The sequence below is a fragment of the Cololabis saira genome, chromosome 11 (genome assembly GCF_033807715.1).
Source record: "Cololabis saira isolate AMF1-May2022 chromosome 11, fColSai1.1, whole genome shotgun sequence".
NCBI lineage: Eukaryota > Metazoa > Chordata > Actinopteri > Beloniformes > Belonidae > Cololabis > Cololabis saira.
Window position 1 is genome coordinate 1379759 of NC_084597.1, and position 72089 is coordinate 1451847.

The window sequence follows — 72089 nt, forward strand, 5'->3', positions numbered from 1 at the left end:
GACTAGTCTGATCCTGGAGGGAGACTAGTCCATGATCCTGGAGGGAGACTAGTCTGATCCTGGAGGGAGACTAGTCCATGATCCTGGAGGGAGACTAGTCCATGATCCTGGAGGGAGACTAGTCTGATCCTGGAGGGAGACTAGTCTGATCCTGGAGGGAGACTAGTCTGATCCTGGAGGGAGACTAGTCCATGATCCTGGAGGGAGACTAGTCTGATCCTGGAGGGAGACTAGTCCATGATCCTGGAGGGAGACTAGTCTGATCCTGGAGGGAGACTAGTCCATGATCCTGGAGGGAGACTAGTCTGATCCTGGAGGGAGACTAGTCCATGATCCTGGAGGGAGACTAGTCTGATCCTGGAGGGAGACTAGTCCATGATCCTGGAGGGAGACTAGTCTGATCCTGGAGGGAGACTAGTCCATGATCCTGGAGGGAGACTAGTCCATGATCCTGGAGGGAGACTAGTCCATGATCCTGGAGGGAGACTAGTCCATGATCCTGGAGGGAGACTAGTCTGATCCTGGAGGGAGACTAGTCTGATCCTGGAGGGAGACTAGTCTGATCCTGGAGGGAGACTAGTCTGATCCTGGAGGGAGACTAGTCTGATCCTGGAGGGAGACTAGTCTGATCCTGGAGGGAGACTAGTCTGATCCTGGAGGGAGACTAGTCTGATCCTGGAGGGAGACTAGTCTGATCCTGGAGGGAGACTAGTCTGATCCTGGAGGGAGACTAGTCCATGATCCTGGAGGGAGACTAGTCCATGATCCTGGAGGGAGACTAGTCTGATCCTGGAGGGAGACTAGTCTGATCCTGGAGGGAGACTAGTCCATGATCCTGGAAAAAACCTACGAAAAAACGTACGAAAAAACGCACGAAAAAACGTACGCAAAAACGTACGAAAAAACGTGCGAAAAAACATACGAAAAAACGTACGAAAAAACATACGAAAAAACCTACGAAAAAACGTACGAAATAACGTACGAAAAAACGCACGAAAAAACACACGAAAAAACGTACGAAAAAACGTACGAAGAACTTACGAAAAAACGCACGAAAAAACGTACGAAAAAACGCACGAAAAAACGTACGCAAAAACGTACGAAAAAACGTACGAAAAAACGTACGAAAAAACGTACGAAAAAACGTACGAAAAAACATACGAAAAAACGTACGAAAAAACGCACGAAAAAACGTACGAAAAAACGCACGAAAAAACGTACGCAAAAACGTACGAAAAAACGTACGAAAAAACATACGAAAAAACGTACGAAAAAACATACGAAAAAACGTACGAAAAAACGTACGAAAAAACGTACGAAAAAACGCACGAAAAAACACACGAAAAAACGTACGAAAAAACGTACAAAGTACTTACGAAAATACGCATGAAAAAACGTACGAAAAAACGCACGAAAAAACGTACGCAAAAACGTACGAAAAAACGTACGAAAAAACATACGAAAAAACGTACGAAAAAACATACGAAAAAACGTACGAAAAAATGTACGAAAAAACGTATGAAAAAACATATGAAAAAATGTACGAAAAAACGTACGAAAAAACGTACGAAAAACTAGTCTGATCCTGGAGGGAGACTAGTCTGATCCTGGAGGGAGACTAGTCTGATCCTGGAGGGAGACTAGTCTGATCCTGGAGGGAGACTAGTCTGATCCTGGAGGGAGACTAGTCCATGATCCTGGAGGGAGACTAGTCCATGATCCTGGAGGGAGACTAGTCCATGATCCTGGAGGGAGACTAGTCCATGATCCTGGAGGGAGACTAGTCCATGATCCTGGAGGGAGACTAGTCTGATCCTGGAGGGAGACTAGTCCATGATCCTGGAGGGAGACTAGTCTGATCCTGGAGGGAGACTAGTCTGATCCTGGAGGGAGACTAGTCTGATCCTGGAGGGAGACTAGTCTGATCCTGGAGGGAGACTAGTCTGATCCTGGAGGGAGACTAGTCTGATCCTGGAGGGAGACTAGTCCATGATCCTGGAGGGAGACTAGTCCATGATCCTGGAGGGAGACTAGTCCATGATCCTGGAGGGAGACTAGTCTGATCCTGGAGGGAGACTAGTCCATGATCCTGGAGGGAGACTAGTCCATGATCCTGGAGGGAGACTAGTCCATGATCCTGGAGGGAGACTAGTCCATGATCCTGGAGGGAGACTAGTCCATGATCCTGGAGGGAGACTAGTCCATGATCCTGGAGGGAGACTAGTCTGATCCTGGAGGGAGACTAGTCTGATCCTGGAGGGAGACTAGTCCATGATCCTGGAGGGAGACTAGTCTGATCCTGGAGGGAGACTAGTCTGATCCTGGAGGGAGACTAGTCCATGATCCTGGAGGGAGACTAGTCTGATCCTGGAGGGAGACTAGTCCATGATCCTGGAGGGAGACTAGTCTGATCCTGGAAAAAACGCACGAAAAAACGTACGAAAAAACGTACGAAAAAACGTACGAAAAAACGTACGAAAAAACATACGAAAAAACGCACGAAAAAACGTATGAAAAAACCTACGCAAATACGTACGAAAAAACATACGAAAAAACGTACGAAAAAACATACGAAAAAACATACGAAAAAACGTACGAAAAAACGTACGAAAAAACGTACGAAGAACTTACGAAAAAACGCACGAAAAAACGTACGAAAAAACGCACGGAAAAACGTACGCAAAAACGTACGAAAAAACGTACGAAAAAAAATACGAGAAAACGTACGAAAAAACATACGAGAAAACGTACGAAAAAACGTACGAAAAAACGTACGAAAAAAACATACGAAAAAACGTACGAAAAAACGTATGAAAAAATGTACGAAAAAACGTACGAAAAAACATATGAAAGAACGTACCAAAAAACGTACCAAAAAACGTATGAAAAATCGTACGAAAAAACGTACGAAAATTCGTACGAAAAATCGTACGAAAAAACGTACGAAAAAACATACGAAAAAACGTACGAAAAAACGTACGAAAAAACGTACGAAAAAAACATACGAAAAAACGTACGAAAAAACGTATGAAAAAATGTACGAAAAAACGTACGAAAAAACATACGAAAAAACGTACAAAAAACGTACGAAAAAACGTATGAAAAAATGTACGAAAAAACGTACAAAAAACCATACGAAAAAACGTACGAAAAAATGTACGAAAAACCGCACGAAAAAACGCACGAAAAAACGTACAAAAAAACCTACGAAAAAACGCACGAAAAAACGTACGAAAAAACGTACGAAAATACGCACAAAAAAACGCACGAAAAGACGCACGCAAAACGCACGCAAAACGCACGAAAAAACGCACGAAAAAACGTACTTTCGTACGTTTTTTCGTGCGTTTTTTTGCAAAAAAACGTACGAAAAGACGCACGAAAAAACACAGGAACGCACACAAAAACGCACGCAAAAACGCACGCAAAAACGCACGCAAAATGCACGAACGCACGCAAAAACGCACGCAAAAGGCAAGAAAAAACGTACGAAAAAACGTACGAAAAAGCGACGAAAAAACACACGAAAAAACGTACGAAAAAACGTACGAAAAAACGTACGAAAAAACGTACGAAAAACTAGTCAGATCCTGGAGGGAGACTAGTCCATGATCCTGGAGGGAGACTAGTCCATGATCCTGGAGGGAGACTAGTCTGATCCTGGAGGGAGACTAGTCCATGATCCTGGAGGGAGACTAGTCTGATCCTGGAGGGAGACTAGTCCATGATCCTGGAGGGAGACTAGTCTGATCCTGGAGGGAGACTAGTCCATGATCCTGGAGGGAGACTAGTCCATGATCCTGGAGGGAGACTAGTCTGATCCTGGAGGGAGACTAGTCCATGATCCTGGAGGGAGACTAGTCTGATCCTGGAGGGAGACTAGTCCATGATCCTGGAGGGAGACTAGTCTGATCCTGGAGGGAGACTAGTCTGATCCTGGAGGGAGACTAGTCTGATCCTGGAGGGAGACTAGTCTGATCCTGGAGGGAGACTAGTCTGATCCTGGAGGGAGACTAGTCCATGATCCTGGAGGGAGACTAGTCTGATCCTGGAGGGAGACTAGTCCATGATCCTGGAGGGAGACTAGTCCATGATCCTGGAGGGAGACTAGTCCATGATCCTGGAGGGAGACTAGTCCATGATCCTGGAGGGAGACTAGTCCATGATCCTGGAGGGAGACTAGTCCATGATCCTGGAGGGAGACTAGTCCATGATCCTGGAGGGAGACTAGTCTGATCCTGGAGGGAGACTAGTCTGATCCTGGAGGGAGACTAGTCCATGATCCTGGAGGGAGACTAGTCTGATCCTGGAGGGAGACTAGTCTGATCCTGGAGGGAGACTAGTCTGATCCTGGAGGGAGACTAGTCCATGATCCTGGAGGGAGACTAGTCTGATCCTGGAGGGAGACTAGTCTGATCCTGGAGGGAGACTAGTCTGATCCTGGAGGGAGACTAGTCTGATCCTGGAGGGAGACTAGTCTGATCCTGGAGGGAGACTAGTCTGATCCTGGAGGGAGACTAGTCCATGATCCTGGAGGGAGACTAGTCTGATCCTGGAGGGAGACTAGTCTGATCCTGGAGGGAGACTAGTCTGATCCTGGAGGGAGACTAGTCTGATCCTGGAGGGAGACTAGTCTGATCCTGGAGGGAGACTAGTCCATGATCCTGGAGGGAGACTAGTCCATGATCCTGGAGGGAGACTAGTCTGATCCTGGAGGGAGACTAGTCCATGATCCTGGAGGGAGACTAGTCCATGATCCTGGAGGGAGACTAGTCCATGATCCTGGAGGGAGACTAGTCTGATCCTGGAGGGAGACTAGTCCATGATCCTGGAGGGAGACTAGTCCATGATCCTGGAGGGAGACTAGTCCATGATCCTGGAGGGAGACTAGTCTGATCCTGGAGGGAGACTAGTCCATGATCCTGGAGGGAGACTAGTCCATGATCCTGGAGGGAGACTAGTCCATGATCCTGGAGGGAGACTAGTCTGATCCTGGAGGGAGACGAAAAAACGCACGAAAAAACGTACGCAAAAACGTACGAAAAAACGTACGAAAAAACATACGAAAAAACGTACGAAAAAACATACGAAAAAACGTACGAAAAAACGTACGAAAAAACGTACGAAAAAAACATACGAAAAAACGTACGAAAAAACGTATGAAAAAATGTACGAAAAAACGTACGAAAAAACATATGAAAAAACGTACGAAAAAACGTACGAAAAAACATACGAAAAAACGTACAAAAAACGTACGAAAAAACGTATGAAAAAATGTACGAAAAAACGTACAAAAAAACATACGAAAAAACGTACGAAAAAATGTACGAAAAACCGCACGAAAAACCGCACGAAAAAACGTACAAAAAAACCTACGAAAAAACGCACGAAAAAACGTACGAAAAAACGTACGAAAATACGCACAAAAAAACGCATGAAAAAACGCACGCAAAACGCACGCAAAACGCACGCAAAACGCACGCAAAACGCACGCAAAACGCACGAAAAAACGCACGGAAAAACGTACGAAAAAACGTACGAAAAAACATACGAAAAAAACGTACAAAAAACGTACGAAAAAACATACGAAAAAACGTACGAAAACCGCACGAAAAAACGCACGAAAAAACGTACAAAAAACCTACGAAAAAACGCACGAAAAAACATACGAAAAAACGCAAGAAAAAAACGCATGAAAAAACGCACGCAAAACGCACGCAAAACGCACGAAAAAACGCACGAACGCACGAAAAAACGCACGCAAAACGCACGCAAAACGCACGCAAAAACGCACGCAAAAACGCACGAAAAAACGCACACAAAACGCACGAAAAAACGCACTAAAAAACGTCCGAAAAAACGTACGAAAAAACGCAGGAACGCACGCAAAAACGCACGCAAAAACGCACGCAAAAACGCACGCAAAACGCACGTAAAACGCACGAAAAAACGCACGCAAAAACGCACGCAAAAACGCACGCAAAAACGCACGAAAAAACGCACACAAAACGCACGAAAAAACGCACTAAAAAACGTACGAAAAAACGTACGAAAAAACGCAGGAACGCACGCAAAAACGCACGCAAAAACGCACGCAAAAACGCACGCAAAAACGCACGCAAAAACGCACGCAAAAACGCACGCAAAACGCACGCAAAACGCACGAAAAAACGCACGCAAAAACGCACGCAAAAACGCACGCAAAAACGCACGCAAAAACGCACGCAAAAACTCACGCAAAAGGCAAGAAAAAACGCACGAACGCACGCAAAAACGCAGGAAAAGACTTTTTTTTAGTCTGATCCTGGAGGGAGACTAGTCCATGATCCTGGAGGGAGACTAGTCTGATCCTGGAGGGAGACTAGTCCATGATCCTGGAGGGAGACTAGTCCATGATCCTGGAGGGAGACTAGTCCATGATCCTGGAGGGAGACTAGTCCATGATCCTGGAGGGAGACTAGTCTGATCCTGGAGGGAGACTAGTCCATGATCCTGGAGGGAGACTAGTCCATGATCCTGGAGGGAGACTAGTCTGATCCTGGAGGGAGACTAGTCTGATCCTGGAGGGAGACTAGTCCATGATCCTGGAGGGAGACTAGTCCATGATCCTGGAGGGAGACTAGTCTGATCCTGGAGGGAGACTAGTCTGATCCTGGAGGGAGACTAGTCCATGATCCTGGAGGGAGACTAGTCCATGATCCTGGAGGGAGACTAGTCCATGATCCTGGAGGGAGACTAGTCCATGATCCTGGAGGGAGACTAGTCCATGATCCTGGAGGGAGACTAGTCCATGATCCTGGAGGGAGACTAGTCCATGATCCTGGAGGGAGACTAGTCCATGATCCTGGAGGGAGACTAGTCCATGATCCTGGAGGGAGACTAGTCCATGATCCTGGAGGGAGACTAGTCCATGATCCTGGAGGGAGACTAGTCCATGATCCTGGAGGGAGACTAGTCCATGATCCTGGAGGGAGACTAGTCCATGATCCTGGAGGGAGACTAGTCCATGATGAAGAAAAAATAGGAAAAAAGAAGGAAAAAAAGAGGAAAAAAAGAAGGAAAAATGAGGAAAAAAAGAGGAAAAAGGAAGAAAAAAAGAGGAAAAAAAAGGAAAAAAAGAGGAGAAAATGAAGGAAAAAAAGAAAAAAAGAGGAAAAAAAAGGAAAAAAAGAGAAAAAAAGAGGAAAAAAGAAGGAAAAAAAGAGGGAAAAAAGAGAAAAAAGAGGAAAAAAAGAAAAGAAAACGAAAGAGGAAAAAAGAGGAAAAAAAGAAAAAAAGAGGAAAAAAAGAAGGAAAAAATAGGAAAAAAAGAGGAAAAAATGAAGGAAAAAAAGAAAAAAAGAGGAAAAAAAGAGGAAAAAAAGAGGAAAAAAAAAGAAAAAAAGAAGGAAAAAGGAGGAAAAAAAGAGAAAAAAAGAGGAAAAAATAAAAAAGGGAAAAAGAGAGAAAAAGAGAGGAAAAAAGAAGGAAAAAATAGGAAATAAAGAGGAAAAAAGAGGAAAAAATGAAGGAAAAAAAGAGAGAAAAAGTGGAAAAAAAGAGGGAAAAAAGAAAAAAAGAAGGAAAAAAGAGGGAAAAAAAGGAGGAAAAAGAGAAGGAAAAAAGAGGAAAAAAAAGAAGGAAAAAAAGAGGAAAAAATAAGAAAAAAAAGATAAAATATAAGAAAAAAGAGGAAAAAAATAGAAAAAAAAGAAGGAAAAAAAGAGGTGGACCTGAAGAGACCTGAAGAGGACCTGAAGAGGACCTGGACCTGAAGAGACCTGAAGAGGACCTGAAGAGGACCTGAACCTGAAGAGACCTGAAGAGACCTGAAGAGGACCTGAAGAGGACCTGGACCTGAAGAGGACCTGAAGAGGACCTGAAGAGGACCTGAAGAGGACCTGAAGAGGACCTGAAGAGGACCTGGACCTGAAGAGGACCTGGACCTGAAGAGGACCTGGACCTGAAGAGGACCTGAAGAGGACCTGGACCTGAAGAGACCTGGACCTGAAGAGGACCTGAAGAGGACCTGGACCTGAAGAGACCTGGACCTGAAGAGGACCTGGACCTGAAGAGACCTGAAGAGGACCTGAAGAGGACCTGAACCTGAAGAGACCTGAAGAGACCTGAAGAGGACCTGAAGAGGACCTGGACCTGAAGAGGACCTGAAGAGGACCTGAAGAGGACCTGAAGAGGACCTGAAGAGGACCTGAAGAGGACCTGGACCTGAAGAGGACCTGAAGAGGACCTGAAGAGGACCTGGACCTGAAGAGACCTGGACCTGAAGAGGACCTGAAGAGGACCTGGACCTGAAGAGACCTGGACCTGAAGAGACCTGAAGAGGACCTGAAGAGACCTGAAGAGACCTGAAGAGGACCTGAAGAGGACCTGGACCTGAAGAGACCTGAAGAGGACCTGAAGAGGACCTGAAGAGGACCTGGACCTGAAGAGGACCTGAAGAGGACCTGAAGAGGACCTGAACCTGAAGAGGACCTGAAGAGGACCTGAAGAGGACCTGAAGAGGACCTGAAGAGGACCTGAAGAGGACCTGAACCTGAAGAGGACCTGAAGAGGACCTGAAGAGGACCTGAACCTGAAGAGGACCTGAAGAGGACCTGAAGAGGACCTGAAGAGGACCTGAAGAGGACCTGGACCTGGACCTGAAGAGACCTGAAGAGGACCTGAAGAGGACCTGGACCTGAAGAGGACCTGAAGAGGACCTGAAGAGGACCTGAACCTGAAGAGGACCTGAAGAGGACCTGAAGAGGACCTGAACCTGAAGAGGACCTGAAGAGGACCTGAAGAGGACCTGAAGAGACCTGAAGAGGACCTGGACCTGAAGAGAAGAGGACCTGAAGAGACCTGAAGAGGACCTGGACCTGAAGAGGACCTGGACCTGAAGAGGACCTGAAGAGGACCTGAAGAGGACCTGAAGAGGACCTGAAGAGGACCTGGACCTGGACCTGAAGAGACCTGAAGAGGACCTGAAGAGGACCTGAACCTGAAGAGGACCTGAAGAGGACCTGAAGAGGACCTGAAGAGGACCTGAAGAGGACCTGAAGAGGACCTGGACCTGAAGAGGACCTGGACCTGAAGAGGACCTGAAGAGGACCTGAAGAGGACCTGGACCTGAAGAGGACCTGGACCTGAAGAGGACCTGGACCTGAAGAGGACCTGAAGAGACCTGGACCTGAAGAGACCTGAAGAGGACCTGAAGAGGACCTGAAGAGGACCTGGACCTGAAGAGGACCTGGACCTGAAGAGGACCTGGACCTGAAGAGGACCTGAAGAGGACCTGAAGAGGACCTGAAGAGGACCTGGACCTGAAGAGACCTGGACCTGAAGAGGACCTGAAGAGGACCTGGACCTGAAGAGGACCTGGACCTGAAGAGACCTGAAGAGAACCTGAAGAGGACCTGAAGAGGACCTGAAGAGGACCTGGACCTGAAGAGACCTGAAGAGACCTGAAGAGGACCTGGACCTGAAGAGACCTGAAGAGGACCTGGACCTGAAGAGGACCTGGACCTGAAGAGGACCTGAAGAGGACCTGGACCTGAAGAGGACCTGGACCTGAAGAGGACCTGAAGAGACCTGAAGAGGACCTGAAGAGGACCTGGACCTGAAGAGGACCTGGACCTGAAGAGAAGAGGACCTGAAGAGACCTGAAGAGGACCTGGACCTGAAGAGGACCTGGACCTGAAGAGGACCTGAAGAGGACCTGGACCTGAAGAGACCTGGACCTGAAGAGGACCTGAAGAGGACCTGGACCTGAAGAGGACCTGGACCTGAAGAGACCTGAAGAGGACCTGGACCTGAAGAGGACCTGGACCTGAAGAGACCTGGACCTGAAGAGGACCTGAAGAGGACCTGAAGAGGACCTGAAGAGGACCTGGACCTGAAGAGACCTGGACCTGAAGAGGACCTGAAGAGGACCTGGACCTGAAGAGGACCTGGACCTGAAGAGGACCTGAAGAGGACCTGAAGAGACCTGGACCTGAAGAGGACCTGAAGAGGACCTGGACCTGAAGAGAACCTGAAGAGGACCTGAAGAGGACCTGAAGAGGACCTGGACCTGAAGAGACCTGAAGAGACCTGAAGAGGACCTGGACCTGAAGAGACCTGAAGAGGACCTGGACCTGAAGAGGACCTGGACCTGAAGAGGACCTGAAGAGGACCTGAAGAGACCTGAAGAGGACCTGGACCTGAAGAGACCTGAAGAGGACCTGGACCTGAAGAGAAGAGGACCTGAAGAGACCTGAAGAGGACCTGGACCTGAAGAGGACCTGGACCTGAAGAGGACCTGAAGAGGACCTGGACCTGAAGAGGACCTGGACCTGAAGAGGACCTGAAGAGACCTGAAGAGGACCTGAAGAGGACCTGGACCTGAAGAGGACCTGGACCTGAAGAGAAGAGGACCTGAAGAGACCTGAAGAGGACCTGGACCTGAAGAGACCTGGACCTGAAGAGGACCTGAAGAGGACCTGGACCTGAAGAGACCTGGACCTGAAGAGGACCTGAAGAGGACCTGGACCTGAAGAGACCTGGACCTGAAGAGACCTGAAGAGGACCTGGACCTGAAGAGACCTGGACCTGAAGAGACCTGGACCTGAAGAGGACCTGAAGAGGACCTGAAGAGGACCTGAAGAGGACCTGGACCTGAAGAGACCTGGACCTGAAGAGGACCTGAAGAGGACCTGGACCTGAAGAGGACCTGGACCTGAAGAGGACCTGGACCTGAAGAGGACCTGAAGAGGACCTGGACCTGAAGAGGACCTGGACCTGAAGAGGACCTGGACCTGAAGAGGACCTGGACCTGAAGAGGACCTGGACCTGAAGAGGACCTGGACCTGAAGAGGACCTGGACCTGAAGAGGACCTGAAGATCAATTAAGAACTAATATTAAACAGACATTTACATTAATTAAAGCTAGAGAAATATGGAATATTTGTAATAACAACCTAAAAATGTGTCGTTCTATCCTCAAGTTTAAGAAATTGTTTAAAGAAAATACTGTAAATAAATATAATATAATAATAATAATATAAAACACTATAATTATAAAGTATACTATCTAAAACATTCTAGAATGTGAAACGTACATTTTATATTTTGTCTTAGTTATTTTTGTCTTCTTTATGTTTTGTTTGTTTCAACGGAGTAAAAGTTAATGTTTCATATTTAAGATGATTATAAGATAAAAGGATATAACTATAAATGATATTTATTGTATTATAACTATAAATGATATTTATTATATCATCTACGGCTTGAGCTGCAGATTTACCTTTAGCTAAACAAATGTTGTTCTTTCCTTTTCATCTTGTTCTGTTAAAAGTTTGTACAAGCCGGAATAAAGATTTATAACTATCATAACAAAAAATTAGGAAAAAAAGAGGAAAAAAGTGGAAAAAAGAGGAAAAAGAGGGGGAAAAATGAATAAAAGAGAAATAAAAGAGTAAAAAGGGAGGAAAAAAATATGAAAAAAGAGAAAAAATATGAAAAAGAGGAAAAAGGAGGAAAAAAGATGAAAAAAGAGAAAGAGAAGAGGGAAAAAAGAGGAAAAAGAGGAAAAAATAGAGAAAAAAGAGAAAGAGAAGAGGGAAAAAAGAGGAAAAAGGGAGGAAAACAAGATGAAAAAAAGAAGAAAAAAGGAGAAAATAGCAAAAAAGAGAAAAAAATATGAAAAAATAGAAAAAATATGAAAAAGATGAAGAAAAGAGAAAGAAAATAGTAAAAAAGGAGGAAAATAAAATATGAAAAAAGAGAAGGATTAAAGGAAAAAATAGGAACAAGAGGGGAAAAAAGAGAAATAAAAGAGGAAAAAAGAGAAATAAAAGAGGAAAAAAGAGGAAAAAAGAGAAAAAAAAGAGGAAAAAATTAGGAAAAAAGATGAAAAGAAGAGGAAAAAAGAAAAAAAAGAAAGAAAAGAGGAAAAAAGAGAAATAAAAGAGGAAAAAAGAAAGAAAAGAGGAAAAAAAGAGAAAGAAAAGAGGGAAAAGGGAAGAAAACAAGATGTAAAAAAAGAAGAAAAAAGGAGGAGAAAATAGCAAAAAGGAGAAAAAAATAGGAAAAAGGGGAAAAAAGATGAAAAAAAGAGAAAGAGAAGAGGAAAAAAGGAGGAAAACAAGATGAAAAAAGAGGAAAAAATAGGAAAAAAAGAGAAAGAAAAGTTTTTCATCTTACTTTCCTCCTTTTTTCCTCTTCTTTCTCTTCTTTCATCTTTCCCCCCTCTTTCCTATTTTTTTTCCTCCTTTTTCCTATTTTTTCATCTTGTTTTCCTAAATTTTTCCTCTTTTTTTCCTCTTTTTTTTCCTCTTTTTCCCTCTTTTTCCCTCTTTTTTCCTCTTTTTTTCCTCTTTAAAACGAGACATTTTAACCAGAAATCAGACTAATATTCCAGTCACATTTAGAGTTTTATCAACACCAACTTTAAAGCAGATGATTTTGTGTGGTTGGAATGAACTTATGGAAATCATTACATGATGATTTAAAGATGAAAACTGTGACGTCGTCCAGGGAATTTTGTGGTTTTAACTCGTTTTTCTTCCTCTGCGTCTGAAACCACTTGAAGGAAAATCTATATTTAAACTTCATAAAAGAGAAATGAGGACAAGAAACAAAGCAGGAAACAGAGAAACATTAATGGATTTATGGATCTGGTTAAATATAAAACTGTTCTACTGTACTAGCAAAAAATACAAGAGGAGAAAGACTTGAATCTAGAATCTAAGAGAAGTAAAGTTTATAAAACGTAAAGTAGGAACAACAATGTGCAGCATGAGCATGTGGAATAATAATAATAATAACAATAACAATAATAATAATAATAATAATAATAATAATAATAATAATAATAATAATAATAATAATAATAATAATATAAAAATAATAATAATAATAATACTAATAATGATAATAATAATAATAATAATAATAATAATAATAATAATACTAATAACAATAATAATAATAATAATAATAATAATAATAATAATAATAATAATAACAACAATAACAATAATAATAACAACAACAACAACAACAACAATAATAATAATAATAATAATAATAATAATAATAATAATAATAATAATAATAATAAATAATAATAATAATAATAACAACAATAACAATAATAATAACAACAATAATAATAATATTAATAATAATAATAATAATAATAATAATAATAACAATAATAATAACAATAATAATAATAATAATAATAATAATAATAATAATAATAATAATAATAATAATAACAATAATAATAATAACAATAATAATAATAATAATAATACTAATAATAATAATAATACTAATAACAATAATAATAATAATAATAATAATAATAATAATAATAAATAATAATAATAATAACAACAATAACAATAATAATAACAACAATAATAATAATATTAATAATAATAATAATAATAATAATAATAATAACAATAATAATAACAATAATAATAATAATAATAATAATAATAATAATAATAATAATAATAACAATAATAATAATAATAATAATAATAATAATAATACTAATAATAATAATAATACTAATAACAATAATAATAATAATAATAATAATAATAATAATAATAATAATAATAATAACAACAATAACAATAATAATAACAACAACAACAACAACAACAACAACAATAATAATAATAATAATACTAATACTAATAATAATAATAATAATAATAATAATAATAATAAATAATAATAATAATAATAATAATAACAACAATAACAATAATAATAACAACAATAATAATAATATTAATAATAATAATAATAATAATAATAATAATAATAATAATAATAATAATAATAATAATAATAACAATAATAATAACAATAATAATAATAATAATAATAATAATAATAATAATAATAATAACAATAATAATAATAACAATAATAATAATAATAATTATTATTATAATAATAATAATAATAATAATAATAATAATAATAATAATAATAATAATAATAATAATAAATAATAATAATAATAATTATAACAACAATAATAATAATAATAATAATAATAATACTAATAACAACAACAATAATAATAACAATAACAATAACAATAACAATAATAATAATAATAATAATAATAATAATAATAATAATAATAATAATAATAATAATTATAACAATGATAATAATAATAACAATAATAACAATAATAATAATAATAATAATAATAATGATAATAATAATAATAATAATAATAATAATAATAATAATAATAATAATAATAATAATAATAATATAATAATAATAACATAATTTTTCCTCTTTTTTTCCTCTTTTCTTTCTCATTTTTCATCTTTTTCCTATTTTTTTATCTTGTTTTCCTCCTTGTTTCCTCTTTCCCCCCCTCTTTTTCCTATTTTTTCCGCGTTTTTTCATCTTGTTTTCCTCCTTTAATAATAATAATGATAGTAATAATAATAATTATAATAATAATAATAACAACAATAACAATAATAATAATAATAATTATTATCATTATTATAACAATAATAACAACAACAACAACAATAATAATAATAATAATAATAATAATAATAATAATAATAATAATAATAATAATAATAATAATAATAATAATAATAATAATAATAATAATAATAATAACAATAACAATAACAATAATAATAATAATAATAATAATTCCTCCTTTTTGTATTTTTTCATCTTGTTTTCCTAAATTTTTCCTCTTTTTTTCCTCTTTTCTTTCTCATTTTTTCATCTTTTTCCTAAGGAAAAAAAGAGAAAAAAAGAAAAAAGGAAAATAAAAAATTGGATGAAAAAAAAGAAATAAAAAGAGAAAAAAAGAAGAAGAAAAAATAAATAAAAAAGGAAAAAAGAGAAAAGAAGAAAAGACGTAAAAAAAGAAAAAAAGAAAGAAAAAAGGAAAGAAAAGAAAAAAAGAAGAAAAAAATAAAGGGAGAAAAAAGAAAAAAAGAAGAAAAAAAATATATAAAAAGATAAAAAAGGAAAAAAACTAAGAAGAAAAAAGAAAAAAGAGAAAAAATAAGAACAAAAGGAAAAATAAGAAAAAAAGAAGAAAGAAAGAAATAATAAGAGAAGAAAAAAGAAAAGAAAAAAAGATTAAAAAGTAAATAAAAAGATAAAAAAGGAAAAAAAAGAGAAAAAATAAGAAAAAAATAATAAAAAAGGAAAAAAGAAGAAAAAAAGAAATAAAAAGATAAAAAAGGAAAAAAAGAAAATAAAATAAGAAAAAATATAAGAAAAAAAGAAATAAAAAGAGAAAAAACGGAAAAAAGAAGAAGAAAAATAATAAAAAGGGAAAGAAAGAAGAAAAGAAGGTCCAACATTAGTAAAAATCCCCATTGTCCACCAGGGCGGCGCTAAAGAGCCTCCTGCGGCTCCACATCTGAACTAGAACTAAAGTTCCTCCCAAAGTTCCTTAAAGTTCCTCCCAAAGTTCCTTAAAGTTCCTCCCCTCCCTGCGGCCGCTGCTTCTCTGCTCTGCGTCTCCCTGGATTTCCCTGCTGCTTTTTCCTGGATTTCCCTGGATTTCCTGCTTTTTCCTGGATTTCCCTGCTTTTTCCTGGATTTCCCTGGATTTCCCTGCTTTTCCGTGTCTGGACCACGATGTGGGCCGTAGTTCTCTTGGGCAGCGTCCTGCACTTCCACGTCTTCCTCAGCGTCCAGTGCGCTCCGGCGTCCGAGCGGAGAACCGGCAAAGCGCCGCAGGTGAGTCCCGGTGTAAGCGCTGATTCACGCTCCAGCGTCACGTCGACGCAGACCGTACGGCGTAACGGGGGCGCGTCGACGCGTACCCTACGCACGTCGGTTTAACGCGGAACCATGAACCAGCTTTTACGCACATGCTGGAGACTTCGGGCTATTATAATTATTATAATTATTATAATTATTATCTCACTGTTAGGATTTCAGGATATTGTTTAAGAGTTTGAAGGGTTTTTTCTGCACTGGTTTGGTTTTTTTCTGTTTTATCTGCAGGTTTAGTGACTGTTTTTCATTATTTGCAGATATTTAGATATTTATTCTTCGTCTAAGAAAGAGAGTGAAGACAACGTTGTTTTACTCTGTAAAAACTCCAAATATTACCTTATTTCTAATCAAAATGTCTCATTTATTGGTCAAAAAGTCCCATTTACACTTAAAACAAAAGTCATTAGCAGAAAAATAACTTGTTATTTCACAATTTTCACCTGTTTCAAGTAAATTTTCGCTTGAAATAAGTAGAAAAATGATTTATCTTCTCATTACAAGCAAATAAATCTTGTTTGGCAGATTTTTCTACTTTTAAGTGAAAATCTACTTGAAACAGGTGAAAATTGTTATTTTTCCAGTAACGATTGTTGATTGATAACTTGTTTTAAGTGTAATGAGATTTTTTTTTACTAAAAATGAGACATTTTAACTAGAAATAAGACAAATATTCCTGGTTTATTTAGAGTTTTTGCAGCTTCTTTAGGCTCGTGTTAAGACGCGTTTAGACGGAAAACACATAACGTCTAGTAAGGAAAGTAAGGAAGGAAGAAGGAAGGAAATAGAGGGAGGAAGGAAAGGAAGGAAGGAAGGATGGAGGGAAGGAAGGAAGGAAGGAAGGAAGGAAGGAAGGAAGGAAGGAAGGAAGGAAGGAAGGAAGAAAGAAAGAAAGAAAGAAAGAAAGAAAGAAAGAAAGAAAGAAAGAAAGAAAGAAAGAAAGAAAGAAAGAAAGAAAGAAAGAAAGAAAGAAAGAAAGAAAGAAAAACTGTTTTACGTGTAATGAGATTTATTTTGACTAAAAATGAAACATTTGAACCAGAAATACCTGGATTATTTAGAGTTTTAGCAGGAAACTGTTCAAACTAAAAAGAAACAACAGTTAAATCTTTGCAGTTTTTGCAGAAATGATTTTGTAACTTGTTCTTCTTCAGCGTTTTGAGAGTTTTAAACGTGTTTTTGCTCTAAATTCCTGTGCTGATGTTTGCCAGACGCTGCGTTTGCAGCGTCTGCAGCTTTTGCAGCTTTTGCAGCGTCTGCAGCGTCTGCAGCGTCTGCAGCTTGTGAGAGGGTGAGAGTTGTGACAGGGTGAGAGTTGTGACAGGGTGAGAGTTGTGACAGGGTGAGAGTTGTGAGAGGGTGAGAGGGTGAGAGAGTGAGAGGTGAGAGAGTTGTGACAGGGTGAGCAGATTCTGCAGGAACAAACACGTCGTTTCTGCAGCCGACGGGGTTAAAAAAGTGCTGACTCAGGGAAAACTGGAGAAAAACACAGTTCAGCAACAACATGAGATTATTATGGAGTTCAAGAAACACTCGTGTAGCAACTCATTACATTATGAGCTGTTATTACATTATAACAGCTCATAATGTAATAACTTAAATGTAATAAAAGTTCATAATGTAATAACGGCTCATAATGTAATAAAATCATCAGCGCATAACGTAATAACGGCTTTGCGCATAATGTAATAATGTAATAACTTACTACATTATGAGCCTTACTGGCGCCGCTCATAAAGTAATAACAACTCATAAAGTAATAACAACTCATAAAGTAATAACAACTCATAAAGTAATAACAACTCATAAAGTAATAACAGCTCATAAAGTAATAACAGCTCATAAAGTAATAACAGCTCATAAAGTAATAACAACTCATAAAGTAATAACGGCTCATATTGTGAGAAAACAGCTGCATTATCATCATTTTTACCTCTTAAAGGTGCAATTAAAGCAAACAACGTGGGTTTCAGCACATTAGTAAACTAAATTAGTGAAACCAAGTATTATTTAATAGTAATTGCATTCTCACATTTTATTACCGTATTGTCCTGATTATAAGACGACCCGATTATAAGACGATCCTCTTTTTCAAGACTCAAGTTTGAAAAAAGACTTTTTGAACCAAATTAAATTTTTATACAGAAAATAATGACAGTACAGCTGAAACAAATGATTATAACAATATATTGGAGAGAAAAGCCTGTTATCTTGTCTCATTAAATCATCATGTTGAAGTTTGCATCATAACTTCTCCTCAGCTGCCGGTTCACCTGCCGAACTTCACCCTCTTTTCTCCAGATTGTTGCTACGTTTCTCCACTTTCTGTTATCTCTTCTCTTATTTTCTTCTCTTTTCTTTCTTATACTATTTATTATTTTTCTTCTTCGTGACAGGGGTTCCTTTGTCCTGGGGAGTTAAGTTCAGCATTAGCTTTAAAGATATCTGGCGCCATCTAGCGGTGTAAATGGGTATAACGTCTATACCCCGAATGTAAGACGACCCACTTTTTCAGTCTGATTTCAATGTAAAAAACACCGTCTTATATTCAGGACAATACGGTAATATCTTTGTTAAACCAACCCATCCACCCAGTGCTTTAAGTGGGAAAAATAAGTGCCGGTACTCTCCCCCTCCAGTCATACAAATATGGGACTATGTAAATTTATATATATATATATATATATATATATATATATATATATATATATATATATATATATATATATATATATATATATATATATATATATATATATATATATATATATATATATATATATATAAAATGCCGGATCTTGTCCATTAAAAACAATACTTTTTGGAACATAGTGTAACGACCACAGATAAGAAAAGGCCTTGCCCGCCTGGGCAACACATCAGCATTTGGCCGACTGGTTAGTGCAGTTGACTGGTCTGGGAGACTGGTTAGTACAGTTGACTGTGGTCTGGGAGACTGGTTAGTGCAGTTGACTGTGGTCTGGGAGACTGGTTAGTGCAGTTGACTGTGGTCTGGGAGACTGTGGTTCGAGACACGCTCTGGGCACGACTTGTTCGCCACATTATTTTCCTCATTGTGTTATGGTTTTCTTTTAATATCTTTAACATTTCTAAACACAAAAACACGAAAGTGTCCTTGATAATTCAATAATACAATAGGTTCATGTTAAGGACATCTGTTTTAATTAGTTCTCCTTCGATTATGACATGTTATTAATGCTCAGTAGGCACAGGAGGTTTGTTATGTATTGTTATAGGTTTGCCTATGAGGCCTATTTCGTGTCTATTTTTGCACAGTTCACTAACGCTTTGAGCTAGGAGGCTGAAATTCTAGACTCTGTATCAGGAGGTGACTCTCATCCACTGTGCCGAGGTCCAGACCCGTTGCGACCTTCGGAAGTGCCAAAGGTCACCGTGTGTGGTGACTTTTTTGGGCCTTTTTTGTGTGTTTTTTGAATAATTCACTAACGCTTTGAGCTGGGAGACTGATTTTTGACTATGTTGCAATGCAGAAGGCCCTTTGCTAGGATCTTTTGGTCTCGTGGCTGTACGACTTCCACAGAGCTAGTTGGCGTTGCAGAGGGTTCACAGAGTTGAGACTTGGCAAGCCCAATCTAGGCCCCATATGGAGGCCACAGGTCGAGTTTTACTTGGTTTGGTCAAATGTTGTGGCAACGGTGTCCGTTCAAATGTTGGAAAAGGTGAAGTTTCAAAGCCCCGCCCATCGAAAGTACAGGTCTGATCTGCACCAAACTAACGTTTGTCTGATCAGGGGATGCCCCCAAACAACATATAAAAAATTCAGACTTCTATGACTTCTGCAACAGTGTTTCCTCTAAAACGTCCTGGCTGGTTTAGACGGTGTAGAAACGTATAGTCTCAGAGCCTCCTGACTAATGGAACAGGGCCTATTTTGTGTCTTTTTTTTAGTTCGCTAACGCTTTTAGCTAGGAGTCTGAATTTTTTATTTTATTTTTTATTGTTCAGGTTTTGAAATTCTAGCTAAATACATAAAAAAGGGAGGTGAGGTGTGAGCTTCATAACAAAACTTCTGTGCCTACTGAGCATTAATAACATGGGGTTAGCCATAGAAAGGGCGATAACAGCCTCCTGCGCCTACTAGTAAGTAGAGTAGGGCCCTACTGGCCCTACTCTACCTACTAGTAGGTAGAGTAGGGCCCTACTGGGCCATATCTACCTACTAGTAGGTAGAGTAGGGCCCTACCGGCCCAACTCTACCTACTAGTAGGTAGAGATGGGCCCTACTGGCCCATATCTATGGGATGATCAGGCCTGGACTGGGACAAAAATTTGGCCCTGGACTTTTTGGTCCAGACTGTCTGTAGTTTTTGGGGTTAGCTAGCGGTAGCTTAGCCTAGCCTAGCTTAGCTCAGACTGTGATCAGATCTGGAGATCTGTGTCGATTGCTGCTCGGTTTTGTGTTTCGTTTGTGGTTTTTGTTGCAGATTTCCAGTGATTGACGTGAGGTCTCCGTGTGTTCCTGCTCCCTGGATTGGAAGTGGATGGAAAACCCAAACTGATTTCTTTGGAACAATGTCCTCAATGCATGTCCTGATGAAACACATCACTGTATCTTGAACCCGTTGACATCGTTCTCTGGAGTTCCTAAACATTTACATGCGCCTCCATGTATTTTTTGCAGTGCAGAACAGATGAATCACGACTTGTTTTCCAGACGGTTAAAGCCGTAAATCCCTCCGGGATTCATGGTGGGGGGAATTAACTTTGATAAATTACTTGTTAGGGGGAATTAACTTTGATAAATTACTTTAGAAGAATGTGTTGCCGCCATTAGACGAGTCAGAGAAACAAACACAGACAAACGCAGAACAGAAGGCTGGAACGTCTAACATGAAACACAATCTCATTATTGTAAATGTATTTAACCCTCTATTCAATTTACGCAGTTTAAATCTGACCAGGAATATTTGTCTTATTTCTGGTTAAAATGTCTCATTTTTAGTCAAAAAATCTCATTACACAAAACAAGAGTCATCACCAGAAAAATAACTTGTTATTTGACAATTTCCACCTGTTTCAAATACATTTTCTACTACAGATTTTTCTACTTTTCTACTAGAAAGAAAGAAAGAAAGAAAGAAAGAAAGAAAGAAAGAAAGAAAGAAAGAAAGAAAGAAAGAAAGAAAGAAAGAAAGAAAAAAGAAGGGAGGAAGAAAGACTAAAAATGAGACATTTTAACTATAAATAAGACCAATATTCTTGTTAATATTTTGAGTTTTTGCAGTTTTCCACCAGCGTTTAATGACTCTTGTTTTCTTCTGCTTTTCTTTGCTCGACTTTATTGCATGTTTTTTTCATTTTAGATCTTAAACTTCCAGATGTTTCTCCGTCGCCCGCGGGTGAAAAAGCTCTTCTATTGTTGTGGTTTTGTGACATGACTTTACCATCTCTGTGGCGAAAATCCCTTAAAGTCGTCCCATTAAAACCAAACCCCCGCAGTGACTGAAGTTTGTAGAGTTATTATGTACAAAGACAATAAAAAAGAAAAGAAAAAAACCCCCACAGTGACCGAAGTTTGTAGACTAATTACGTACAGTACAAAGGCAATAAAAAGAAAAGAAAAGAAAAGAAACGCCCGGGACTGCATGGATGTTAAATTAAAAGTGCTGAATAAAATAAGGAAAAGTGGACGGTTTAACACTGATGTTCACAAGGACAAAGTTCTTTCTTTCTTTCTTTCTTTCTTTCTTTCTTTCTTTCTTTCTTTCTTTCTTTCTTTCTTTCTTTCTTTCTTTCTTTCTTTCTTTCTTTCTTTCTTTCTTTCTTTCTTTCTTTCTTTCTTTCTTTCTTTCTTTCTTTCTTTCTTTCTTTCTTCCTTCCTTCCTTCCTTCCTTCCTTCCTTCCTTCCTTCCTTCCTTCCTTCCTTCCTTCCTTCCTTCCTTCCTTCCTTCCTTTCTAACCCTAATGCAGACTTTAAGATATAAGTATCAAACTGGAGATAAAGATCTAATCACATCCAGTGATGTCTATGGAAGCTCATTTCCACCAGTAAAAGAACAAAATAAGATGAAATCTTAGCCTTAAAAATAAAAATATCCCCACGGTAAGTCATAATTATGACATAAAAAATCATAATTTCAACTTTCTATCTCATATTTAGTGCCACTGCGCCAAGAGGCACGCCTCCTCCATAGCTATGCAATGGAGGAGGCGTGCAGGATAACAGTAGTGCCTCTTGGCGCAGCCAGAGGCACTGTTGTTTTTACTAAATATTTAGGAGGAATTATATATATATATATATATATATATATATATATATATATAAATATATACATATATATATATATATATATATATATATATATATATATATATATACATATATATATATATATATATATATATATATATATATATATATATATATATATATATATATATATATATATATATATATATATATATATAGTCTGGTTTGGTAGTCTGGATTATAGTCTGGATTAGAGTCTGGTTTGGTAGTCTGGATTATATTCTGGTTTGATAGTCTGGCCTCATGCATGCAGCCCGGAGAGAGTTTTTAATCATTTCAGCTGCTGAAACTCAGCATGACTTTCCTGCTTTAAGGCTCTGATGCGACAACTGGCTCGACGCATTCCTACGGCGTAGCCTACGGCGTAGGGTACCCGGCGACGCGCACCCTACGCCGTAGGTTCTGCGTTGGTGTAACGCGGAACCATAAATCAGCCTTAAACAGACAACATGCGCGCACGTGCCCGTGCATGACCGACAGACACGCACGGGGAGAAGGGACTATTTCCATACAACTTTATCCTTATGAACGCAAGTGTTATACAGTCTACAGTCTAACTTTCCTTATTTTGTTCAGAACACTTTTTTTTTTCCTCTTCGGCGTGAGCCCCCCCGGAGCAGTGGGCCCCCCCGGAGCAGTGGGCCCCCCCGGAGCGTGGGCCCCCCCGGAGCAGTGGGCCCCCCCGGAGCCGTGGGCCCCCCCGGAGCAGTGGGCCCCCCCGGAGCAGTGGGCCCCCCCGGAGCAGTGGGCCCCCCCGGAGCACTGGGGCCGGGGCGGCCGCCCCTGCCCCCCCACCGGCTCCGCTAGGGCCCACAGTGACTGAGTTTGTAGACTAATTACGTACAAAAACAATAAAAAAGAAAAGAAAAACCCCCACAGGGACTGAAGTTTGTAGACTAATTACGTACAGTACAAAGGCAATAAAAAGAAAAGAAAAGAAACGCCCGTGACTGGATGGATGTTAAATTAAAGGGTTTCCCGGGCCGCTCGGTGGTGCAGTGGGTTAAGCAGCGGCTCATATACTGAGGCTACAGTCCTCCTGCAGCGGTCGCAGGTTTGAATCCCGGCCTGCGCACCTTTGCTGCATGTCATCCCCGATCTCTCTCTCTACCCCTTTCATATCTGCAGCTTGAATAAAGGGCCACTAGAGCCCAAAAAAATCTTTAAAGGGTTTCCCACCACTAGCGGAACAAAAGTGTGCTGAATAAAATAAGGAAAGTGGACGGTTTAACACTGGCGTTCACAAGGATAAAGTTGTTTATATTATTATTATATTATATTATATTATTAGTTGACCCCTGGAGTTGTGTAATGCGATTTTCTTTGACTAAAAATGAGACATTTTAACTAGAAATAAGACCAATATTCCTGTTTTGTCTTGAGTTTTTGCAGCGTAATGTCTCCTACATCCTACTCTGTATCGTTTAGTGTTTTAGGAAGTTCAATCTGACTTCTTTAGTTAGGAAACGTGAAGATAAAGGTAGTGATTCTTCTTTTGTTGTTACGAGACATAAAGGAAGATAAAGGTAGTAATTCTGTGTAATCATTGTCCTTGAGAAGAACGCGCTCCTTGTTTTACGGTCGACGATGAGCTAATGGGGAATTTCCAGACATCTGTTTTTTCTGCACAAACTCTGCACAGTTTACACACACACATTTGTAAGTGTAAATGTGTGTGTTTGCTGCACATTTTTCACCGGTGCGTGTTCGTACCTGCTGTCGTTCAGCCGCCGTGGTCAGATAAACACAGACTCCTCAGTTTAACAGACACATAAGAATAACAATAACTAGACAATTTCATGACATTTTGATATGGGCATGCCCTACGGCCCATCCGTCCCCTCTCGCTGCTTTGGTTTGGGGCTGTAGTGTTTGTGTTCGGGGTGGTTCTATGTCTGTTTGAGGTGTTTACGGCTGCATTTCATTCATTCCTGTGCTCGCTGCAGGGGATGTGGTTTAGGGTTGTTAATAAACCTTTGGGAATGGGGCCGTTTGGCCTGGATTTTGACATAAAATTTCCTTAAATCACAGCTTCATGAAATTTGAATATGTTGAAGACCACAGCGTGCCGAGTCGGAAAACATTTGTACGATGTCTCTACGATAACCTGTTGCCTAGCAACAAGCGTCCAAAGTCAAACGGGAAAAAAAAAGAAATGAAAGGTCAATTTCGCAAAAACTGTAATAAGTAGCATGATGAGGTTGTACGGTCCGTTAGTGCCAATCGGGCCAAGTGTTTGAAAGTTTGAACGATGTCCTTACGATAAAGTCCGGCCGAGCAATAAGCGTCCGCATTTTTGCCTTTTTCTTTGCTTTTTGGCATCTAGCGTTGCCATGGTAACACTTTTGACTGAGAAAAGTAATGCCCATCGAGGCACGATGGAGTCGCATCTAAGGATGTATGCCATGCATGGGTGCATGTTCCGGTTCAGGCTATGTTAACGGATAGGTTTTTTTTTCACCATAGTAAAAAACTCCATCCGAATGAATGGGGCCATTTGGCCTGGATTTTGACATAAAATGTCCTTAAATCAGAGTTTCATGAAATTTGAATATGTTGAAGTCCACAGGGTGCCGAGTCGGAAAACATTTGTACGATGTCTCTACGATAATCTGTTGCCTAGCAACAAGCGTCCAAAGTCAAACGAAAAAAAAAAAAGAAATGAAAGGTCAATATCACAAAAACTGTAATAATTGGCATAATGAGGTTGTAGGTTCCGTTAGTGCCAATCAGGCCGAGTGTTTGAAAGTTTGAACGATGTCTCTACAATAAAGTTCGGCAGAGCAATAAGTGTCTGAAATTTGGCATTTTCTTTTGCTTTTTGGCATCTAGCGTTGCCACGGCAACCCCTATTACTGAGAAAAGTAATGCCGTTCCGGTTCGGGCCGTATTAATGGACGAAAAAAGAGTGCGGAATAATAATAAGGAAGAAAAGGGAAACCTTTTCTGGATACTAATATATCACCTTCATGTTTCAGGTTTTTCGGGCCGTGTTTTATTTTTGGGGGATTTTTCTTTTCCACATCAGAGCGGGGTCATGCTGTACACCCGCTGGTGTGACGTGGGACTTTTGCGACTTTAGCTTGTTAGCAAAATGCTAGCAACATTGCCCTTTGGGCCATTCTGGACGATTGTAATATGGTCATGCCACTACTTGGCATGCCCATAATTAAAGCTGCAAGCAGCGATGAACGGATGAATGGCACCTCGCGCGTGCAATTTTTTTTCACAAATTGAGGTCAAGGACTCAAAACCGAGTCCGATGACACCACCCACGACTCTTTATGTCAAACCATTCAAAAGTTATGGCAGAAAAAGTAGGAACTATGAAATATGGACCAGTCAGACGAAGGGGCGGGGCTAATTTTCACTGAAGGAAATACTACATATGAGTTTTAAGTTCAGTTTACTGAATGAAAGAGTACTATCAAATGTATTTAACCAAGTTACCTTAACAATAAATATTTGAGTTACTTGAACCTCAATGGAATATCTTTTTACACTTGAATTGTTTGAGTTAATAAATTTAAATGGTTTTAGGAAATCGGTTTCCTCAAACCGTTTGAGTTCAACTAACTTATCAGGTTTTACAGTGTAGGGATTTCAATGTAGAACCTTCTAAACCCCCATGGAATAGCAAAAGTCAATTCCCATTAATCACAAGCCGAGTAGAATCACAATAGATAAAGCCACGTTGATGGATCATATTTATATAAATGAAAGAGAATGCCAAGCCACGACTACTTATAAATGATATTAGTGATCATCAGAACCTCTTTTTTCCATATTTCTTTCCTCTTTTTTCCATATTTTTTTCCTCGTTTTCTCCTCTTTTTTTTTCTTTTTTCCATATTTTTTTCCTCTTTTTTCCATATTTTCTCCATATTTTTTTCCTCTCTTTTCCTCTTTTCCCCCTTTTTTTCCATATATTTTTCCTCGTTTTCTCCTCTTTTTTTCTCCTTTTTCCATATTTTTTTCCTCTTTTTTCCATATTTTTTCCATATTTTCTCCATATTTCTTTCCTCTCTTTTCCTCTTTTTTCCCTTTTTTTCCATATATTTTTCCTCGTTTTCTCCTCTTATTTTCCATATTTTTTCCATATTTTTTTCCTCTCTTTTCCTCTTTTTTTCCCTTTTTTTCCATATATTGTTCCTCGTTTTCTCCTCTTATTTTCCCTCTTTTTCCATATTTCTTTCCTTTTTTCCATATTTTTTCCTCTTTTTTCCATATTTTTGTCCTTTTTTCCTCTTTTTTTCCTCTTTTTTTCTCTTTTATCTATATTTCTTTCCTTTTTTTCCATATTTTTTCCTCTTTTTTTCATATTTTTGTCCTTTTTTCTGATTTTTTTTCCCTCTTTTTCCTCTTTTTTTCCTCTTTTTTCCCCTCTTTTTTCCATATTTCTTTCCTCTTTTCTCCATATTTTTTCTTAGTTTTCTCCTCTTTTTTTTCTTTTTTTTCCATATTTTGAAGTAGACGAAAGCAAATCAAATATCAGAGTTTATTGTAAGAAATAAAGTGTATTTTATGTGTAAAGCGGCCTGAGACCAAGGTTAGTCGCTATCGTGCGATTACGTCAGTTCAAAGTGAGAAAAACGTCAAACATTGTGTCATTTATTTTTATAAGCAGCGTCTGTTTCCTAAAGATGTTTTGGACATTTTTATCTTCAACAATGTCACTGAAAACAGACATTCTGGAGACGTTAGAAAAACGTTAGAAAGATGTTAGAAAGACGTTAGAAAAACGTTAGAAAGACGTTAGAAAGACGTTAGAAAAACGTTAGAAAGACGGGAGATAAACGGGTGATAAACGGGTGATAAACGGGAGATTAACGGGAGATGAACGGGTGATAAACGGGAGATAAACGGGAGATAAACGGGAGATAAACGGGTGATAAACGGGAGATAAACGGGAGATAAACGGGTGATAAACGGGAGATAAACGGGTGATTAACGGGTGATAAACGGGTGATAAACGGGAGATAAACGGGAGATAAACGGGAGATAAACGGGTGATAAACGGGAGATAAACGGGAGATAAACGGGTGATAAACGGGAGATAAACGGGAGATAAACGGGTGATAAACGGGAGATAAACGGGAGATAAACGGGAGATAAACGGGAGATAAACGGGTGATAAACGGGAGATAAACGGGAGATAAACGGGAGATAAACGGGAGATAAACGGGTGATAAACGGGAGATAAACGGGAGATAAACGGGAGATAAACGGGAGATAAACGGGAGATAAACGGGTGATAAACGGGAGATAAACGGGTGATAAACGGGTGATAAACGGGTGATAAACGGGTGATAAACGGGTGATAAACGGGAGATAAACGGGTGATAAACGGGAGATAAACGGGTGATAAACGGGTGATAAACGGGAGAAAAACGGGAGATAAACGGGTGATAAACGGGAGATAAACGGGAGATAAACGGGTGATAAACGGGAGATAAACGGGTGATAAACGGGTGATAAACGGGTGATAAACGGGAGATAAACGGGTGATAAACGGGTGATAAACGGGACATAAACGGGAGATAAACGGGTGATAAACGGGAGATAAACGGGTGATAAACGGGTGATAAACGGGAGATAAACGGGAGATAAACGGGTGATAAACGGGTGATAAACGGGTGATAAACGGGTGATAAACGGGAGATAAACGGGTGATAAACGGGAGATAAACGGGTGATAAACGGGTGATAAACGGGTGATAAACGGGAGATAAACGGTGATAAACGGGTGATAAACGGGAGAAAAACGGGAGATAAACGGGTGATAAACGGGTGATAAACGGGAGATAAACGGGTGATAAACGGGTGATAAACGGGAGATAAACGGGAGATAAACGGGTGATAAACGGTGATAAACGGGAGAAAAACGGGTGATAAACGGGTGATAAACGGGAGAAAAACGGGAGATAAACGGTGATAAACGGGAGATAAACGGGTGATAAACGGGTGATAAACGGGTGATAAACGGTGATAAACGGGAGAAAAACGGGTGATAAACGGGTGATAAACGGGAGATAAACGGGAGATAAACGGGAGATAAACGGGTGATAAACGGGTGATAAACGGGTGATAAACGGGTGATAAACGGGTGATAAACGGGAGATAAACGGGAGATAAACGGGTGATAAACGGGTGATAAACGGGTGATAAACGGGTGATAAACGGGAGATAAACGAGTGATAAACGGGTGATAAACGGGTGATAAACGGGTGATAAACGGGTGATAAACGGGAGAAAAACGGGAGATAAACGGGTGATAAACGGGAGATAAACGGGAGATAAACGGGTGATAAACGGGAGATAAATGCGTGATAAACGGGTGATAAACGGGTGATAAATGGGTGATAAACGGGTGATAAACGGGTGATAAACGGGTGATAAACGGGTGATAAACGGGTGATAAACGGGAGATAAACGGGTGATAAACGGGTGATAAACGGGTGATAAACGGGAGAAAAACGGGAGATAAACGGGTGATAAATGGGAGATAAACGGGAGATAAACGGGTGATAAACGGTGATAAACGGGTGATAAACGGGAGATAAACGGGAGATAAACGGGTGATAAACGGGTGATAAACGGGTGATAAACGGGTGATAAACGGGTGATAAACGGGAGATAAACGGGTGATAAACGGGAGATAAACGGGTGATAAACGGGAGATAAACGGGTGATAAACGGGTGATAAACGGGTGATAAACGGGAGATAAACGGGTGATAAACGGGAGATAAACGGGTGATAAACGGGTGATAAACGGGTGATAAATGGGTGATAAACGGGTGATAAACGGGTGATAAACGGGTGATAAACGGGTGATAAACGGTGATAAACGGGACATAAATGAGTGATAAACGGGTGATAAACGGGTGATAAACGGGTGATAAACGGGTGATAAACGGGTGATAAACAGATTTTTTTCGTGTGTTTTCAGGGTTTTCCTCACAGCAACGTCCAGACGGGTCTGAAAAAGCGGGCGAGACAGAAGCAGGAGACGCTGGACCAGGACGACCTCGTAAAGTCTGCGCTAGCGTCCCAGAACGGCTCGGACTTTTGGAAACGTCCGCGCTGCGGCGTCCCGGATTATCCCGTTAGCTCGCTGACGCTCGACGTGTCGCGCTACATCCTGAAGAAGAGACGAGGAGGCCTGAGCGACGCGCAGGGACGAGCAGGACTGAGCGACGCGCAGCGCAGGAAGAGATACGCTCTGTTCGGAGGACGCTGGGAGAAGAACAACCTCAGCTACAAGTAAGAAACTAATGCTGGATGTGTCGTTAGTTTGTTCATTGGTTGGTTTGTTGGTTCGTTGGTTGGATCATTGGATCATTGGTTGGTTCGTTGATTCATTCGTTGATTCGTTCGTTGATTCGTTCGTGGGTTCGTTGGTTCTTTCCTTGGTTTGTTGCTTCGTAGGTTCGTTGATTCGTTCTTTGGTTCGTTGGTTCGTTGTTTTGTTGGTTCGTTGGTTCATTGGTTCATTGGTTGTTTCATTGGTTCATTGGTTCATTGGTTGTTTCATTGGTTCGTTGATTCGTTGGTTGGTTGGTTGGTTGGTTGGTTGGTTCATTGGTTGGTTGGTTCGTTGATTCGTTCGTTGATTCGTTGATTCGTTGGTTCGTTGGTTCGTTCGTTGATTCGTTGATTCGTTGGTTGGTTGGTTGGTTGGTTGGTTCCAACCAACAAACCGGGCTGCACGGCCATGACAAAGAGGGAGACGCAACACAAGGAAAGTCAAACAAAAAGGGTTTTTATTAAATAATACCAAATAATAAAGCTAAAAGAAGAACCTTAATTAAGTATGGCGTGTGTAGTCAGTAGATCAGTGGTGTAAGTGAGTGCATGCGGGAAACAATGTGGGTGTATGTGTGTAAGGTGTAAAACTAAAGCAAAACCAAACCACAAACACAATGCTGCATCAGGGATGAGAGAGAGGGGAGAAGTAGCAGCCAGAGCTTTTTAAAGGCTCATTGAGCAACAGGTGCTGCCACTTCTGTGATGACCCTCAGCCCCTCCCACTGCCACCTGCAAGGGGGAAGACCAGCCACAAGGCAGGAAGGTAAAGAGGGTCGTCACACCCCCCCCCCATAAGACGAGGGTCCCAGGACCTCCATCCCCAAACAATAACACCTGCCTATAAGAAGAGAAAAAAAAAAAAACCACATGCAGGCAATATTAAAACTGGAGCCCGCGACAATGCATCTGCTACCACATTAAGACGGCCTTTAATGTGTCGGATGTCCAGGTCGTAAGACTTCAGGGGACCACACAACCAACGTCCGGCACTCAACCAACGTCCGGCACTCAACCAACGTCCGGCACTCAACCAACGTCCGGCACTCAACCAACGTCCGGGACTCAACCAACGTCCGGCACTCAACCAACGTCCGGGACTCAACCAACGTCCGGGACTCAACCAACGTCCGGGACTCAACCAACGTCCAGGACTCAACCAACGTCCGGGACTCAACCAACGTCCGGGACACAAAAGTGTGGGACACACAAAAGTGCGGACAAACAAGTCCAGACACGGTCCTGTTGCAAACTGGACCATGATGGCAGTTGCGCGGTTCCAGGTCTGTCCGGGCCACCTGCAGCCGAGGCCCCGCCAGCAGGTGACTGGTGGAGACCAGCGGACTTCACAGTGTCGACCTTGATGAACACAAACCGAGCAATCACATCCCCCAGCTGGGTTTGGAGCTTCCCCGCTATTTTTCAAAAACAAAAAGGGAAAAGGTTAACCCAAAAGTAATGAAACAAAAAGCAGTTGGAGATCCCAGCCAAAAAGAACAAAAGAAGGTTCAGCACAGGGCCAGCCACGCAATGGGCCGTCGGACCACGCACTTTCCCCACTAAATAAGAAAAACCAAGGTAAACCTATACCCAAACAAAACCGATAACAGGACTACCAGCAATCTCCAACTCAAACTAAAGAACAAAATTAACTTTCCTATTCCAAAAAACTGCATCTCCCAAACACAGGGTACACTGGACATCACCATAGCTGATGCCATGCACTCAAACAAATCCCCAAATCATTTAGGGCACCAAACAGCCTGAAACAACTCAAACCTTGGACGAGCCCCCACTTGTCACGAACCGGGCTGCACGGCCATGACAAAGAGGGAGACGCAACACAAGGAAAGTCAAACAAAAAGAGTTTTTATTAAATAATACCAAATAATAAAGCTAAAAGAAGAACCTTAATTAAGTATGGCGTGTGTAGTCAGTAGATCAGTGGTGTAAGTGAGTGCATGCAGGAAACAATGTGGGTGTATGTGTGTAAGGTGTAAAACTAAAGCAAAACCAAACCACAAACAAAATGCTGCCTCAGGGATGAGAAAGAGGGGAGAAGTAGCAGCCAGAGCTTTTTAAAGGCTCATTGAGCAACAGGTGCTGCCACTTCTCTGATGACCCTCAGCTCCTCCCACTGCTACCTGCAAGGGAGAAGACCAGCCACAAGGCAGGAAGGTAAAGAGGGTCGTCACAGTTGGTTCGTTGATTCGTTGATTCGTTGGTTCGTTGGTTCGTTGGTTCGTTGATTCGTTGGTTCGTTGGTTCGTTGATTCGTTGGTTCGTTGGTTCGTTGGTTCGTTGATTCGTTGGTTCGTTGATTCGTTGGTTGGTTCGTTGGTTCGTTGATTCGTTCGTTGGTTCGTTGGTTCTTTCCTTGGTTTGTTGGTTCGTAGGTTCGTTGATTCGTTCATTGGTTGGTTGGTTCGTAGTTTCGTTGGTTCGTTGGTTCATTGGTTCTTTCCTTGGTTCGTAGGTTCGTAGGTTCGTTGATTCGTTCATTGGTTGGTTGGTTGGTAGTTTCGTTGGTTCGTTGATTCGTTCGTTCGCTGGTCCGTCCCTCCGTCCGTCCATTCGTTTGTTGTTTTTTTTTTCGAGTTTTCCTGCAGAAAAATATGCATTTTTTCAGGTGGATCGTTTGTAGGTTTTGTTGCCATGGTAACGAGCCCCACAGGATAGAATGTCCTGGTTTGGCTTCAATATCTCTGTATCTGTAACCGGCAGCGTAGTGAGACGTCAGCGTAGTGAGACGTCAGCGTAGTGAGACGTCAGCGTAGTGAGACGTCAGCGTAGTGAGACGTCAGTGTAGTGAGACGTCAGTGTAGTGAGACGTCAGTGTAGTGAGACGTCAGTGTAGTGAGACGTCAGTGTAGTGAGACGTCAGTGTAGTGAGACGTCAGTGTAGTGAGACGTCAGTGTAGTGAGACGTCAGTGTAGTGAGACGTCAGTGTAGTGAGACGTCAGTGTGTCGTCGTCCACATCGTTACGGATCAAAGTCTCTACGACATCCTGTAATTACCGGGTAGGAGTGATATTTACCTGTGAGGTCGTAGAGGTTAAATCTAATTACGTCTTTCTGTTTGTGACGGAGAATCTGAACCAGAAAATCCCCCAGCATGCCTTGGGGGAGAATCTGAACCAGAAAATCCCCCAGCATGCCTTGGGGGAGAATCTGAACCAGAAAATCCCCCAGCATGCCTTGGGGGAGAATCTGAACCAGAAAATCCCCCAGCATGCCTTGGGGGTCGAGGGTTCGGGCTCTTTGTGTCACAACGTTTTAGCTGTTCCATTAATCTAACTTCTAACTTCTAAGTTTATAAGTTAGCGGTTTCAGCTCTTTATAACTTTATAAGTTTATAACTTAGCGGTTTCAGCTCTTTATAACTTTATAACTTTATAACTTTATAAGTTAGCGGTTTCAGCTCTTTATAACTTTATAACTTTATAAGTTAGCGGTTTCAGCTCTTTATAACTTTATAACTTTATAACTTAGCGGTTTCAGCTCTTTATAACTTTATAACTTTATAACTTAGCGGTTTCAGTTCTTTATAACTTTATAACTTAGCGGTTTCAGCTCTTTATAACTTTATAACTTTATAACTTAGCGGTTTCAGTTCTTTATAACTTTATAACTTAGCGGTTTCAGCTCTTTATAACTTTATAACTTTATAAGTTAGCGGTTTCAGCTCTTTATAACTTTATAACTTTATAAGTTAGCGGTTTCAGCTCTTTATAACTTTATAACTTTATAAGTTAGCGGTTTCAGCTCTTTATAACTTTATAACTTTATAACTTTATAAGTTAGCGGTTTCAGCTCTTTATAACTTTATAACTTAGCGGTTTCAGCTCTTTATAACTTTATAACTTTATAACTTTATAAGTTAGCAGTTTCAGCTCTTTATAACTTTATAACTTAGCGGTTTCAGCTCTTTATAACTTTATAACTTTATAACTTAGCGGTTTCAGCTCTTTATAACTTTATAACTTTATAACTTTATAAGTTAGCGGTTTCAGCTCTTTATAACTTTATAACTTAGCGGTTTCAGCTCTTTATAACTTTATAACTTTATAACTTTATAAGTTAGCAGTTTCAGCTCTTTATAACTTTATAACTTAGCGGTTTCAGCTCTTTATAACTTTATAACTTTATAACTTTATAAGTTAGCAGTTTCAGCTCTTTATAACTTTATAACTTAGCGGTTTCAGCTCTTTATAACTTTATAACTTTATAACTTTATAAGTTAGCAGTTTCAGCTCTTTATAACTTTATAACTTAGCGGTTTCAGCTCTTTATAACTTTATAACTTTATAACTTAGCAGTTTCAGCTCTTTATAACTTTATAACTTTATAACTTTATAAGTTAGCAGTTTCAGCTCTTTATAACTTTATAACTTTATAACTTTATAAGTTAGCGGTTTCAGCTCTTTATAACTTTATAACTTTATAAGTTAGCGGTTTCAGCTCTTTATAACTTTATAACTTTATAACTTTATAAGTTAGCGGTTTCAGCTCTTTATAACTTTATAACTTTATAAGTTAGCGGTTTCAGCTCTTTATAACTTTATAACTTTATAAGTTAGCAGTTTCAGCTCTTTATAACTTTATAACTTTATAACTTTATAAGTTAGCAGTTTCAGCTCTTTATAACTTTATAACTTAGCGGTTTCAGCTCTTTATAACTTTATAACTTTATAAGTTAGCAGTTTCAGCTCTTTATAACTTTATAACTTAGCGGTTTCAGCTCTTTATAACTTTATAACTTAGCGGTTTCAGCTCTTTATAACTTTATAAATTAGCGGTTTTAGCTCTTTATAACTTTATAACTTTATAACTTTATAAGTTAGCAGTTTCAGCTCTTTATAACTTTATAACTTTATAACTTTATAAGTTAGCAGTTTCAGCTCTTTATAACTTTATAAGTTAGCAGTTTCAGCTCTTTATAACTTTATAAATTAGCGGTTTTAGCTCTTTATAACTTTATAACTTTATAACTTAGCGGTTTCAGGTCTTTATAACTTTATAACTTTATAACCTAGCGGTTTCAGCTCTTTATAACTTTATAAGTTTATAACTTTATAAGTTAGCAGTTTCAGCTCTTTATAACTTTATAAATTAGCGGTTTCAGCTCTTTATAACTTTATAACTTTATAACTTAGCGGTTTCAGCTCTTTATAACTTTATAAGTTAGCGGTTTCAGCTCTTTATAACTTTATAACTTTATAACTTAGCGGTTTCAGCTCTTTATAACTTTATAACTTAGCGGTTTCAGCTCTTTATAACTTTATAACTTTATAAGTTAGCGGTTTCAGCTCTTTATAATTTTATAAGTTAGCGGTTTCAGCTCTTTATAACTTTATAACTTAGCGGTTTCAGCTCTTTATAACTTTATAACTTTATAAGTTAGCGGTTTCAGCTCTTTATAATTTTATAAGTTAGCGGTTTCAGCTCTTTATAACTTTATACCTTAGCGGTTTCAGCTCTTTATAACTTTATAACTTTATAACTTAGCGGTTTCAGCTCTTTATAACTTTATAACTTTATAAGTTAGCGGTTTCAGCTCTTTATAATTTTATAAGTTAGCGGTTTCAGCTCTTTATAACTTTATACCTTAGCGGTTTCAGCTCTTTATAACTTTATAACTTTATAACTTAGCGGTTTCAGCGGTTTACGGCCGCGCTGAAATCCCTGTAAAAAGCTGCTGGAGCTGCCGGGGACGTTGCTCTAAAAACCTGTTTCTCATCATTACAGTTTGGAGCAAACAATGAGATCATTTTGTGGTGGAACCGAGCCAGATGTTTAGAAAGAGCCAGATCTTTAGGAAGATTGAGTTCATCTGGAATCCGGACAAAAACAGCTGTTTACAATTTGTTTCCCCCTTTTTCTCTCCAGGAAAAACAGCTAAGATGAAACGTTTCATAGTGAGAAACACAATGTCAGTGAAAGATTTCATGCTGATGAAATGATGAGACGGAGACGGAGATCATTTGTTTGTAGAGGCGGAAATAAGAGGGAAACATGGGAGAAAACACTGAAAAAAGACGGATGGAACTGGGTTGAACTCGATCAACTACACTGCAAAAACTGAAATTCTTACCAGGAATATTTGTCTTATTTCTTGTTAAAACGTCTCATTTTTTGTCAAAAAATCTCATTACACTTAAAACAAGAGTCATTACCAGAAAAATAACTTGTTATTTGACAATTTTCACCTGTTTCAAGTAAATTTTCACTTGAAATGAGTAGAAAAATCTGCCAGTGGGACAAGATTTATCTTGAGCAAGTTAAGGTTGTTTAAGCAGAACATGCTCCATTAAACACAATGTTATGAGCGAGCTGCCTGTACCAAGATGGCCGCCGTGTGACGGCTCCATTAAACACAATGTTATGAGCGAGCTGCCTGTACCAAGATGGCCGCCGTGTCACGGCTCCATTAAACACAATGTTATGAGTGAGCTGCCTGTACCAAGATGGCCGCCGTGTGACGGCAGCTAGTCATCTAGCCTTAATATCTATCAGTACGTTTACAAGCAGCAGTTCAATCGGGTTTCTGATCGTATAAGACGTCGTTTGGACTTTTAAACTGCATGTAAACACCTCAATCCGATCTACTTCGGACCTTTTTCGGACATTTAATAATCGGGTAGCAACACCTTGTTGACTCGTTCACAGTTCCTTCCTTCCTTCCTTCCTTCCTTCCTTCCTTCCTTCCTTCCTTCCTTCCTTCCTTCCTTCCTTCCTTCCTTCCTTCCTTCCTTCCTTCCTTCCTTCCTTCCTTCCTTCCTTCTCCCTTCCTTCCTTCCTTCCTTCCTTCCTTCTCCCTTCCTTCCTTCCTTCCTTCCTTACATATATATATATATATATATATATATATATATATATATATTTATATATATATATATATATATATATATATATATATATATATATAAATATATATATATATATATATTTATATATATATTAATGTGTATATGTATATATTAATGAGTATATGTATATATTAACGTGTATATGTAAATATTATTGTGTATATATATATTAATGAGTATATATATATATATATATATATATATGTATATATTAACATGTATTTGTATATATTAACGTGTATATATTAATGTGTATTTGTATATATTAACGTGTATTTGTATATATTAACGTGTATATATATGTATATATATATATATATTAACGTGTATTTTTATATATTAATGTTTCCAGGATTGAGCGGTTCCCGTGGCAGATGCCTGAGGACAAAGTACGGCGAGTTCTACGAGCGGCGTTTGGAATTTGGAGCGCCGTGACTCCGCTATCCTTCAGAGAAGTGACCGAGAAACCCGACATCGTCATCGACTTCGCCCGGTAAGAGATTATAGCAACGCTAGCACGCTAGCACGCTAGATAAACCCGACATCGTCATCGACTTCGCCCGGTAAGAGATTATAGCAACGCTAGCACGCTAGCACGCTAGATAAACCCGACATCGTCATCGACTTCGCCCGGTAAGAGATTATAGCAACGCTAGCACGCTAGCACGCTAGATAAACCCAACATCGTCATCGACTTCGCCCGGTAAGAGATTATAGCAACGCTAGCACGCTAGCACGCTAGATAAACCCAACATCGTCATCGACTTCGCCCGGTAAGAGATTATAGCAACGCTAGCACGCTAGCACGCTAGATAAACCCGACATCGTCATCGACTTCGCCCGGTAAGAGATTATAGCAACGCTAGCACGCTAGCACGCTAGATAAACCCGACATCGTCATCGACTTCGCCCGGTAAGAGATTATAGCAACGCTAGCACGCTAGCACGCTAGATAAACCCGACATCGTCATCGACTTCGCCCGGTAAGAGATTATAGCAACGCTAGCACGCTAGATAAACCCAACATCGTCATCGACTTCGCCCGGTAAGAGATTATAGCAACGCTAGCACGCTAGCACGCTAGATAAACCCAACATCGTCATCGACTTCGCCCGGTAAGAGATTATAGCAACGCTAGCACGCTAGCACGCTAGATAAACCCGACATCGTCATCGACTTCGCCCGGTAAGAGATTATAGCAACGCTAGCACGCTAGCACGCTAGATAAACCCAACATCGTCATCGACTTCGCCCGGTAAGAGATTATAGCAACGCTAGCACGCTAGCACGCTAGATAAACCCGACATCGTCATCGACTTCGCCCGGTAAGAGATTATAGCAACGCTAGCACGCTAGCACGCTAGATAAACCCGACATCGTCATCGACTTCGCCCGGTAAGAGATTATAGCAATGCTAGCACGCTAACATGCTAAGATGCTAGATAAACCTGACATCGTCATCGACTTCGCCCGGTAAGAGATTGTAGCAATGCTAGCACGCTAACACGCTAGATAAACCCGACATGTTTAAATATTGGACCAATTCTGACCATGCTAATGTAGCATGCGACATTAGCAAGCTAATGTCTTTCCACACGACTGTTTTCTTTCGCGAATCTACGGAAAAGTATCAGGTAGAAAAATAAAAATAATATTTTAGAGGAAGAAGATTTTGTTTTCATTATGCACTTTGAGAAAAAAGGTGAAATGTCGAGATAAAAGTCAAAATGTTGATTAAAAAGTTAAAATTTCGAGAAAAAAGTCAAAATTTCGTGAAAAAAGTCGAAAATGTCGTGAAAAAAGTCAAAATTTCGTGAAAAAAGTTAAAATTTTGTGAAAAAAGTTAAAATTTTGAGAAAAAAGTCGAAATGTTGAGAAAAAAGTCAGAATTCCGTGAAAAAGTCAAAATGGCGAGATTAATGTTGAAGTACAATTTCGAGAAAAAGTCGAAATGCCGTGAAAAAAGTAAAAATGTCGAGAGAAAAATGTCAAAATTTTGTGAAAAAAGTCAAAATTTCGTGAAAAAAAGTTGAAATTTCGAGATTAATGTTGAAATACAATACAAAAAAAGATTTCAAGAATAAAGTCGAAATTTTGCCTTTTTGTTGTCGGACAACATCAGTTATTTTTCCCTTGGTTTCCAGCACCCCCTGCTGGTGGAAATGCACAATTTAAATGACATATTTTTGGTCCACTAACATGACTCATAAATTACATAGAAACACCAGCAAAAATATAAAAAAAATGAAATATAGGTAAAAAAAATAGGTAAACTAGCAGCTATTTATTTTTAATATTTATGTTTAATTTATGATAGAGGTAAAAAGGGGCAGGGTTAAATACGTTTTACTTCTAGCTGCTTCTTTTCGGACACTGTTTTTTTCCCTGTTTCTATTACGTTTTTACTGTTGTTGCTTTTTTCTGTATGTTTTTAATTTGTTTTAAAATGTTAAAATGTCGAAATAAACAATTCAATCAATCAATCAAAAAAAATTAAATATAAAAGGATTTAATCCAGATTTAAAGTAATTAAACCTTCATATTGTATAGTTCTTATATGTTTAAAGGATTTTTTTTTTTTATGTTTTAATTTATTTTTTTCAATTTGTTGCTACGTGAATTATTCAAGTTTATTCCACTTTTTTTGTAAATTCTTTCATTTAATCAGAATTTAAATGCCATATTTGGGTCAATGTGTAACAAACATCACTCAGCATAAATTACATAGAAACACCAGCAAAAATATAAAAAAAATCAATAAAAAAGGATTTAATCCAGATTTAAAGTAATTAAACCTTCATATTCCTTAGTTTTTATATATTTTAAGGATTTGTTTTTTTTTTAATGTTTTAATATTTTTTTTTAATTGTAGTTTTCAATTTGTTAGTACCTGAATTATTCAAGTTTATCGCACTTTTTTTGTAAATTCTTTAATTTAATTAGAATTTAAATGACATATTTGGGTCAACGTGTAACAAACATAACATAAGACTCCAGATTTAAAGTAATTAAACCTTCATATTGTTTAGTTATTACTTATTTTAACTAAAAATGAGACATTTTAACTAGAAATAAGACAAATATTCCTGGTAAGATTTAGAGTTTTGCAGTGCAGGAGCAAATACAGTGGAGTCCATTACAAATATAGATGAATATAAATAAATACATGTCAGGACTTGTTCGGTTTGTTTCTAATAAAGATCCTGCAGCTTTTATTTAACGAGGAATGAATCACGTAAATACTTCATGCACCAACACGTCTCTGTGTTTCTGCCAAGTATATATATATATATATATATATATATATATATATATATATATATATATATATATATATATATATATATATATATATATATATATATATATATATATATTTATATATATTTATCACCTCCAGTCAGAACCTGCACAAAAATGTAGAAGAGTCATTTCTGAACCTTTTATGATCCGTTGAAACGTTAGAGATTCATCTGGAAAATCCTCAACAACTCCAAATCTTAACAAGAATATTTGTCTTATTTCTACTTAAAATGTCTCATTTTTAGTAAAAAAAACCAGGTGAAAATTGTAAAATAAAACAATAAAAATGAAAAAATAAAAAGAAAGGAAGGAAGAAATAAAGAAAGAGAAAAAAGAAAGAAAGAAAGAAACAAACAAAGAAACAAAGAAACAAAGAAACAAAGAAACAAAGAAACAAAGAAAGAAAGACTTTGTTTTAAGTGTACTGAGATTTTTTGACTAAACATGAGACATTTTAACTAGAAATAAGACCAATATTCCTGGCAAGATTGTGAGTTTTTGCAGTGTAAGTGTCGACTGAAAGAGTCGTGGTCTGAGTTCTGTTTTATTTTTCTGCTCATTTTTCTGCTCTCTGTGGTTTGTTATTGTCTCCTAATCCAGAACAAATGTTGCTAATCAAGACCAGTCCTGCTTGTCTTCATGCTCACATATTTTGTTCTGCTTTTGTTGCAGAGACTTATGAGAAAGCAAAATATTTCTGAACGTAAAAGCAAAAGAAGCCTGTTCTGAGTTAGAGATAATGTTGCTCATGATCACATTTATAAATGTCCACTTCCTGTCTTGTTTTACTTCGTGTTTTGCTGGTGCTATTTTCGTGTGTGCATGCGTTTTATCGTGCGTGCGTGCGTTTTTTCCTGCATGCGTTTTTTCGTGCGTACGTTTTTTAGTACGTGCATGCGCATGCGTGCACGTGCGTGAACGTGTGTCGTTTTTTCGTGAGTGCATGAGTTTTTTGTGTGCGCGCGTGCGTGCGCATGGGCGCATGCGTGCGTGCGCATGAGTGCGTGCGCATGCGCGCGTGCATGTGTTTTTTCGTGCGTGCGCAAATGTGCACGTGCGTGTGTGTAGCGTGCGTTTCTTCGTGCGTGCGTGCGTTTTTTCGTGCGTGCGTGAGTTTTTTCGTGCGTGTGCATGCGTTTTTTTGTGCGTGCGTGCGTTTTTTCGTGCGTGCGTGCGTTTTTTCGTGCGTGTGCATGCGTTTTTTTGTGCGTGCGTTTTTTCGTGCGTGCACGTGCGTTTTTTCATGTGTGCCTGCATGCGTGTGCGTGCGTTTTTTTGTGCGTGCGCAAATGTGCACGTGCGTGTGTGTAGCGTGCGTTTTTTCGTGCGTGCGTGCACGTGCGTGCGCGTAACGTGCGTTTTTTCGTGCGTGCGTCTTTTGTGCGTGCGCACGTGCACATGCGTGCGTGCGTGCGTGCGTTTTTCTTTCTTTCTTCGTTAATATTAATGGTTAATTACAGTATTAATTAATTAATTACAGGTACTGGTTAATTACAGTATTAATTAATTAATTAATTACAGGCAGCCTACTGGTTAATTACAGTATTAATTAATGTATTACAGGTACTAGTTAATTACAGTATTAACTAATTAATTACAGGTACTGGTTAATTACAGTAAATGTGTTTCAGGTACTAGTTAATTACAGTATTAATTAACTAATTAATTACAGGTACTGGTTAATTACAGTAAATGTGTTGCAGGTAGTGGTTAATTACAGTATTAATTAATTACAGGTACTGGTTAATTACAGTAAATGTGTTTCAGGTACTGGTTAATTACAGTATTAATTAATTAATTACAGGTACTGGTTAATTACAGTAAATGTGTTTCAGGTACTGGTTAATTACAGTATTAATTAATTAATTACAGGTACTGGTTAATTACAGTATTAATTAATTACAGGTACTGGTTAATTACAGAATTAATTAATTAATTACAGGTACTGGTTAAGTACAGTAAATGTGTTGCAGGTAGTGGTTAATTACAGTATTAATTAATTACAGGTACTGGCACGGGGACACGTTACCGTTCGACGGTCCAGGAGGAATTCTCGCTCACGCTTTCTTCCCTCGAACGCAGAGAGAAGGAGAAGTTCACTTTGATTACGACGAGAACTGGACGCTGGGAAACAATGTGGGTGAGTTAAAACACGTAAAAACACGTTAAGACACGTTAAAACACGTAAAAACACGTTAAAACACGTTAAAACACGTAAAAACACGTAAAAACACGTTAAAACGCGTTAAAACACGTTAAAACACGTTAAAACGCGTTAAAACACGTTAAAACACGTTAAAACATTTAGTCCGAAATTTCATTGATGCTGATATTTAGTCAGAATTTTCGTTGACGACAATATTTAGTCCGAATTTTCGTTGACGACAATATTTAGTCCGAATTTCCGTTGACGACGATATTTCGTCCGAATTTTCATTGACGACGATATTTTGTCCAAATTTTCGTTGACGACGATATTTAGTCCGAATTTTCGTTGACGACGATATTTAGTCCGAATTTTCGTTGACAACGATATTTAGTATGAATTTTTGTTGACGACGATATTTAGTCCGAATTTTTATTGACAACGATATTTATTCCTGAATTTTCTTTGACGAGAATATTTAGTCCGAATTTCCGTTGACGACGATATTTCGTCCGAATTTTCATTGACGACGATATTTTGTCCAAATTTTCGTTGACGACGATATTTAGTCCGAATTTTCGTTGACGACGATATTTAGTCCGAATTTTCGTTGACAACGATATTTAGTCAGAATTTCCGTTGACGACGAAATTTTGTCTGAATTTTCATTGACGACGATATTTCGTCGGAGTTAGTAGTACTTTAGGTCCAGTTGTAATATTTTTTTTTACGTTTTTTTATGTTTTTATGTGATTGGGAGCTAAACAATCCTGATCGGGACAACCCTGTTTTCTGCCATAACTTTTGAACGGCTTGACATAAAGACTCGTGGGTGGTGTCATCGGACTCGGTTTTGAGTCCTTGACCATAATTGGTTAATCACTTAGCATCACTGATCTTTTCTCCTCGTTAAGGGACTGATCTCCTCCAGGTAGCGGCTCACGAGTTCGGCCACGTCCTGGGTCTCCAACACTCGCTGGTTCCCGGCGCCATCATGTCTCCGTTCTACAGCGACACGTACCCGCTGCGGCTCGGAGAGGACGACGTGAAGGGAATCCAGTACCTGTACGGGCCGCGGCCGCGGCGGGAAAACACGCCGCCGCCGCCACCGCCGCCGCGGGAAAACACGCCGCCGCCCGACATAACGGAGACCAACGACCTCGGCAAAGACCTGGTGAGAACAACTTGTTCCTGCAGAGTTTTGTTTTTTTGGGTGGAGGGGTGACATCCGCTGTTAATCCATGTCAAGCACTGGAAATCTGCACAAAAAAAAAAACCAACAGACACGGAACCGGCAGAAACACGAGCAGCAACTGCCCCAAATCTGGAGATCCAATCACAATCTGAGCTAAACTACCGCGATTAATTAACCCCAAAAACTACAGAGCAGCAGGTGAACGAGCCGATGTGTGTGGGTGTGTGTGTGTGTGTGTGTGTGTGTGTGTGTGTGTGCGTGTGTGTGTGTGTGTGGCTATGTATGTGTGTGTGTGTGTGTGTGTGTGTGCGTGTGGCTGTGTGTGGCTGTGTATGTCTGTGTGGCTATGTGTGTGTGTGTGTGTGTGTGTGTGTGTGTGTGTGTGTGTGTGTGTGTGTGTGTGTGTGTGTGTGTGTGTGTGTGGCTGTGTATGTCTGTGTGGCTATGTGTGTGTGTGTGTGTGTGTGTGTGTGTGTGTGTGTGTGTGTGTGTGTGTGTGTGTGTGTGTGTGTGTATGTGTGTGTGTGTGTGTGTGTGTGTGTGTGTGTGTGTGTGTGTGTGTGTGTGTGTGTGTGTGTGTGTGGCTATGTGTGTGTGTGTGTGTGTGTGTGTGTGTGTGTGTGTGTGTGTGTGTGTGTGTGTGTGTGGTTATGTGTGTGTGTGTGTGTGTGTGTGTGTGTGTGTGTGTGTGTGTATGTATATGTCTGTGTGGCTATGTGTGTGTGTGTGTGTGTGTGTGTGTGTGTGTGAGTGTGTGTATGTGTATGTGTGTGGCTATGTGTGTGTGTGTGTGTGTGTGTGTGTGTGTGTATGTCTGTGTGGCTATGTGTGTGTGTGTGTGTGTGTGTGTGTGTGTGTGTGTGTGTGTGTGTATTCTGGTTCCTGCATATTAAGTGAATGAAGTTTATTCAGTCATGACGACACAAAAACAACACAACCCCAGAAAACACTGAGCACAAACATTAACATTTCACACCAAACCGATAATCACGTGTTGAACGACTAAGATTTAGAGTTTTAGTGTCTTTGTGTTCCAGCCCGACGCCTGCAGGACGAGCTTCGACGCCGTGTCCATGATCCGGGGAGAACTTTACTTCTTCAAGTCTCGGTTCGTTTGGAGAATCCGGGACGGGCAACTGCAGGACGGATATCCGGCGCTTTCCACGCGACACTGGAGAGGATTCCCCGACTCCATCGATGCCGCCTACGAGGACAAGTCTGGCAACGTCTGGTTCTTCAAAGGTAGAGAAACTAAACTGGAACAAATGATGAATGAATGAAAGACAAGTCTGGCAACGTCTGGTTCTTCAAAGGTAGAGAAGAAAGTCGAAATGTTGAGAAAAAAGTCAACATTTCGAGAAAAAAGTCAAAATTTCAAGAAAAAAGTCGAAATTTCGAGAAAAAAGTTGAAATTTCGAGAAGAAAAAGTCTGGCAACATCTTCAAAGGTAGAAACACACTGGAAAAACACTACAGTTTGTTACAGGTAACAGTTACTGGGTTTGTTTCCGTTACAGGTAACAGTTACTGGGTGTTTGTTACAGGTAACAGTTACAGGTCTTTGTTTCCGTTACAGGTAACAGTTACAGGTGTTTGTTACAGGTAACAGTTACAGGTCTTTGTTTCCGTTACAGGTAACAGTTACTGGGTGTTTGTTACAGGTGACAGTTACTGGGTGTTTGTTACCGTTACAGGTAACAGTTACAGGTGTTTGTTACAGGTAACAGTCTTTGTTTCCGTTACAGGTGACAGTTACAGGTCTTTGTGTCCGTTACAGGTAACAGTTACTGGGTGTTTGTTACAGGTAACAGTTACAGGTGTTTGTGTCCGTTACAGGTAACAGTTACAGGTGTTTGTGTCCGTTACAGTAACAGTTACAGGTCTTTGTTTCCGTTACAGGTGACAGTTACTGGGTTTGTTACAGGTAACAGTTACAGGTCTTTGTTTCCGTTACAGGTTACAGCTACTGGGTTTGTTTCCATTACAGTAACAGTTACAGGTGTTTGTTTCCGTTACAGGTGACAGTTACTGGGTGTTTGTTTCCGTTACAGGTGACAGTTACTGGGTGTTTGTTTCCGTTACAGGTAACAGTTACAGGTCTTTGTTTCCGTTACAGGTAACAGTTACAGGTCTTTGTTTCGTTACAGGTAACAGCTACTGGGTGTTTGTTACAGTTACAGGTGTTTGTTTCCGTTACAGGTAACAGTTACAGGTCTTTGTTTCCGTTACAGGTTACAGCTACTGGGTTTGTTTCCGTTACAGTAACAGTTACTGGGTGTTTGTTACAGGTAACAGTTACAGGGGTTTGTTTCCGTTACAGGTGACAGTTACTGGGTGTTTGTTTCCGTTACAGGTGACAGTTACTGGGTGTTTGTTTCCGTTACAGGTAACAGTTACAGGTCTTTGTTTCCGTTACAGGTAACAGCTACTGGGTGTTTGTTACAGTTACAGGTGTTTGTTTCCGTTACAGGTAACAGTTACAGGTCTTTGTTTCCGTTACAGGTAACAGTTACAGGTCTTTGTTTCCGTTACAGGTAACAGTTACAGGGTTTGTTACAGGTGTTTGTTTCCGTTACAGGTAACAGCTACTGGGTGTTTGACGCCGGCAGGAAGATCACCGGCCCTGATTCCATCCAGCAGCTGGGACTTCCTGTGTCGGAGATTCACGCGGCGGTGAACTGGGCGGTGGACCGAGACGAGACGATCTTCCTGTTCAACCCGCCGTTCTACTGGTCGTTCAGCCCCAACAACAACCGAGTCAACGACGCCCACCCGGCCGGCATGCACAAGTGGGCGGGGCTGCCGAGCCGCTTCGACGGAGCCTTCCGGGACAAATACGGTGAGAAATTACTGTAAACTAAACCTAACTAGAGACTAAACCTAACGGAGCCTTCAGGGACAAATACGGTAAGAAACTAAACTAAACACTAAACCTAGCTAAACTAAACCTAACGGAGCCTTCAGGGACAAATACGGTAAGAAACTAAACTAAACCTAACTAAACTAAACCTAGCTAAACTAAACCTAGCTAAACTAAACCTAGCTAAACTAAACCTAGCTAAACTAAACCTAGCTAAACTAAACCTGACTAAACTAAACCTAGCTAAACTAAACCTAACTAAACTAAACCTAGCTAAACTAAACCTAGCTAAACTAAACCTGACTAAACTAAACCTAGCTAAACTAAACCTAACGGAGCCTTCCGGGACAAATACGGTGAGAACCTAAACTAAACCTGACTAGAAACTAAACCTAGCTAAACTAAACCTAACTAAACACTAAACCTGACTACGGAGCCTTCAGGGACAAATACGGTAAGAAACTAACTAGAAACTAACTAGAAACTAACTAGAAACTAACTAGAAACTAACTAGAAACTAACTAGAAACTAACTAGAAACTAAACCTAACTACAAACTAAACCTAACTAAACTAAACCTAACTAAACTAAACCTAACTAAACTAAACCTAACTAAACTAAACCTAACTAGAAACTAAACCTAGAAACTAAACCTAACTAAACTAAACCTAACTAAACTAAACCTAACTAGAAACTAAACCTAGAAACTAAACCTAACTAAAAAAAAATAGGAAAAAAAGGCGAAAAAATAGAAAAAAGGGGAAAAAAGAGAAAAAAAAGTAGAAGAAAAGGTGAAAAAAAGGCAGAAAAGGGCAACAAAAAGAGAAAAAAAGAAGAAAAAAAGAGAGAAAAAAATGAGAAAAATAGAAAAAAAGGCAAAAAATAGCGGAAAAAAAACTTTGTTCCTTCTGTCTGTAAAAAAGGCAAAAAACGCGAAAAATGGCGAAAAAAAGGAGAAAAAAGAGGAAAAAAGGGAGAAAAAAATTGAAAAAAGGACAAAAAAGGGAGAAAAAAAGAGGAAAAAAGGCAGAAAAAAAGAGTAAAAAAGGAGAAAAAAAGAGGAAAAAAGGAGGAAAAAGAAGAAAAAAAGGAAAGAAAAAGGCGAAAAAAAGAGAAAAAAAGAAGAAAAAAGGCTGAAAAAAAGGAGAAAAAACGGAGGAAAAAAGGCGAAAAAAATTGAGAAAAAAGCAAAAAAAGGCAGAAAAAATAGAAAAAAAGGAGAAAAAAGAGGAAAAAAAAGGAGAAAAAAAGAGGAAAAAATGAAAAAAGGAAAAAAAAAGAAAAAAAGAAGAAAAAAAGGAGAAAAAAAGAGAAAAAAATGAAATAAATGAGAAACAAATGCGAAAAAAGGCGTGAAAAAAGAGAAAGAAAGGAGAAATTAAAGATGCAAGCAGCGATGAACGGGCCCTCGCACTCACGGCCACCGCCCCCCATAAGTATCAGAAATGACACCACCCACGACTTCCTATGTCAAACCATTCAAAAGTTATGGCAGAGAATAGTATTCTAGGGGGCGCTGTTGAGCCGTTAGGCCACGCCCATTAATGCAAACCATGAAATATCACATTTATCGCCAAGTCTGTCTTGCATGCAAAATTTGGTGGCTTTTGGAGAACTATCAAATATGGACCAATCAGATTTCAAAATGGCCGACTTCCTGTTCGGTTTCGGCCATGGCACCAAGAGACTTTTCTTTAAGTTGTCCCATGATACAGGTGTGTACCGATTTTCGTGCATGTACGTCAAACCGTATTGTGGGGCTTGAGGCACAAAGTTTTCAAGGGGGCGCTGTTGAGCCATTTTACCACGCCCATTAATGCAAACCATAAAATATCAAATTTACCGCCAGGCCTGGCTTGCATGCCAAATTTGGTGCCTTTTGGGGAACTATCAAATATGGACCAATCAGATGAAGGGGAGGTGCGTTTGTTGGTGTCTAGCGTCGCCACGGTAACACTTTTGAAAGAGAAAAGTAATGCGTGTAGTCGCAGGATGGAGACGCACATTTTGATGTATAACACACCTGGGTGCACGTTACGGTTCGGGCTGAATTAATTCTCGAAGGAATGGCATATATTGCTCCAAAATTACAGGATTAATTCAGAATGTTCAAAATGGCCGACTTCCTGTTCGGTTTGGCCATGGCGCCAAGAGACTTTTCTTTAAGTTGCGACATGATACAGGTGTGTACCGATTTTCGTTCATGTACGTCACACCGTATTATGGGGCTTGAGGCGCAAAGTTTTTTCTGTCTGAACCAATCAGATGAAGGGTGGGCGCGCTTTTTGGCGTCTAGCGTCGCCACAGTAACGCTTTTGAAAGAGAAAAGTAATGCGTGGTGTCGCAGGATGGAGACGCACATTTTGATGTATAACACACCTGGGTGCACGTTACGGTTCGGGCTGAATTAACTTTCGAAGGAATGGCATAAATTTCGCCAAAATGACATGATTAATTCAAAATGGCCGACATCCTGTTCGGTTTCGGGCATGACGCCAAGAGACTTTTCTTTAAGTTGTCCCATGATACAGGTGTGTACCGATTTTCGTGCATGTACGTCAAACCGTATCGTGGGGCTTGAGGCACAAAGTTTTCTAGGGGGCGCTGTTGAGCCATTTTACCACGCCCATTAATGCAAACCATTAAATATCAAATTTTTCGCCAGGCCTGACTTGGGTGCAAAATTTGGTGACTTTTTGGGCATGTTAAGGGGGGCAAAAAGGCCATCACTTTGTCAGAAGAAAAAAAGAAATAATAATAATAATAATTAAAGCTGCAAGCAGCGATGAACGGGCCCTCGCACTCACGGCCACCGCCCCCCCATAAGCATATCAGAAATGACACCATAAAAGACTTCCTGTGTCAAACCATTCAAAAGTTATAGCAGAAAAAAGGGACAACCAGGGACAACCAATCAGAAGAAGGGGCGGGGCTAATTAAGGCCAACGAAGCTTAAGGACTCATTACAGAGTCCCATGACATCACCCGCAACTTCCTATGTCAAACCATTCAAAAGTTATGGCAGAAAATCGGGACAACCAATCAGAAGAAGGGGCGGGGCTAATTAAGGCCAACGAAGCTTAAGGACTCAATACAGAGTCCCATGACACCACCCACGACTCTCTATGTCAAACCATTCAAAAGTTATAGTAGAAAAAAGGGACAACCAATCAGAAGAAGGGGCGGAGCTAATTAAGGCCAACGAAGCTTAAGGACTCATTACAGAGTCCCATGACATCACCCACAACTTCCTATGTCAAACCATTCAAAAGTTATGGCAGAGAAAAGTATTCTAGGGGGCGCTGTTGAGCCGTTAGGCCACGCCCATTAATGCAAACCATGAAATATCAAATTTATCTCCAGGCCTGGCTTGCATGCAAAATTTGGTGACTTTTGGAGAACTATCAAATAAGGACCAATCAGATGAAGGGGGGGCGCGCCTTTTGGCGTCTAGAGTCGCCACGGTAACACTTTTGAAAGAGAAAAGTAATGCGTGGTGTCGCAGGATGGAGACGCACATTTTGATGTATAACACACCTGGGTGCACGTTACGGTTCGGGCCGTATTAATTGCCGAAGGAATGGCATAAATTGCGCCAAAATTACACAATTAATTCAAAATGGCCGACTTCCTGTTCGGTTTCGGCCATGGCTCCAAGAGACTTTTCTTTAAGTTGCGCCATGATACAGGTGTGTAGCGATTTTCGTGCATGTACATCAAACCGTATTGTGGGGCTTGAGGCACAAAGTTTTCCGGGGGGCGCTGTTGAGCCATTTTGCCACCCCTATTAATGCAAACCATGAAATATAAAATTTATCGCCAGGCCTGGCTTGCATGCAAATTTTGGTGACTTTTGGAGAACTATCAAATATGGACCAATCAGATGAAGGGGGGGGGGGGGGGGGCGCTTTTTCGCGTCTAGCGTCGCCACGGTAACACTTTTGAAAGAGAAAAGTAATGTGCGTCGTCGCAGGACAGAGACGAAAATTTTGATGTAAAAAAAAAAATTTCGGGACACAGCCGGTCTCGAACTCCGGACCTCCAGCACCATAGACCGTAATGCTCTGGTTGAGCTAAGACTCAACTATTACTTTCAGTTTGACTTACTGGCTTAGGAGAGACCAACATAGCGATATAATATCTGGAACTTTTTTTTCCTAATTTTTTAAATATTTGTAAGGTATAAATATTAGTAAAACACTACTATTTTATTATTACTTTTTCTGTAACCATTCTGCCAAGGTTGTAACCGGGCTGAGCCGGGAATATTTCTGAGGTCACCACATTACAGGGAACTGATTGGTCGGGGGGCGGGGCCGTCATCACCCTACTCGCCACGGATTGGTCGGGGGGCGGGGCCCTCATCACCCTACTCGCCACTGATTGGTCGGGGGGCGGGGCCGGCAGACGTTTGAATCAGGAAGCGGGAGTCAGCGCGAGAGCGACTGGCGGCGATTTTATTATAAAAAAAGGACAACCAATCAGAAGAAGGGGCGGGGCTAATTCAGGCCAATGAAGGTCAAGGACTCCATACATAATCTGATGACACCACCCACGACTCTCTATGTCAAACCATTCCAAAGTTATAGCAGAAAATCGGGACAACCAATCAGAAGAAGGGGCGGGGCTAATTAAGGCCAACGAAGCTTAAGAACACATTACAGAGTCCCATGACACCACCCACAACTTCCTATGTCAAACCATTCAAAAGTTATGGCAGATAAAAGTATTCTAGGGGGCGCTGTTGAGCCATTTTGCCACGCCCATTAATGCAAACCATGAAATATCAAATTTATCGCCAAGTCTGGCTTGCATGCAAAATTTGGTGACTTTTGGAGAACTATCAAATATGGACCAATCACATGAAGGGGGGGCGCGCCTTTTGGCGTCTAGCGTCGCCACGGTAACACTTTTGAAAGAGAAAAGTAATGCGTGTAGTCGCAGGATGTAGACGCACATTTTGATGTATAACACATCTGGGTTCATGATACGGTTCGGGCCGTATTAATTCTCAAATGAATGGCATAAATTGCTCCAAAATTACGCGATTAATTCAGAATGTTCAAAATGGCCGACTTCCTGTTTGGTTTCGGCCATGGTGCCAAGAGACTTTTCTTTAAGTTGCGACATGATACAGGTGTGTACCGATTTTCGTTCATGTACGTCAAACCGTATTATGGGGCTTGAGGCGCAAAGTTTTTTCTGTCAGAACCAATCAGATGAAGGGGGGGCGCGCTTTTTGGCGTCTAGCATCGCCACGGTAACGCTTTTGAAAGAGAAAAGTAATGCGTGGTGTCGGAGGATGGAGACGCACATTTTGATGTATAACACACCTGGGTGCACGTTACGGTTCGGGCCGTATTAACTGCCGAAGGAATGGCATAAATTTCGCCAAAATGACACGATTAATTCAAAATGGCCGACATCCTGTTCGGTTTCGGGCATGGCACCAAGAGACTTTTCTTTAAGTTGCGCCATGATACAGGTGTGTACCGATTTTCGTGCATGTACGTCAAAACGTATCGTGGGGCTTGAGGCACAAAGTTTTCCGGGGGGCGCTGTTGAGCCATTTTGCCACGCCCATTAATGCAAACCATTAAATATAAAATTTTTCGCCAGGCCTGGCTGGCATGCAAAATTTGGTGACTTTTTGGGCACGTTTAGGGGGGCAAAAAGGCCCTCCTTTCGTCAGAAAAAAAATAATAATAATTAAAGCTGCAAGCAGCGATGAACGGGCCCTCGCACTCACGGCCACCGCCCCCCATAAGCATATCAGAAATGACACCACCCACAACTTCCTATGTCAAACCATTCAAAAGTTATAGCAGAAAAAAGGGACAACCAATCAGAAGAAGGGGCGGGGCTAATTCAGGCCAATGAAGGTCAAGGACTCCATACAGAATCTGATGACACCACCCACGACTCTCTATGTCAAACCATTCAAAGGTTATAGCAGAAAATCGGGACAACCAATCCGAAGAAGGGGCGGGGCTAATTTTCACCAATTATGGTCAAGGACTCAATATCGAGTCCCATGACACCACCCACGACTCTTTATGTCAAACCTTTCAAAAGTTATGGCAGAGAAAATTATTCTAGGGGGCGCTGTTGAGCCGTTAGGCCACGCCCATTAATGCAAACCATGAAATATCAAATTTATCGCCAGGCCTGGCTTGCGTGCAAAATTTGGTGACTTTTGGAGAACTATCAAATATGGACCAATCAGATGAAGGGGGGCACGCTTTTTGGCGTCTAGCGTCGCCACGGTAACACTTTTGAAAGAGAAAAGTAATGCGCGTAGTCGCAAGATGAAGACGCACATTTTGATGTATAACACACCTGGGTGCACGTTACGGTTCGGGCCGTATTAATTGCCGAAAGAATGGCATAAATTGCACCAAAATTACACAATTAATTCAAAATGGCTGACTTCCTGTTCGGTTTTGGCCATGGCGCCAAGAGACTTTTCTTTAAGTTGTGACATGATACAGGTGTGTACCGATTTTCGTGCATGTACGTCACACCGTATTGTGGGGCTTGAGGCACAAAGTTTTCCGGGGGGCGCTGTTGAGCCATTTTTCCACGCCCATTAATACAAACCATGAAATATCAAATTTATCGCCAGGCCTGGCTTGGTGCAAAATTTGGTGACTTTTGGGGAACTATCAAATATGGACCAATCAGATGAAGGGGGGGTGCGCTTGTTGGCGTCTAGCGTCGCCACGGTAACACTTTTCAAAGAGAAAAGTAATGCGCGTAGTCGCAGGATGGAGACGCACATTTTGATGTATAACACACCTGGGTGCATGTTACGGTTCGGGCCGTATTAATTCTCGAAGGAATGGCTCATATTGCTCCAAAATTACGCGATTAATTCAGAATGTTCAAAATGGCCGACTTCCTGTTCGGTTTCGGCCATGGCGCCAAGAGACTTTTCTTTAAGTTGCGACATGATACAGGTGTGTACCGATTTTCGTTCATGTACGTCAAACCGTATTATGGGGCTTGAGGCGCAAAGTTTTTTCTGTCTGAACCAACCAGATGAAGGGTGGGCGCGCTTTTTGGCGTCTAGCGTCGCCATGGTAACGCTTTTGAAAGAGAAAAGTAATGCGCATAGTCGCAGGATGTAGACGCACATTTTGATGTATAACACACCTGGGTGCACGTTACGGTTCGGGCCGTATTAACTGCCGAAGGAATGGCATAAATTGCGCCAAAGTGACACGATTAATTCAGAATGGCCGACATCCTGTTGGGTTTGGGCCATGGCGCCAAGAGACTTTTCTTTAAGTTGTGTACTGATACAGGTGTGTAGCGATTTTTTTGCATGTACGTCAAACCGTATTGTGGGGCTTGAGGCACAAAGTTTTCCAGGGGGCGCTCTTGAGCCATTTTGCCACGCCCATTAATGTAAACCATTAAATATCAAATTTTTCGCCAGGCCTGACTTGCATGCAAAATTTGGTGACTTTTTGGGCACGTTTAGGGGGGCAAAAAGGCCCTCCTTTCGTCAGAAGAAAAAAGAAAGAAAAATTCCTACAGATACAATAGGGCCTTCGCACTGAAGGTGCTCGGGCCCTAATAAAAATTCCTGCAAATATAATAGGGCCTTCGCACTGCAAGTGCTCGGGCCCTAATAATAAAAATTCCTACAGATACAATAGGCCTTCGCACTGAAGGTGCTCGGGCCCTAAAAAAGAGAAAAAAAGGCAAAAAAAAGAAAAAAAAGGAGAAAAAAAATGTTTGTTCCTTCTGTCTCTACCAGGTTATACTAACTTTGTTCTTCTATCTTTTATTTTGCAGGTTATACTAACTTTGTTCTTCTATCTTTTATTTTCCAGGTTACACTAACTTTGTTCTTCTATCTTTCTTTTGCAGGTTATACTAACTTATCTTTCTTTTCCAGGTTATACTAACTTAATTCCTTCTATCTTTCTTTTGCAGGTTACACTAACTTTGTTCTTTCTTTTGCAGGTTATACTAACTTATCTTTTATTTTGCAGGTTACACTAACTTTGTTCTTTCTTTTGCAGGTTACACTAACTTCGTTTTTCTATCTTTTATTTTGCAGGTTACACTAACTTATCTTTCTTTTGCAGGTTACACTAACTTCTATCTTTGTTTTGCAGGTTATACTAACTTCGTTCTTCTATCTTTTATTTTGCAGGTTACACAAACTTTGTTCTTTCTTTTGCAGGTTACACTAACTTCGTTCCTCTATCTTTCTTTTGCAGGTTATACTAACTTTGTTCTTTCTTTTGCAGGTTACACTAACTTCGTTTTTCTATCTTTTATTTTGCAGGTTACACTAACTTATCTTTCTTTTGCAGGTTATACTAACTTTGTTCTTTCTTTTGCAGGTTACACTAACTTCGTCAGCGGGCAGGACTACTGGAAGTTCGACCCGGTGACCCTGACGGTTCTGAAGGGATACCCGCGGATCATCGGCGTGGATTTCTTCAGCTGCTCCGCCTCCCTGTACAAATAAATTAATTCATTCATTCAGACGCTCTGCACAAACTCAACATCTTACCGGGAATATTGGGCTGATTTCTGGTTAAAATGTCTCATTTTTAGTCAAAAAAAGTCTCATTACACTTAAGACAAGACTCAAAGACTCAAAAAACAACAATTTTCTCCTGTTTCAAGTAGATTTTCACTTAAAATAAGTAGAAAAATCTGCTTTTTTTTTCTCGAAATTTCGACTTTTTTCCCGACATTTCAACTTTTTTCTCAAAATTTCGAAATTTTGAGGAAAAAAAAGCTGATTTTTCACCTGTTTCACTTGAAAAAAGTCGAAATGTCGAGAAAAAAATTTCGACTTTTTTTTTCAAAATTTCGACTTTTTTTTCAAAATTTCAACTTTTTTCTCAAGATTTCGACTTTTTTCTCGAAATTTCAACTTTTTTCTGGTAATGAGTCTTGTTTTAAGTGTAATGAGATTTTTTTTTACTAAAAATGAGACATTTTAACTAGAAATAAGACAAATATTCCTGTTAAGATTTGGAGTTTTTGCAGTGCTTTTCCAAACTAATAGTTTTTAACAAAATAAGCAAACTGATATGTATGTTATAGTCTTTAAATACTTGATTTTAAATGTGATTTGCAGTTCGATGTAATAGTTTGGTGCTTAAATCCTAAAACCTTCACACATTGAAACAATAGCCTTCGTGGGAAATAAATGAAGTTTTTTACCCAGAACTGCAAAACTGAGATGGAAATTAGCAACTTTTATCTTTTATCTTCCTCATAAACACTGACGTTTAATCAAAATGCTCAAATATTCAATAAATCCACTGTCATTCTGCACTGCAAAAATTCAAAATCTTATCAGGAATATTTGTCTTATTTCTAGTTGAAAAGTCTCATTTTTAGTCAAAAATTATCTCATTTCACTTAAAACCAGAGTCATTACCAGAAAAATAACTTATTTGACAATTTTCACCTGTTGCAAGTAAATTTTCACTTGAAATAAGTAGAAATGTCAAGAAAAAAGTTGAAATTTGGAGAAAAAAGTTGAAATTTGGAGAAAAAAGTCGAAATGTCATTGAAAAACAACAATTTTCCCCCCTTTCAGTTTTCACTTAAAATTTTCACTTAAAATAAGTAGAAAAATCTGCCAGTGGTACTTTTGTTCTCGAAATTTCGACTTTTTTCTCAAAACTTTCAAAAAAAAGTTGATATTTTGAGAAAAAAGTCTTGTTCCACTGGCAGATTTTTCTACTAATTTCAAGTGAAAATCTACTTGAAACAGGTGAAAATTGTAAAATAAGTTATTTTTCTGGTAATGACTCTTGTTTTAAGTGTAATGAGATTTTTTGACTAAAAATGAGACATTTTAACCAGAAATAAGACAAATATTCCTGGTCAGATTGAGAGTTTAGTGTAAAGATCATTTTGTTCCATCTGAAGGTTTTTCTCAACACAAATCTGTTTATTTCACTGATTAACTTTGGTCTCGATGACGTGAAATTAGATTTACACACTTTTAAATTTACTTTTTTTTTTAATCAAGCATGGTTAATGTGGAACTAATGAAGGAAAGAAGAACACGGTAAAAACTCCAAATCTGACCAGGAATATTGGTCTTATTTCTAGTTAAAATGTCTCATTTTTAGTCAAAAAATCTCATTCCACTTAAAACAAGAGCCATTACCAGAAAAATAACTTATTTGACCATTTTAACCTGTTTCAAGTAAATTTTCACTTGAAATAAGTAGAAAAAATTCATTTGCAAGTAAAGTCAACGTAATTTTTTTTCCCTTTTTTTCCTTTTTTTCTCTTTTCTCCTTTTTGTTTTTTTTTTAAATTTTTTTTCTAATTTTTCTTCTTTTTTTTCCCCTTTATTTTTTTTTTCTTTTTAAAGTTAAATTAATTTTGATAAATAAAGTAAACACAATTTTTATCGACATTTCAACTTTTTTCTCGACATTTCGACATTTTTTCTTGAAATTTTGAGACAAATGTCGAGAAAAAGTCGACATTTTGAGAAAAAAGTCAAAATTTGGAGAAAAGTCAAAATCTTGAGAAAAAAATCTTGTCCCACTGGCAGATTTTTCTACTTATTTTAAGTGAAAATTGATAATTATATAAGTTATTTCTCTGGTAATGACTCTTGTTTTAAGTGTAATGAGATTTTTAGACTAAAAATGGGACATTTTAACGAGAAATAAGACAAATATTCCTGGTCAGATTCAGAGTTTTTGCAGTGAATCGTTTTGATTTCCCTAAATATCCAACGATGTTTCCAGAATAAATGAAGCAGTTTGTCATTTATCTTATTAAAGGTGCTATTAAAGGTTCTTAAAGGTAAAACAATGACCTGAAACCTTTTCTCCGGTCCGGTTCCTCCTCTGGTGGTTTTTACAGAAACATAAATCTGTTAATTTTTCTTCTTTTTAGCAGATTTATGTCATTATTATTTGTACTGTTTGTATTAAAGTTGATGCTGTTTGTGATCAGTGCAGGACACTGATTGTATTAACCAGTAAAATACACTGTTCCCTCATAAACACTGCAAAATCTCACAAACTTACCAGGAATATTGGTCTGATTTCTAGTTAAAATGTCTCATTTTTAGTCAAAAAATCTCATTACACTTAAAACAAGACTCATTACCAGAAAAATAACTTCACTTGAAATTAGTAGGAAAATCTGCCAGTGGAACAAAATGTTTTTCTCCAAATTTTGACTTTTTTTCTCTCGACATTTTGACTTTTTTCACAAAATTTTGACTTTTTTCACAAAATTTTGACTTTTTTCACAAAATTTCAACCTTTTTTCTCAAAATTTCAACTTTTTTCTCAAAATGTCAACCTTTTTTCTCAAAATTTCAACTTTTTTCTCAACATTTCAACTTTTTTTCTCAAAATTTCAATTTTTTCTCAACATTTTGACTTTTTTCTCCAAATTTCAACTTTTTTTCTCCAAATTTCAACTTTTTTCTCAACATTTCGACTTTTTTCTCCAAATTTCAACTTTTTTCTCAAAATTTCGACTTTTTTCACAAAATTTTGACTTTTTTTTTTGCTTGTAATGAGAAGATAAATCTTGTTCCACTGGCAGATTTTTCTACTTATTTCAAGTGAAAATCTACTTGAACAGGTGAAAATTGTCAAATAAGTTATTTCTCTGGTAATTACTCTTTTTTTTTAAGTGTAATGAGATTTTTGGACTAAAAGTGAGACATTTTAACTAGAAATAAGACCAATATTCCTGGTCAGATTGTGAGTTTTAGCTTCATTATTTTGACCACTATCATTTATATCTTGACAATATTTTTTATGATTTGTGATTCTTTAACCAACTCATTTCCATTTGGATTGTGTTGTTTTTATTTTTAATCATATGATGATTTTGTGTTTGTCTTTATACATTAATCTACTGTTGTTTTTCATTTTTTAATAAAAAAAATTAAAGAACAAATATTGACTTTTCCTGTCGACTGTAACAGAAAAATAAACTATTAAGCAATTCGATTTGACACAATCGCTGCAAATAATACAATCATATTATTAATTTAATATTTTTTAGAATTTGATTTCATTGTTTTTCTAATTTACAAGTATAATTTGATGATTATTTTAACATTTTTTACTACAATTTTTATTTTATTTGTATCATAATTGTTTTTACTATTTTCTATGACTATATGATTATTAATATACAATAGAAATAAATATTAAATATTACAAATATTAAAAATAAAAATATTAAATATTATAAAAAAATATTATATATTATTAATAGTATTAATATTGTTATTATATAGTAGAAAGAAAGAAAGAAAGAAAGAAAGAAAGAAAGAAAGAAAGAAAGAAAGAAAGAAAGAAAGAAAGAAAGAAAGAAAGAAAGAAAGAAAGAAAGAAAGAAAGAACTTGGGTGGAGGCTTCAAATAAGCCCATTGGGTTGTATATTTTCAAAACTGTGCAAAACAATAAACTAAAAAAACTAAAAACTAAAATTGATGCGACTCAGGGCTGTGTGTAAAACACAATTCCAAGATGGCGGCCCCAAAATCCAAGATGTCCGCTCGAAAACGTGCTTTTTCCTTTATAGCTCGAAATGCGTTGGTTTTAAGCCCCATAAATATATTAAAGTTGAATATAAAGTTGGGTATTGTGGACATTTTGGTACCAAGTACATGTCTGTATCCAATACAGTTCTTGAGATACAGCATATAGAAACTTGTATATATCGGGAAAAGCAACCTGATCTCACAAAAATCCGTGAAATGACCACGACTTCTCACCACTATTTTACGTGGCACCAACACGGAAATGGTATAATTCCGTGTGTGCACCACGGATATTGTACTATGCGAAGTCAATGGGATCCGTTGTCGTGATATATACACGGATTATTACATTATTATTATGTATATATTATTATTTATTATAGTGGCTAAGTTATGAGTTTTTGACACGCAAGTTACTGTTTGTTACTGTCAGTTTGTAAAAGCATGTTTTTAATGCTGTTTTAACAGTGTTTTAATGGTGTTTTGATGATTTTTAACAGTATTTTGACGGCGAGTATTTAGCCGTGTTTTCTAGTATTTAACGTAAATTAGAGTATTTAACCATGTTGTTTGCTGTTCTATAATACAGCCGGAGAGACTCATCATTGAGTGCATGATAAATATTCTCAGCAGCATTCTGAGTTCTTCCCACTGGGCAAATCTCCTTTTGACACTTCAGTCAGTGACGGCCATCGTGTCTGGAAACGCTTCACTATTTTGTGGGTATTTTTTTTTTCTCCAGCCGTGCCGTTTTTCTTTTCTTTTTTTAATATTTGTATTTTTTTTTTCTATTTTCTAATTATTATTTTTTTTATATTTGTATTTTTTTTCTGGCCGTGCCATTTTTCTTTTCTTTTTTAAATTTTTCATTCTATCTTTTTATTTTCTTTGTATTTTTCTTTCGAATTTTTTTTTCCGGCCACGCCGTTTTTCTTTTCTTTCTTTCTTTTCTTTTTTTTCTATTTAGTTTTTTCTTTTTTTTAAATTTTATTTGAATTTCTTTTCCGGCCACAGCGTTTTTCTTTTCTTTCTTTCTTTTCTTTTTTTTCTTTTTTTTTTAATTTTCTTTGTATTTTCTTATTTTTTTTTTCCGGCCGGGCCGTTTTTCTTTTCTTTTTTAAATTTTTCTTTTCTTTAAATTTTTTTTTACATTTTCTTGTTTTTTTTTTTACTAAATTTTTTTTAAAAATATTTGTATTTTTTTTTTTTATTCTATTTTTTTTCTTTGTATTTTTCTTTTGTATTTTTTTTTTTCTGCCACGCCATTTTTCTTTTCTTTCTTTCTTTTACTTTTTTTTCTGTTTTTTTTTTATTTTCTTTGTATTTCCTTAGTTTTTTTTTCCGGCCGCGCCATTTTTATTTTTTATTTTTTTTCTATTTTCAAAATTTTTCTTTTAAACTATGTGGAATTAACGTCTACAACTGCATTTTGACTAGTCATAATTACATTGTGACGAGTCAGAATGGAAGTTAAAGATATCTTCAATTTAAGAATCCTCTAATTAAAATTCATTTCAAGATATCTATAACGTGATTACAGATATCTACAATTAAATTATGACTATCCGTAATTCCAGATTGAGATATCTACAACTTTGTTCTGACTAGTAACAACTTAATTTAAGATATCTGAAAAGACACAAAAAATTGCATTTGAAAACTTTTTTTGGGATTGAAAATATTTTTGGGATTTGAAGTCAAATGCATTTTTTTTTAGTCTCAAATATTGTTTTGCATTCAAACACGTGTTTTTCTTTGATTGAAATACATTTTTTTATGTTGAAGTATTTGCATTTATGGTAAAATATGAAACAAACCAGTCCAATTTTAAAGGTATCAATGAATAAAGGACTTTAACCAAGAAAATTCAGGTTTCTCTTTATTCATGCATTTGTTCAAGAAGGTAAAAAACACACAGTATTGCATATTTCTGAAGTAACAACATGGATTTACAGTTGTTTGTGCAGCAGATCTAAAGATTGTCCAACACACGAAACTCAACATTTATTGCTCACTTACAAGGTTTACTTTCGCACAAAAGGAACATGGAATGAACCGCAGGAAAAAAGTGGAAATGTCGAGAAAAAGGTCAAAATGTAGAGAAAAAAATTGAAATGTCAAGAAAAAAGTCGAAATGTCGATAAAAACGTTGAGAAAAGTAAAAATGTTGAGAAAAAAGTCAAAATGTCGAGAAAAAAGTCAAAATGTCAAGAAAAAAATTTGAGGATAAAGTCGAAATGTTGAGAAAAATGTTGAGAAAAATGTTGAGGAAAAAGTTGAGGAAAAAGTCGAAATGTCGAGAAAAAAAATTGAGAAAAAAGTCAAAATGTCGAGAAAAAAGTTGAAATGTCAAGAAAAAAATTTGAGGATAAAGTCGAAATGTAAATTAAATGAAATAAATTAAACGTCGTTAGCCTCCCTGAAGTACAGCGTCTCCGCTAAACGTCGTTAGCCTCCCTGAAGTACAGCGTCTCCGCTAAACGTCGTTAGCCTCCCTGAAGTACAGCGTCTCCCACGCCACGGCGTCCGCCCCGCAGAAGAACCCGCGCAGGTTCCGGGCGGCTCCGCGGTCGAAGGGGTTCTGGTCGGGGCCGCAGTGCTTCAGGTAGGACACGCGGTGGCGCGACATGAACTCCCACGTGGTCGTGTTGACGGAGATCAGGTACAGGTGGGAGCCCAGCAGCATTAGCACCACCACGGCTAGCAGCGCTAGCAGCGCCGCCACCGCTAGCAGCACGCCGTTGGAGCTGAGCCACGGCCGCCAGGAAGGAGCGACGCTCAAACCCGTCCTGAGGAAACAACGAGCATCACGTCAGAGGGGGGCACCAGCAGATAGAAAACCCCCACAGCACCCATGGGTGCTAGTGCTAACAGCAGCAGCACCCATGGGTGCTACTCACCAGCAGCAGCACCCATGGGTGCTAGTGTTACTCACCAGCAGCAGCACCCATGGGTGCTAGTCACCAGCAGATAGAAAACCCCCACAGTAGCACCCATGGGTGCTAGTGCTAACAGCAGCAGCAGCACCCATGGGTGCTAGTGTTACTCACCAGCAGCAGCACCCATGGGTGCTAGTCACCAGCAGATAGAAAACCCCCACAGTAGCACCCATGGGTGCTAGTGCTAACAGCAGCAGCAGCACCCATGGGTGCTAGTGTTACTCACCAGCAGCAGCACCCATGGGTGCTACTCACCAGCAGATAGAAAACCCCCACAGCAGCACCCATGGGTGCTAGTGCTACTCACCAGCAGCAGCACCCATGGGTGCTAGTGCTAACAGCAGCAGCACCCATGGGTGCTAGTGTTACTCACCAGCAGCAGCACCCATGGGTGCTAGTCACCAGCAGATAGAAAACCCCCACAGTAGCACCCATGGGTGCTAGTGCTAACAGCAGCAGCAGCACCCATGGGTGCTAGTGTTACTCACCAGCAGCAGCACCCATGGGTGCTACTCACCAGCAGATAGAAAACCCCCACAGCAGCACCCATGGGTGCTAGTGTTACTCACCAGCAGCAGCACCCATGGGTGCTACTCACCAGCAGATAGAAAACCCCCACAGCAGCACCCATGGGTGCTAGTGCTACTCACCAGCAGCAGCACCCATGGGTGCTAGTGTTACTCACCAGCAGCAGCACCCATGGGTGAAAAAAAGTCAAAATTTTGACTTTTTTCACAAAATTTCGCCTTTTTTCTCGAAATTGGACTTCAAAATTTATCTCGAAATTTTGACTTTTTTCTTGACATTTCGACTTTTTTCTCGAAATTTCGCCTTTTTTCTCGAAATTGGACTTCAAAATGTATCTCGAAATTTCGCCTTTTTTCTCAACATTTCCACTTTCTTCATGAAATATTGACTTTTTTCTCAATATTTTGACTTTTTTTCTCGAAGTGCATAATGAAAATCTCATTGTCTATGAGAGCTGCTACCATTCATGTCTATGAGAGCTGCTACCATTCATGTCTATGAGAGCTGCTACCATTCATGTCTATGAGAGCTGCTACCATTCATGTCTATGAGAGCTGCTACCATTCATGTCTATGAGAGCTGCTACCATTCATGTCTATGAGAGCTGCTACCATTCATGTCTATGAGAGCTGCTACCATTCATGTCTATGAGAGCTGCTACCATTCATGTCTATGAGAGCTGCTACCATTCATGTCTATGAGAGCTGCTACCATTCATGTCTATGAGAGCTGCTGCCATTCATGTCTATGAGAGCTGCTACCATTCATGTCTATGAGAGCTGCTACCATTCATGTCTATGAGAGCTGCTACCATTCATGTCTATGAGAGCTGCTACCATTCATGTCTATGAGAGCTGCTACCATTCATGTCTATGAGAGCTGCTACCATTCATGTCTATGAGAGCTGCTACCATTCATGTCTATGAGAGCTGCTGCCATTCATGTCTATGAGAGCTGCTACCATTCATGTCTATGAGAGCTGCTACCATTCATGTCTATGAGAGCTGCTACCATTCATGTCTATGAGAGCTGCTACCATTCATGTCTATGAGAGCTGCTACCATTCATGTCTATGAGAGCTGCTACCATTCATGTCTATGAGAGCTGCTACCATTCATGTCTATGAGAGCTGCTGCCATTCATGTCTATGAGAGCTGCTACCATTCATGTCTATGAGAGCTGCTACCATTCATGTCTATGAGAGCTGCTACCATTCATTGAGAAAAAAGTGGAAATGTCGAGATTAATGTTGAAGTACAATTTCAAGAATAAAGTCAAAATTTCGACTTTTTTCTCAACATTTCGACTTTTTTCTCAACATTTCGACTTTTTTCTCAAAATTTTGACTTTTTTCTCAGCATTGACTTTCTTCTCGACATTTCAACTTTATTCATGAAATTTTGACTTTTTTCACAAAATTTTGACTTTTTTCTCAACATTGAATTTTTTCTCGACATTTCAACTTTTTCTCGACATTTTGACTTTTTTCTCAGCATTGACTTTCTTCTCGACATTTCAACTTTATTCATGAAATTTTGACTTTTTTCGCAAAATTTTGACTTTTTTCTTAACATTGAATTTTTTCTCGAAATTTCGCCTTTTTTCTCAACATTTCAACTTTCTTCATGAAATATTGACTTTTTTCTCAACATTTTGACTTTTTTCTCGAAGGGCATAATGAAAATCTCATTATCTATGAGAGCTGCTAACATAAAATGGCCGACTTCCTGTTGGGTTTGGGCCATGACGCCAAGAGACTTTTCTTTAAGTTGTGACATGATACAGGTGTGTACCGATTTTCGTGCATGTACGTCAAACCGTATTGTGGGGCTTGAGGAAGTTTTCTAGGGGGCGCTGTTGAGCCGTTAGGCCACGCCCATTAATGTAAACCACTAAATATCACATTTATCACCAGGTCTGGCTTGGGTGCAAAATTTGGTAACTTTTTGGGCACGTTTAGGGGGAAAAAAGGCCTTCATTTAGTCAGAATAATAATAATAATAATTAAAGCTGCGAGCAGCGATGAACGGGCCCTCGCACTCACGGCCACCGCCCCCCATGAGCATATCAGAAATGACACCACCCACGACTTCCTATGTCAAACCATTCAAAAGTTATAGCAGAGAAAAGTTTTCTAGGGGGCGCTGTTGAGCCGTTAGGCCACGCCCATTAATGCAAACCATTAAATATCACATTTATCACCAGGCCTGGCTTGGTGCAAAATTTGGTGACTTTTTGGGGACGTTTAGGGGGAAAAAAGGCCCTCCTTTTGTCAGAATAGGGTTAGGGTCTCACCAGCAGAGGTAGAGCACCCATGGGTGCTCCCATTACTCACCAGCAGATATAAAACCCCCACAGCAGCACCAGCAGCTGAACCAGCACCCATGGGTGCTCCCATTACTCACCAGCAGAGCCAGCCCCCCCACAGCAGCACCAGCAGCTGCAGCAGCAGGTACAGGATGAACCAGCGGTGGTTTCTCTCTCCCACGTTAGCACCCATGGGTGCTACAGCTGCAGCTGCAGGTACAGGATGAACCAGCACCCGTGGGTGCTACTCACCAGCAGATATAAAACCCCCACAGCAGCACCAGCAGCTGCAGCAGCAGGTACAGGATGAACCAGCACCCGTGGGTGCTACTCACCAGCAGAGCCAGCCCCCCCACAGCAGCACCAGCAGCTGCAGCAGCAGGTACAGGATGAACCAGCGGTGGTTTCTCTCTCCCACGTTAGCACCCATGGGTGCTACAGCTGCAGCAGCAGGTACACGATGAACCAGCACCCATGGGTGCTACTCACCAGCAGATATAACACCCCCACAGCAGCACCAGCAGCTGCAGCAGCAGGTACAGGATGAACCAGCACCCGTGGGTGCTACTCACCAGCAGAGCCAGCCCCCCCACAGCAGCACCAGCAGCTGCAGCAGCAGGTACAGGATGAACCAGCGGTGGTTTAACCCCCACAGCAGCACCAGTAGAGGTAGAGCACCCATGGGTGCCACTCACCAGCAGAGCCAGCACCCCCAGGTGAGCACCAGCAGCTGCAACAGCAGGTACAGGATGAACCAGCGGTGGTTTCTCTCTCCGATACAGTTCTCGATCCAGGGACAGTGGTGGTCGTAGCGGCGGACGCAGCGCTGGCACGTGTGGCAGTGCTTGGACCTCATGGGCTGCTGAAAAATAACAATATATATACATATAAATATATATAAATATATCAGTGCTTGGACCTCATGGGCTGCTGGAAAATACAATATATTTATAAATATAAAAATATATGTAAGTGCTTGGACCTCATGGGCTGCTGGAAAATACAAGATATATATAAATATATTAGTATATTACTATATATATATATATATATATATATATATATATATATATATATATATATATATATATATATATATATATATATATATATATATATAAATATATATCAGTGCTTGGATCTCATTGGCTGCTGCAGGAAAGGAGATAAGTAAGGACCAAAAAACATAAATATTAAATCAGTCATTCATGCTCTAATGTGCCTGCGGTCCCCCCCCCCCTCTGGTCGTCCCGCTGCTGCTTCCACCTGCCTGCGGTCCTCCCCCCTCTGGTCATCCCGCTGCTGCTTCCACCTGCCTGCAGTCCTCCCCCCTCTGGTAATCCCGCTGCTGCTTCCACCTGCCTGCTAACCCCCCCCTCACCCCCCTCTGGTCATCCCGCTGCTGCCTCCACCTGCCTGCGGTCCCCCCCTCACCCCTCTCTGGTCATCCCGCTGCTGCCTCCACCTGCCTGCAGTCCTCCCCCCTCTGGTAATCCCGCTGCTGCTTCCACCTGCCTGCTAACCCCCCCCTCACCCCCCTCTGGTCATCCCGCTGCTGCCTCCACCTGCCTGCGGTCCCCCCCTCACCCCTCTCTGGTCATCCCGCTGCTGCCTCCACCTGCCTGCAGTCCTCCCCCCTCTGGTAATCCCGCTGCTGCTTCCACCTGCCTGCTAACCCCCCCCTCACCCCCCTCTGGTCATCCCGCTGCTGCCTCCACCTGCCTGCGGTCCCCCCCTCACCCCCCTCTGGTCATCCCGCTGCTGCCTCCACCTGCCTGCTGCCCCCCCCCCACCCCCCTCACCCCCCTCTGGTCATCCCGCTGCTGCTTCCACCTGCCTGCGGTCCCCCCCCCCCTCTGGTCATCCCGCTGCTGCTTCCACCTGCCTGGTAAATACCTGCACTAGGCAGCGTCGGCAGCGTCGCTGGCGCAGGGATTTCACCGGAGGAGGAATCATGTTTTCCTGCTCGTCGTTTCCTCCCAGCACGAACTGGAACAAGAACGGAAATAAAACATGAATTAAAACAACTGTTCTAGTGCAGGAGATTAAACTATCGTTCAGTTCGTGAAACCAGCCTGACATTTGGAAAAAAGAGGAAAAAAGAAGAGGAAAAAAGAGGAAAAAAATGAGAAAAAGGTGAAAAAAATATGGAAAAAATAGGAAAAAAAGAGGAGAAAAAGATAGAAAAAAGAGGGAAAAAGAGGAGAAAAAGCTGAAAAAAGAAAAGATTAAAAAAGAGAAAAAAGAAGAAAAAGGAGAAGATGAAAAAAAGAAAGAAAAGAGGAAAAAAGAGGAAAAAAATGAAAAAAAGAGGAAAAATATGAAAAAAGAGAAAGAAAGAGGAAAAAAAGAGAAAATGAAAAAAAGAGAAAAAAGAGGAAAAACGAGGAGAAAAAGATGAAAAAAGAGAAGATTAAAAGAAGAGAAAAAGGAGGAAAAAAGAGAAGATGAAAAAAATAAAGAAAAGAGGAAAAAGAGGAAAAAAGAGAGAAAAAAAGAGGAAAAAAAGAAGGAAAACGAGGAGAAAAGGATGAAAAAAGAGAAGATTAAAAAAAGAGGAAAAAAGAAGATGAAAAAAAGAGAAAAAAAGATAAAAAAAGAGGAAAAAAAGAACAAAAGAGAAAGAAAGAGGAGTGCACCTGCAGATTAGACAAATGTTTTCAACTGCAGATTAGATGAATGAATGGATGAATGTTTGCACCTGCAGATTAGATGAATGAATGGATGAATGTTTGCACCTGCAGATTAATGAATGAATGGATGAATGTTTGCACCTGCAGATTAATGAATGAATGGATGAATGTTTGCACCTGCAGATTAATGAATGAATGGATGAATGTTTGCACCTGCAGATTAGATGAATGAATGGATGAATGTTTGCACCTGCAGATTGGAGTCGTCAGATGAATGGATGAATCCCGGATCCATCAGAGAAACGGAGAAGTAAAGAAGAACGGAGACGAGAACGAGCAGCACGAAGAAAAGCGGCTGCAGCAAATGTCCGGATTCCTGCTGCTTCTTTAAGTCTAAAAAACAATAAAAATATATAAATATATTAATATATTAATGTCTCTCCGGAATCCTGCTGCTTCTTTAAGTCTAAAAAACAATAAAAATATATAAATATATTAATATATTAATGTCTCTCCGGAATCCTGCTGCTTCTTTAAGTCTAAAAAACAATAAAAATATATAAATATATTAATATATTAATGTCTCTCCGGATTCCTGCTGCTTCTTTAAGTCTAAAAAACAATTAAAATATATATATATTAATATATTAATGTCTCTCCGGATTCCTGCTGCTTCTTTAAGTCTAAAAAACAATAAAAATATATAAATATATTAATATATTAATGTCTCTCCGGATTCCTGCTGCTTCTTTAAGTCTAAAAAACAATTAAAATATATATATACATATATATATATATATATATATATATATATATATATATATATATACAGTGTTTCCCCTAGAATTTTTTTCAGGCCCGGTGGTACCCACCGAAAAAATCCTAAACAGACGAGGCGCGTGGGACGGCATATTGGACATGTAGCAATATAACAAAGTTTTACATTAAAAATCATTGTAGGCCTATATTGCTGAATGATATCACTTCAATTAAATAATAAGATTTAATCTAACCTAAGATGCATAAGATGTTTAAATGCGTTGTTTTTTACTGGGTCACCAGTCGGACCGGTGTCAGCGACGGTAAAGGCTGATTTATGGTTCCGCGGTACACCAACGCAGAGCCTACGGCGTAGGGTACACGGCGACGCGCACGTACGGTGCGTGTCTCCGCGTACCCTACGCCGTTGGTGTACCGCAGAACCATAAATCAGCCTAGACGCTCATACATGGCTGGCACTAGGACCCCGCGGACGCCTGGTGTCTCGTCGGGCTGTGTTTTCCTTCATGCTTCCCTGCTTCTCATGCAAACACAAACACACGGACCTGGCAGAAACATTTCTTTATATCATGTTGTCTGTCGCCCGCGATATTTTTTCTTTTTTTTTTTGACTAGCTACAAACTCTATACATCCCATAATAATATGCCCGCGTTCTACGAAGCAGGTTGACTCCCGTTGCAGAACAGCGCTGCGCAGAGGCTCCTAAACGTAAATGATCATTGATTTTTTTTTTTTTTTTTTTTAGGCCTGGCGGGGGGTCTCGTTGGCCTGGCGGCCCCGCCAGGCCTATATAATGGTAGGGGAAACACTGATATATATATATATATATATATATATATATATATATATATATATATATATATATTAATATATATATATTAATATATTAATGTCTCTCCGGATTCCTGCTGCTTCCTAAAGTCTGCTGGGAAAACAAGAAAAATTCACCTTTTTTCGACATTTTTCACAAAATTATTACTTTTTCTCAACATTTCAACTTTTTTCTCGACATTTCGACTTTTTTTCTCAACATTTGGACTTTTTTCTCGACATTTTTCACAAAATTTCAACTTTTTTCTCGACATTTCGACTTTTTTCACAAAAGTTTTAACTTTTTTCTCGACATTTTGACTTTTTTTCACAAAATTTTAACTTTTTTCTTGACATTTTGATTTTTTTTCGCAACATTTTGACTTTTTTTTCTCGATATTTTGACTTTTTTTTCTGTAATGCTCTTGTTACTGGTCGACCCAAGAATACCATCAATCAGCTGCAACTGGTTCAAAATGGATGTGGAAAATTTAAATTTAACTTAAATTTCAAAATGTATTTATTTATTTATTTATAATTTTTATTTTTAGTTTATGTGGATATTTATGTAGTATATATTAGGCTATATGTTGAGAGGGATAGTTAAAAGTGTTATATATTTATTATGTATGTAGCATATATATATTCATAGGGATATTTATGTAGTTTATTTAGTTTATATTTATATAGATTTATATCATATTGTATTTTCTATATATTGATATAATATTTATGTAATATTTATATTTTCTATAAACTTATATGGATAATTATGTAATAATAGTAGTATTTATATAGACTATATTTATATGGATATTGTGTAGATATAATAATAATAATAATAATAATAATAATAATAATAATAATAATAATAATAATAATAATAATAATAATAGCAATAATGTAAATTCATAGTTATAAAAGGATAAGAAAATGGAAAAAGTGTCAACTTCTTCCTACTCCTTTTTCCAACCCGAAGATGTTACTGTTTATTTGTATTTTTTATATACATGTTGGAAATAAATGAATTCATTCATTCAGATTCCTGCGGTCACTGTAACGTTCAGGGACCGCAGGAATCCAACACTTCCTTTTCAGACACATCAAGAATCACCTTTTGGTCCTTTTTTGTCATAAACTATTACGGTGTTCAGTGTATAAAATAATAAAATATAACATAAAAGTCCAAACTTACCCGTGTCGTGCAGGAAGAGGATTAAAGTTACAATCCATGTCAGAATCACATGACACGTTCTGACCACAAACCCTGAGGAGAAAACATTCTTGAACATATTACTTATATTTATTCATGTATATTTATTAGAACGGATTATTATTCCCCGTTATTATAATCATATTTGCTACGAAGCTGCAGGAATCATGTTATTTAAATCCCACCACGGAGCCGGACGCTGTATAAAGATCAATAATCAATGATCAATGATATCTGTGGTTACTAAATATATATATATTAAAACAAATGTGTTCAAAAGCCAAACAAATGATAAATAAAGCCCGTCCAGCTTCTGCTCCTTCAGTGCAGGTTTGTTGTCAAGAATTCACTTGGACGGCCCGGATTGGTCCAAGCGGGTCACGTGACGTGGTCACGTGACGGGGGACGGTGGTCACGTGACGGGGGGCGGTGGTCGTCATTTACGGCCTAAATAAATACAATATAACTATATAAATATGATATAAATGTAATATAACTATGATATAAATATGATATATAAATATAATATAATATAACTATAATATAAACATAATATTACTATAATATAAATATAATAAGTACTACTACAGTACAGGACAGAGCTAGTACTACTACTCTTTTTTTCTTATTTTTTTCCCTCTTTTTTTCATCTTTTTTCCTCTTTTTTTTCCCTCTTTTTTCATCTTGTTTTCCTCTTTTTTCCTCTTTTTTTCTTCTTTTTTTCCTCTTTTTTCCTCTTTTTTTCCTCTTTTTTCCTCTCTTTTCATCTTTTTTTACTTTTTTCCTCTTTTTTTCTCTTTTTTCATCTTGTTTTCCTCTTTTTCCTCTTGTTTTCCTCATTTTTTGCTCTTTTTTTCTTCCTTTTTTCCCTCTTTTTTCATCTTTTTTTCTTCCTTTTTTCCTCTTTTTTTCCTCTTTTTTTCCTATTTTTTCATCTTTTTTTCCTCCTGTTTTCCTCCTTTTTTCCTCTTTTTCCCTCTTTTTTTCCTCTTTTTTCCATCTTGTTTTCCCCCTTTTCCTCTTTTTTTCCTCCTGTTTTCCTCCTTTTTATCCTCTTTTTTCCTCTTTTTTTCCTCTTTTTTTCTTTCTTTTTTCTACAGTACAGGACAGAGCTATTACTACTACTATTCAATTTCAATTCAATTCAATTCAAGGCAGGCAGGTGGAAGCAGCAATGGGATGACCAGGGGTGGGGACCGCAGGCCAGCATGCAGCTCCGAAGCTCCGGCCCAATCAGCAAGTCCCAGGTTAGGTGAAGGGTCGGGGAAAGGTTGAAAAGGGGCAGGGCCAAGGAGAGGAGTCTTGACGGACAAACTTCTCCCCCGCCCAAAATTCAATTCAATTCAATTTTATTTATATAGCGTCTAATACAACAGAGTTGTCTCTAGACGCTTTACAGAGACCCATACCCAGAACATGACCCCCGAGCAGTTAAGCTGCAGGGTAGGGTAGGGCAGGGTAACGGCCCCAAAAGGGGCCGTTACCCTGCCCCCCTCACTGCAGGATCCGGTGTTGTGCATTCAGAGATGCTCTTCTCCACCGGCAGAGGATGCTGCACCATGAACAAAAGAGAAGAAAAGGGAGGAGAAGGGGGCCGTCACAAGAAACTACAGGAGCGACTCTAACACACTAGAGTTTACACTACCTAGAGATTTACCAACACCAGCTAGAGCAGTGATTCTTAACCATAGGGCCGAGGCCCACGCTTGGGCCGCGAGCGCCACCTAGTGGGCGGCAAAAAAAATTCAGTTTTTTACATGTGGGCCGCGGGGGCCGCGGGACTGCATAGCAACTCCCGACCAAATGAGGAGAAGAAGACACTCAGCTAGCTGTACGTGTAATAGTAAGAGAAATGGTGTGTATTTACAGAGTAAATCCTTCATTTTGCACAGAGTAGGTTTAGATCCACCAGGATCAGGGATCGATTACTTGGGTCTGCGCCCACCAACGGAGAGCGAGCGCGGCGTGATCATTTATCCCGACGAGTCCCCGCGGCCGGGGAGGTCGGTGCCGCTCGGGCGGCGGCTCCGTCGTTACTGCTGAAGGATTGTACATGTAGATGCAGGGCTGACGTGTCTGCTGGACTGGACTGTTCAGGCTCGCAAAAGCATCGGAAAGACTCGGCTGCTCAGCGGTCAGAGCTGCGGGCTCCTGCCCGTCTCAGCTGATCAGGCTCGGAAGAAACCTGACGCGCTGACTCCTCTGACAAGTGATTAATGTAATATCTTAAATAAAGTACTAAGTTTTATTCCCGCTCTATTTTTAAATATGCACACTTGTATGCTTGTGTGTGTGTAGACGGCGCTTTTCCACACGGCGCGCTGTGTGTGTGTTTTAAATACAGAAATGACACACACAAAACTGAGGGTGCTCCTTTCCACACGGCGCCCTATGGTCGTCAAAATACGGTAATTAGCTTGACTATATACAGAGATGAGAAGCGTAACAGGTGGAAAGGAAAGTTCAACCCGGAATGGACAGATTCATCCTGTTCAGTCTTCCCACTGGGACGAAACCAGTGTCTCATACGCAGGGCTGCCGCAAGGGGTGTGCGAACCGTGCGACCGCACGGGGCCTCGCGACCTAAGGGGCCTCACGATCTAAGGGGCCTCGCGCTTTGGGCG

General features: G+C 39.3%; 2 protein-coding genes across 2 annotated transcripts; one reads left to right on the top strand and one right to left on the bottom strand.

Moving 5' to 3' along the window:
• Positions 1–15540: 15540 nt before the first annotated feature.
• LOC133454501 (stromelysin-3-like) lies at positions 15541–54446 on the top strand. Its single transcript, XM_061733224.1, has 8 exons — positions 15541–15729; positions 29010–29323; positions 36588–36728; positions 41545–41678; positions 42599–42858; positions 43917–44121; positions 45457–45717; positions 54098–54446. Exons 1-8 carry the CDS (start codon positions 15628–15630, stop codon positions 54223–54225), a joined length of 1545 nt encoding a protein of 514 aa, XP_061589208.1. The 5' UTR covers positions 15541–15627; the 3' UTR covers positions 54226–54446.
• Positions 54447–60126: 5680 nt separating this feature from the next.
• On the bottom strand, positions 60127–69809 carry zdhhc12b (zinc finger DHHC-type palmitoyltransferase 12b). Its single transcript, XM_061733225.1, has 5 exons — positions 69448–69809; positions 66912–67054; positions 65925–66017; positions 64724–64890; positions 60127–61043 (listed from the first exon to the last, which is right to left on the bottom strand). The coding sequence occupies exons 1-5, from the start codon at positions 69542–69544 to the stop codon at positions 60731–60733; spliced, it is 813 nt and encodes a 270-aa protein (XP_061589209.1). The 5' UTR covers positions 69545–69809; the 3' UTR covers positions 60127–60730.
• Positions 69810–72089: the final 2280 nt, after the last annotated feature.

Coding starts and splice junctions, on each gene's coding strand:
- LOC133454501 (XM_061733224.1), top strand. CDS start 15,628: ATGTGGGCCGTAGTTCTCTTGGGCAGCGTCCTGCACTTCCACGTCTTC. Junction 41,679..42,598: donor GACGCTGGGAAACAATGTGG/GTGAGTTAAAAC, acceptor CTCCTCGTTAAG/GGACTGATCTCCTCCAGGTA. Junction 42,859..43,916: donor ACGACCTCGGCAAAGACCTG/GTGAGAACAACT, acceptor TTTGTGTTCCAG/CCCGACGCCTGCAGGACGAG.
- zdhhc12b (XM_061733225.1), bottom strand. CDS start 69,544: ATGTTCAAGAATGTTTTCTCCTCAGGGTTTGTGGTCAGAACGTGTCAT. Junction 66,018..66,911: donor CTGACGACTCCAATCTGCAG/GTGCAAACATTC, acceptor TTCTTGTTCCAG/TTCGTGCTGGGAGGAAACGA. Junction 64,891..65,924: donor GCCGACGCTGCCTAGTGCAG/GTATTTACCAGG, acceptor GTTATTTTTCAG/CAGCCCATGAGGTCCAAGCA.